Source organism: Medicago truncatula, chromosome 6 (genome assembly GCF_003473485.1).
Source record: "Medicago truncatula cultivar Jemalong A17 chromosome 6, MtrunA17r5.0-ANR, whole genome shotgun sequence".
In the NCBI taxonomy this organism is placed as follows: Eukaryota; Viridiplantae; Streptophyta; class Magnoliopsida; order Fabales; family Fabaceae; genus Medicago; species Medicago truncatula.
Window position 1 is genome coordinate 19,791,060 of NC_053047.1, and position 72,089 is coordinate 19,863,148.

At 35.5% G+C, this 72,089-nt stretch overlaps 2 non-coding genes and 2 pseudogenes across 3 annotated transcripts in view; 1 reads left to right on the forward strand and 3 right to left on the reverse strand.

Annotated features, from left to right (window-relative positions):
* Positions 1 to 630: 630 nt before the first annotated feature.
* Positions 631 to 31,470, reverse strand: LOC25496492 (UDP-glycosyltransferase 13-like; annotated as a pseudogene).
* LOC112417588 (small nucleolar RNA R71) lies at positions 4,702 to 4,808 on the reverse strand. Its single transcript, XR_003008190.2, has one exon. It is a non-coding gene; the product is annotated as a small nucleolar RNA R71 (small nucleolar RNA).
* On the reverse strand, positions 25,220 to 25,326 carry LOC120576224 (small nucleolar RNA R71). Its single transcript, XR_005642301.1, has one exon. It is a non-coding gene; the product is annotated as a small nucleolar RNA R71 (small nucleolar RNA).
* A 37,051-nt stretch (positions 31,471 to 68,521) lies between the features above and the next one.
* The window catches only part of LOC25481163 (disease resistance protein RGA2-like), a 4,372-nt pseudogene continuing 804 nt past the window's right edge, over positions 68,522 to 72,089 (forward strand). The window contains exon 1 of the transcript XR_005642110.1: positions 68,522 to 72,089. This exon is cut by the window's right edge and continues 92 nt beyond it. The product of XR_005642110.1 is annotated as a disease resistance protein RGA2-like (transcript).

The following is a 72,089-nucleotide window of genomic DNA, read 5'->3' on the forward strand; positions in this document are numbered from 1 at the left end:
TGAACTCAAGGTTGCGTGTTCTTCTTCCTCCTTCCTTTTTGATGAACCGTGTTTTTCTCCTTCCTTTTGTTGAACTTTGGTTCATCTTCTCTCCCTATCATGATCTCTACCATTTCACCACACGATTCAAATTAAATTTGAACAAAACCATGAATCTCAAGCATCATAAGAGAACATTGGTTTATGGGTCTGTACCAGAATCTCAATTACCATGAATCCCAATTTTAGAATTATTATGGGTCTGTAATGAAGTTGTTTATCCTTTTCTGTTTTTTGATATCAGCAATAACTGCTACTTCTATTTTTGCAACAGGGCAGTTTGTGTTGCTTTTGTTTCCTATATGAGGTTACTGCTAGTTAGGTTCTTCGTTTTTGCTTTTTCCTTCATGCCCCATCTTGTACATCTTGTTTAATTTTGGTGGACATAACATAAGCTGATTAAAAAAAAATTAGCCCTTTTTAGAATTAACCGAGTGAACCCACCCGATTAACCGCTTAATCTGACTTAACCGAAATCGAGTAAACCGACTGTGAATTTGGGCGGAAATGGCTCTATAGTTACCAACTGTGGGTTTGTGCGGATTTAGATTTTCAGACCGATTTCCGACCGAAATTGACCGATGTCCAGCCCTACCTCCATAGGTCAACCAACTTCTTCAAATCAAGCCTAGAAGACCCACCATCACTAAGTGTAGCAATAACTTCATTTCTAGCACCCATAACTCTCTCTCTAACCTCTTTCCCTCTCCCTCTCTCCTTGTCCATATTCTCTCCAACTCGTTCCACAAACTCACTTGCATGAACAAACCCATCTTCATTCTCTTTCAAAGCCAAAGCAACCTTCATCTCTTCCACCACTACAACCCTATTCAACCTTTGCTCCGCATAAAGAGGCCATGTCACCATTGACACTCCACAAGTAATTGCTTCCAACCACAATGAGTCACAAACGCGCCTTTGGAGTCATGACTCAGTACCTTCACTTGTGGGGCCCAATCCTTCACCACTTTTCCTTTCTCCTTTGTTCTCTCCAAAAACCCTAGTGGAAATAACTCCTCAAAACTAAGCTCTTCCCTTTCATACCCAATAGGGTTTCTCACAACTCACAAAAACCTTTTATCACTCTTTTTCAACCCTAAAGCTATCTCTTTTATTTGACGCTTTAAAAATCTTCCATAGCTTCCAAAGCTCAAAAACACAACACTTTGACTAGGTTGCAAGTTGAGCCAACTCAAACACCCACTGTCATCATCAACAACAACATCGTTATTTTCCTTAATCATTTGAACTAGGGGTCCAACACAAAAAACATGTGGTTTTGGTTCTTCCATTACATAAGCTCCATTCTTCAATGCCAAGAAAGCTTTTGGTTCAAGATTCTCAAACGAGTTACCAATTAAATCATCAATTTTTCTCATTTGAATTGACATGTTGACGAAGAAATTGTAGCTTTGGCTTCCACGGTCAACCAATGGTTCCGGCATGTCATCCGGTAAGATTGATGGCAAGCCGGGGATGTTGCGAAGCACGTCATTGTTGGTGGTGTTGTGGTGGATTGTTGGGGTGTAGAGGAAAAGTGCAACGGTGCTGGCTGCCATTGGAAAAAAATAGAAGGTATGGATGTTGAGGGTGGTGGTTATCGAACCGGTGGAGTGGTTGAAAGAATCTAAGATGAAGGCTTTAGGTTTGGAGGATTGAGAAATGAAAGATTGAAGGGTGGTTGTTAGGTTTTGAGACTGAGAGAGGTGGTCGAATGTAATGGAAGGTGCGGTGATGAGTCATTTATTGCTTACTTTTATATGTTTTTTAGTTTAGTTTTAATTAGATTTTATTTTATTTTATATTAGCATTATTTCCTTTTTAGGATAGTTTACTTTAAATTGCATTTTATTTTATTTCAGGAATGAATATTGGATGGATTGAGTCTTGGAGCAAAAGAAAGGGACTTGGAGCCGATTGGATGCAAAAATATTAAGATTGAGAGACAAAAATATGTCTCCCCACAGTCAGAAGCTTGGCACGTCCCGTGCTAGCCTTGGCACGGCCGTGCCATCATCCAGAGTGCCTTTTGCTGCTTTTTCTTAGATTTTAAGCTACTCTATTTTTAGCCCGAATGTAATAGCTTAGATTTTAAGTCAAATGAATGCTATAAATAGAGTAGCCATACATCACAAATATTCATCTTTACTTGGAATTCAATAAGTGACAATTGCTTTTCTAATTAAAGTTCTTTTCTTTTCCTTTACTTTCTTGTCATTTACCTTTATGCTTTCTCTCTTCTCCCCCATGTCTACGATGAACATGAGTGAGTAGACTTCTCCTCGTCTTGGGATTGTTGGATAAGTCTAAATGACGTAATCCTAATCAAACCAAGCTCTAAGCCTTAATCTTATGTAACCCTAATTTCTTATCTAAATTCACCGTTTTAACATGGATCAACCATTATCAAACTGTGGAAACGAAAGTGGAGGGTTTGATAATTGTTTATCCATTATCCCAAATATCAATTCATAAAACGAAAGTGGAGCTTTGATATTCGAACAAGTGAATTTAGACAAGGATTGCAAAATCAGCGAAATAGGCTTTGCAATCTTTGAGACATATAGTTTCGATCTTCAAGGGAACTAATAACAATCAAGTCAGCGAAATAGGCTTGGTTGTTAGAGGAACCAAAATCTAATAGTAATCAAGTCAGCGAAATAGGCTTGGTTGCTAGAGGAATATAAGAGAAACTGTCTTGAGAAATTAGGTCTAACATAACATTATAAGCTTACAGTTTTGGTTTGAGAAGGACTTGTTATTTAGATGAAACCAACGATCCCAAGGCTCTTTTTATTATATTAATTTTCGACCGTTTGAAAACCCCAACTTGCAATTCTTTTCTCCTCTAATCATTTTCAAAGGTTAATTAAATTAAACTACTCCCTGTCGGAACGATACTCTTTTCATACTACTTCGGTAAGACCGTGCACTTGCGGTTTTATCTCATCACGTTTTTGGCGCCTGATGAGTCATTTATTGACTATTTTAATATGCTTTTTAGTTTAGTTTTATTTAGATTTTATTTGATTTTATATTAGTATTATTTCCTTTTTAGGATAGTTTACTTTAAATTGCATTTTATTATATTTCAGGAAAGAATATTCGATGGATTAAATCTTGGAGCAAAAGAAAGGGACTTGGAGCTGATTGGATGCAAAAATATGAAGATTGAGAGACAAAAATATGTCTCCCACAAGTCAGAAGCTTGGCACGGCCGTGCCACCCTCCAGAGTCACTTTTGCTTAGATTTTAAGCTACTCTATTTTTAGCCCAAATGTAATAGCTTAGATTTTAAGTCGATCGAATGCTATAAATAGAGTAGCCATCCATCACAAATATTCATCCTTACTTGGAATTCAATAAGTGACAATTGCTTTTCTAATTAAAGTTCTTTTCTTTTCCTTTATTTTCTTGTCATTGCTTTAATGCTTTCTCTCTTCTCCCCCATGTCTACGATGAACATGAGTGAGTAGACTTCTCCTTGTCTTGGGATTGTTGGATAACTCTAAATGACATAATCCTAATCAAACCAAGCTCTAAGCCTTAATCTTATGTAACCCTAATTTCTTATCTGAATTCACCGTCTTAACATGGATCAACCATTATCAAACTGTGGAAACGAAAGTGGAGGGTTTGATAATTGTTTATCCATTATTCCAAATATCAATTCATAAAACGAAAGTGGAGCTTTGATATTCGAACAAGTGAATTCAGACAAGGATTGCAAAGTCAGCGAAATAGGCTTTGCAATCTTTGAGACATATAGTTTCGATCTTCAAGGGAACTAATAACAATCAAGTCAGCAAAATAGGCTTGGTTGTTAGAGGAACCAAAATCCAATAGTAATCAAGTCAGTGAAATAGGCTTGGTTGCTAGAGGAACTTAAGAGAAACTGTCTTGAGAAATTAGGTCTAACATAACATTATAAGCTTATAGTTTTGGTTTGAGAAGGACTTGTCATTTAGAGGAAACCAACGATCCCAAGACTCTTTTTATTATTATTATCTTTCAAACGCTTGAAAACCCCCAACTTACAATTCTCTTCTCTCTTCTAATCATCTCTAAAAAGTTAATTGAATTGAACTATTCCCTGTCGGAACGATACTCTTTTATACTACTTCAGGTAAGACCGTGCACTTGCGGTTTTATGTCATCAAGTTTTTGGCGCCGCTGCCGGGGATTAAACTAATTTGATTAACTCTTTCTTTGTGATTAGAACTCTTCTCTCTCCCCCTCTTCTTTCTTTCTTTTCCTACACTTGACTTCTTGGGTAGCATAAAAATAATAGATAAAATGGCTGAGGAACGCACTCTTAAGGAGTATTCGATCCCTTCTTCGGATGAGCCATGCACTATTATAGTTTACCCAACTGTTGAAGGTAGCAACTTCAAAATAAAACCTGCGCTACTAATTCTGGTACAACAAAACCAGTTTTCTGGATCACCCTCTGAAGATCCAAATCTACATATCTCAAACTTTTGGAGACTTAGTGTAACTTGCAAAAACGACCAAGAAGCCGTTAGGCTACATCTCTTTCCTTTTTCTCTAAAAGATAGGGCCAGCAATTGGTTCAATTCTTTAAAGCCCAGTTCCATCACCTCATGGGACCAACTGAGACGAGAATTCCTTTGCCGCTTCTTTCCCCCATCAAAGACCGCCCAACTTAGGGGAAAGCTTTACCAATTTACTCAAAAAAACGGGGAATCTCTTTTCGATGTGTGGGAGCGTTTTAAAGAAATACTTAGACGTTGTCCCCACCACGGTTTGGAGAAATGGTTAATCATCCACACCTTTTATAACGGTCTAACATCTAACACTAAATTAACTGTTGATGCAGCTGCAGGTGGTGCCCTAATGAACAAGGATTTCACAACAGCTTACGCCTTAATTGAGGACATGGCTCTAAACCTTTTTTAATGGACGGAAGAAAAAGCAATCATCAATCCTTCACCCTCTAAAAAAGAGGCAGGTATGGACGAAACCTCTTCCTTTGACTATCTATCTACCAGGGTGAATGCATTATCTCAAAGACTTGATCGCATGAGTACTTGTGTTATCACACCTACCGTCTCACCTCCATGTGAAGCATGTGGCCTATCTAGTCACTCTAGCATCGATTGCAAACCAAGTAGTATTGAGCAGTTAAACTTTGTTCAGAATGGCCAAAGAGTTGTTCAAAAATTTCACATTGAACTTTTAATGGAAAACTATTTTCTTAAACAATCCGAATAGCTCCAAGAGCTTAAGGACCAAACTAGACTTTTGAACAACTCTCTTGCTACTCTCACAACAAAGATAGACTCCATCTCCTCTCACAATAAAACCTCTGAAACTCAGCTCTCCCAAGTAGTTCATAAGGTTGACCACCCCAACAAAATGAATGTTGTTACACTTAGGAGTGGCAAGCCACTCGAAGACCCCGTAAGGAGAGCCAAATCCAATGACAGTGAGAAAGAGATCTGCGAACCACCATCTAGGGAAACTAGGGCAGAAAGAGAAGAACCACGAGTTGAGGAAAACACACCACCTCCCTTTAAGCCGAAAATTCCTTTCCCACAAAGGTTTGCCAAATCTAAGCTAGATGAGCAATTTAAAAAGTTCATAGAGATGATGAACAAAATATACATTGATGTGCCTTTCACCGAAGTCTTAACCCAAATGCCTACCTATGCTAAATTTTTGAAAGAAATCCTTTCTAAAAAGAGAAAAATTGAGGAAGGTGAGACGGTTAACCTTACGGAAGAATGCAGTGCCATCATCCAAAATAAATTGCCACCAAAGCTTAAAGACCCAGGCAGTTTTTCCATACCTTGTGTCATAGGGTCAGAAGTAGCGAAGAAAGCTATGTGTGATCCAGGAGCCAGTGTCAGCCTAATGCCTTTATCCCTTTTCGAGAGGTTGGGAATAGGGGAACTTAAATCGACAAGGATGACCCTACAACTAGCGGACCGTTCTGTTAAGTATCCAGCTGGAATCATAGAAGATGTCCCCGTTAAGGTAGGAGAGGTATACATCCCCGCTGATTTTGTTGTAATGGAGATGGAGGAAGACAACCAAGTACCAATTCTTTTAGGAAGACCTTTTCTTGCTACCGCAGGAGCCATCATTGATGTAAAAAAGGGTAAGCTTGCTTTTAATGTCGGTAAAGAGACTGTTGAATTTGAACTTGCCAAACTAATGAAAAGTCCTTCCATTAAGGACTCTTGTTGCATGATAGATATAATCGACCATTGCGTGAAAGAGTGCTCTTTAGCATCATCTACACATGATGGTTTGGAAGTATGCTTGGTAAACAATGCAGGTACAAAACTGGAAGGGGAGGCAAAAGCTTATGAAGAGCTGTTGAATAGAACTCCTCCAATGGAAGGTCTAAGTGTGGAGGAGTTAGTAAAAGAAGAACCAGCACTTCTACCCAAGGAGGCACCGAAATTAGAGCTTAAACCGCTCCCATCAAATCTAAGGTATGAATTCTTGGGCTCTAACTCTACCTATCCTGTTATTGTAAATGCAAGCCTCGATGAAGTAGAAACTGAAAAGTTACTTTATGTCCTCAAGAAGTATCCTAAAGCTATAGGGTACACCATTGACGACATTAAAGGAATAAATCCTTCATTATGCATGCATAGGATACTTCTTGAAGAAGACTATAAACCCTCCATTGAGCATCAAAGAAGGCTAAATCCTAATATGAAAGAAGTTGTGAAAAAAGAAGTTTTAAAACTCCTAGATGCAGGTGTTATTTATCCAATTTCTGATTCCAAATGGGTTAGCCCCGTGCAAGTTGTACCTAAAAAGGGTGGTCTCACAGTTATTAAAAATGATAAAAATGAATCCATTGCCACTAGGACCGTCACCGGTTGGAGAATGTGTATTGATTATAGGAAGCTTAATAAAGCAACCCGTAAAGACCACTTCCCTCTCCCTTTTATAGATCAAATGTTAGAAATGTAACACCCCGTTTTCCCAACTTAAAAATTTCATAATTATTTATCAGAGTAAACAACATTTAACGGAATGCTACACTTCTAAAATATAATAAATGAGATAATTAACTAATCATCCTTCCAAAAATCATCAACATATTATTTCAAACTTTGCAGCGGATTAAATTCATTAACATAGATAAGTCTTTGGCACGCAGGCCTTATTAAAACATAAACAATACGTAAAAGAATAGAAAATAGCCACAAAAGATCCCATCCCGTTACGTATCAGAGCATCCTAAGACTCAGTGAGGAATAAGTCACTCACGACAGCATCATCAACAACCTACTAACGATCACCTGCAAGTTACTCATAGGAAGAGCAACATTTCCAAGCAGAAAGGGTGAGATTTCACAAAACAATAATATTAAGCATATAATTCAACAATTATATTTAATCAACATCAAATCATCTTAATATTCATTATAAATAGTAATATATCATTTAACACTTCAATCATAGTTCGTATAAACAATTACAACTTCACAACTTATCAACATAAACATCCTTGACTCGACAAATGCGACTCCAACTCGATTATGCAACTTAGACCTCTTATATGCATGTGGTACCAATACAGAGAGCATCAAGCCCCTATCGCTATTTGAGTATTAATATACTCCAGAGCATCAAGCCCCTATCGCTATTTAAGTATTAATATACTCCAGAGCATCAAGCCCCTATCGCTATTTAAGTATTATTATACTCCAGAGCATCAAGCTCCCAACAAAGAATGCTAATGCATGAACTCGACTTCTTAAACATCTTAAATCGACAACTCTTGTATAATCCAATAATTTGGAACTTCATCATCTTAATCAACTTAGACCGACTCATGCAGCTTAGTTAAATAACAACAGCAACACAGTAGTATACAAAAACAGCATAACATAATAATATCAAATGGAAGTCAATCAACGACTCAATTATTCACAAATAATTCAATTAATGCATATAAAATTATATCACAATATAACAACATCAAATCACCATAAATCAGTTTCACAAATCATCGTTAATATTATAAATAATGTTCATAACTATCCTAAGGATCAACTCACAACAAAAAGCATGTAATGATAGTTTCTATATTTTAAGAAAAACCAATTAAAATTCAAAGCAATTGCGGCAGACTTGGCAACAGAGGAGGAATAATGCGCATTGCCAAGTGAATTAGTGCCTACATGTACATTATGTAGACTAGATGCATTACTACCTTTGTAATCTAACCCAAGTAGGCTAACTAGTTGAAAACCACATATTCTCTCTTAATTATTGAAAACAAATCAAACTGGAAGGTGTACTTATCTATAGGGACAATTTCTATATCATATTATGCATTCACGTAAAGAAAAAAAAAGGAAAAGAAGAAAGATTGCATCACATGGTCATAACGAGTTGACTAAGATTTCCAGCCTCAATTTTGTATAACTGAACTCTAATACACAATGGAATTATACTAGTTAATCCTTCAAATAAAATCAGGTAGCAATATGATACGTGGGTCAAGGCTGGCAGAAGCATCAAACAATTCCTTAGTGAAAATCGAAACAGAGAGGTAGCAACGACACAGGAACACTAATGTTAAATAAATTGGGATGAGTTAATATTGGATTTCTCTAATCACAACAACACTAATAACAACTTAGTTTCTTCACTTTCATATACCTCTTAACATAGCAAAATACAAATTATGAATTCATCATCATTCGACAACCAAAATCATGATTTTTCATCACTTTAAGCAAAAATCCCAAAAACTACTTATTATGAATCAAAAGCATGAATATGAACATGTTAATTCACCAATTTAAGAAAATTAGTATACACATAATTACCCACTAATTAGGAGTACGAATTTCACAAAACAAAATCATCAATTCATCAATTCAACAAGTTTCCATCATCTAATCATCAATTCCTCACTTTTAACCTAATTCTTCAATTCTCAAAACAAAATCATCAATTCATCAATTCAACAAGTTTCCATCATCTAATCATCAATTCCTCACTTTTAAATCTAATTATCAGAATCATAGGCTTAAGAAGATTGAATGTTAGTCTCACCCTTACCTTAGAATAAGAAAATCGCAGCCTCTATGTGTTTCTCCCTTCTCTTGGCTTTTTCTCCATTTTCTCCAAAATTGGTCGTACGTTTTATTTTTCTAAACTAGGTCTCTCCTATTTATAATTTTTTTTTCTATTTTATCTTATTTCTCTTTCTTCCCCAAAACTCTCTAAAATCTCATAACAACCCCACATCTCAATATTTATTTTATTTTCAAATCTTATTCTATTAAATACTAAAATAAGCCACTTAATAAATCACATAATCATTTAAATATATTCTAAACTCATTAAAAATAATCAAATAAAACAAATAATTCAAAGAGGGCGTTACAAGAAAGGCTAGCTAAGCATTCACATTTTTGCTACTTAGATGGTTATTCCGGATTTTTCCAAATACCCATTCACCCTAATGACCAAGAAAAGACGACTTTTACATGCCCCTTTGGGACCTTTGCCTATAGAAGGATGCCTTTTGGTCTTTGTAATGCCCCTGCTACTTTTCAAAGATGCATGATGTCTATTTTTTCTGACATTGTTGAAAAAATAATGGAAGTTTTTATGGATGATTTCTCTGTGCATGGATCTAGTTTTAATGATTGTCTGACTAACCTTGAAAAAGTTTTGGAAAGATGTGAACAGGTGAACCTAGTCTTAAATTGGGAGAAATGTCACTTCATGGTAAGAGAAGGAATTGTCCTAGGACACTTGGTCTCTGACAGAGGTATAGAGGTAGATAAAGCAAAAATCGAAATTATTGAAAAAATGCTACCTCCTACCTCAGTCAAAGAAATTAGAAGTTTCCTAGGACATGCAGGGTTCTACCGCCGTTTCATTAAAGATTTTTCATCAATCACTAAACCACTAACAAGCCTCCTTCTTAAGGACGCAGACTTTGTGTTCGATAATGCTTGTTTGCAGGCATTTTGCAGGTTGAAAGAAGCACTAATCACTGCCCCAATCATACAACCACCAGATTGGAGTTTGCCCTTTGAAATAATGTGTGACGCAAGTGACTATGCGGTTGGGGCGGTGTTAGGTCAGAGAAAGGAAAAAAAGATGCATGCCATATACTACACCAGTAAGACCCTAGATGGGGCACAGGTAAATTATGCCACAACAGAAAAAGAACTGCTAGCAGTTGTCTACGCCATTGACAAATTTCGGCAATACTTGGTGGGATCAAAAATCATTGTTTACACAGATCACTCGGCCATAAAATACTTGCTAAACAAAAAAGATGCCAAACCGAGATTGATCCGATGGATTTTGCTCCTCCAAGAATTTGACCTTGAAATAAAAGATAAAAAGGGTGTAGAAAATGTTGTCGCTGACCACTTGTCCCGACTTCGGGAAACCAATGAGGATGAGTTACCCTTGGATGATTCCTTCCCGGATGACCAACTCTTCCCAGATGACCAACTCTTTTTGATGTTTGGGGTATTGACTTTATGGGACCATTCTGTTGGAACAAAATGTGTTTCACAATGAACCTTATTAAGTTTTGATGATAACAAGGTATTAAAAATTGTCAATTGGTTATTACTAATAATTGTTCAAGTGTACAGGACCAAAGGCTACTCAAGTGGTTTCAATAGGTCTTGGAAGAACAATGGAAAGAAAAAGAAATTCTGAGCATCTGAAGAAAACTACTCCTGAAGCTGAAGTGCTTCTGAAGTGATGACGTCATCAGAAGCAGAAGGTCATCAGAAGCAAAAGTTTTCATCAGAAGCAATATCCTCACCAGAAGCTACGTTTGATCCTTTAATCAAACTGAAGATTCAAAGTAGCTTATTCTCAATTCAGTCTTATCCAAGAAGAACGAAGAATTGAAAGGGAGGTATCAACGGATATATGGATAGCACTGAGCACTTGTCTCTCGTTAATAGAGTTGACAAAGTACAAGTGTACAACCACTACCTCCACTACTCTGTTTTCTGTCTACGCTACAAGACAAAACAACAGCCATGCCTGCAGAATTTGTAAACTCAAGATGGGAATGAATTTGAAGCTTATTCTTCAAAGGACTACACCCAAATCAGGCAAAGGATCACTGGTGGATAATCAAAGGATTTCAAACGACTCTTTAGACGTGCTGATTATCTCAACGTCTCTTTCACGCCTCTATATAAAGGATGAAGACTTGAAGATTGTAGATAGAAATACATAAGTTCAAAAGCGCCAAAACTCTGTCAATTTGATTCTACAAAGCACACTGAATTTCTGCACTGATTTGATACATCTTAGAAATTCAAAGTCTAGAGTCTTTTCTGTATTGTATTGTGAACACCACTGATTGTATATCAAGTGTTCAATTCAAACTCAATTCTCTGTATTTTTGTTTGATTAGAAGTCTCTTGCCTGCGTGCTTGAGCATTAGAAGTCTCTTGCTTAGTGCTTGAGCATTGGAAGACTCTTACGTGTGTGCTTGAGCATTTTTTGTGAAGTCTCATACTTAGAAAGTATTGAGCAGTTGTAATCTTTGTGATTATAGTGAAATCTCCTTGGAAGTGCAAGGGGGACTGGACTACTTCCGTGTTGTGGAAGGAACCAGGATAACTGCTTGTGTCTTTGTCTTTCTTTTCTCTGCTCTGTTCTTTTCCGCTGCAATCTGACTCTGATCATTTCATCAGAAGCAATCAAACTGCTTCTGAAGTTTTATCAGAAGAAGTATTTTTTAAGAGAAAAAGAAAACACAATTCAACCCCCCCCCCCTTCTTGTGTTTTTCACCTTCAATTGGTATCAGAGCTTGCTCTGTTATCAAAGCACTTAACCGTGTTACAGTTCAAGATCTTTTAGAAAAACATGTCTGGAGATGAGGAATCAGTTACTACAAAATACACAAGTGTCAAGCATGACTATGATACTGCTGACAAGAAAACAGACTCTGGAAAAGCTCCAAAGTTTAATGGAGATCCAGAAGAGTTTTCATGGTGGAAAACTAATATGTACAGCTTTATCATGGGATTGGATGAAGAGTTATGGGACATACTGGAAGATGGAGTTGATGATCTGGATTTGGATGAAGAAGGAGCTGCTATAGACAGAAGAATACATACTCCTGCTCAGAAGAAGCTTTATAAGAAACACCACAAGATAAGAGGAATCATTGTGGCTTCTATACCTCGCACCGAATACATGAAGATGAGTGACAAATATACTGTGAAGGCTATGTTTGCTTCTCTATGTGCAAACTTTGAAGGCAGCAAGAAAGTAAAAGAGGCTAAAGCTTTGATGCTAGTTCATCAGTATGAACTTTTCAGAATGAAGGATGATGAGAGTATAGAAGAAATGTACTCAAGATTTCAAACTTTAGTTTCTGGATTGCAAATACTGAAGAAAAGCTATGTTGCTTCTGATCATGTTAGTAAGATTTTGAGAAGCTTACCTTCAAGATGGAGACCCAAAGTAACTGCTATTGAGGAAGCTAAGGATCTAAATACCTTAAGTGTTGAAGATCTTGTTAGCTCACTCAAAGTGCATGAAATGAGTTTAAATGAGCATGAAACCTCTAAGAAGAGTAAATCCATTGCTTTACCATCTAAAGGAAAGACCTCAAAATCTTCCAAAGCCTACAAAGCTAGTGAATCTGAAGAAGAATCACCTGATGGAGATTCTGATGAAGATCAATCTGTAAAGATGGCTATGCTGTCCAACAAGCTTGAGTATCTGGCAAGGAAGCAGAAGAAATTTTTGAGCAAGAGAGGTAGTTACAAGAACTCCAAGAAAGAAGATCAGAAGGGATGCTTCAATTGTAAGAAGCCTGGTCATTTCATTGCTGATTGCCCTGATCTTCAGAAGGAGAAGTTTAAAGGCAAATCCAAGAAATCAAGCTTCAACTCCAGTAAATTCAGAAAGCAAATCAAAAAGAGCTTGATGGCGACCTGGGAAGATTTGGATAGTGAATCTGGTTCTGATAAAGAAGAAGCTGATGATGATGCTAAGGCAGCCATGGGGTTAGTGGCAACAGTATCATCAGAAGCAGTATCAGAAGCTGAATCAGATTCAGAAGATGAAAATGAGGTATATTCCAAAATCCCTAGACAAGAACTTGTTGATTCTCTAAAAGAACTTTTATCACTGTTTGAACACAGAACCAATGAGTTGACAAATTTAAAAGAAAAATATGTTGATTTGATGAAACAACAAAAGTCAACTCTATTGGAACTGAAAGCTTCTGAAGAAGAACTCAAAGGGTTTAACCTCATATCAACAACATATGAAGATAGACTCAAGAGTCTTTGTCAGAAGCTACAAGAAAAATGTGATAAAGGTTCAGGCAATAAACATGAGATCGCCTTGGATGATTTTATTATGGCTGGAATAGACAGAAGCAAAGTTGCTTCTATGATCTACAGCACATACAAGAACAAAGGCAAAGGGATTGGATATTCTGAGGAGAAATCCAAAGAATACAGTCTCAAGAGCTACTGTGATTGTATCAAGGATGGATTGAAATCCACCTTTGTGCCTGAAGGTACAAATGCTGTAACTGCTGTTCAGTCAAAACCTGAAGCTTCTGGTTCACAGGCTAAGATCACATCAAAGCCAGAAAACCTTAAGATCAAGGTGATGACAAAATCTGATCCTAAGAGTCAAAAGATTAAAATTCTGAAAAGATCAGAACCTGTTCATCAGAATCTAATTAAACCAGAGTCTAAAATCCCAAAACAAAAGGATCAGAAGAACAAAGCAGCTACTGCTTCTGAGAAAACAATACCAAAAGGTGTCAAACCTAAAGTATTGAATGATCAGAAGCCACTCAGCATTCACCCTAAGGTACAAGGGAGGAAAAGTAAAACCTCCAAAACTAACCCAAAAGGACCCATGAAGATATGGGTACCTAAATCTGAATTGGCCAAAAATGCAGGTGTGCTTAAAGGCAAGAGAGAAACAAAGGTCATGGTACCTAGACAGCGGATGTTCAAGGCACATGACTGGAGAGAAAGCTTTGTTCCTTACCCTTACAATGAAAGATGGAGGAGAAGTGAAGTTTGGTGGCAACCAAATTGGAAAGATCATTGGTACAGGTACTATTGGTAATTCCTCCATCTCAATTAATAATGTGTGGCTAGTAGATGGTCTGAAGCATAACCTATTGAGCATTAGTCAATTTTGTGACAATGAGTATGATGTAACGTTTAGTAAGACCAACTGCACACTAGTCAACAAGGATGACAAATCCATTACATTCAAGGGAAAGAGAGTTCAGAATGTCTATAAAATAAATTTCTCTGATCTGGCTGATCAGAAGGTAGTTTGCCTTCTGTCAATGAATGATAAAAAATGGGTATGGCATAAAAGGTTGGGACATGCTAATTGGAGATTAATTTCTAAAATTAGCAAGTTACAACTGGTCAAAGGATTGCCTAACATTGATTATCATTCAGATGCACTTTGTGGTGCATGTCAGAAAGGGAAAATTGTAAAAAGTTCTTTCAAATCTAAAGACATTGTATCAACCTCCAGACCCTTAGAATTACTCCATATTGATCTTTTTGGTCCAGTTAACACTGCATCTTTATATGGAAGTAAATATGGATTAGTCATTGTTGATGATTACAGCAGATGGGCTTGGGTAAAATTCATTAAAAGTAAAGACTATGCATGTGAAGTGTTTAGCAGCTTCTGCACTCAAATACAATCTGAAAAAGAATTGAAAATTTTGAAAGTCAGAAGTGATCATGGTGGAGAATTTGAAAATGAGCCATTTGAACTTTTTTGTGAAAAACATGGGATTCTCCATGAGTTTTCTTCTCCTAGAACTCCACAACAAAATGGGGTTGTAGAGAGAAAAAACAGAACCTTACAAGAAATGGCCAGAACCATGATCCATGAAAACAACTTAGCTAAACTTTTTTGGGCAGAAGCAGTCAATACTTCATGTTATATTCAAAATAGGATCTATATCAGATCTATGTTGGAGAAAACAGCATATGAACTCTTTAAAGGAAGAAGACCCAATATCTCTTACTTTCATCAGTTTGGATGTACTTGTTACATCTTAAACACTAAAGACTATCTGAAGAAATTTGATGCCAAGGCTCAAAGAGGAATCTTTTTAGGTTACTCTGAAAGGTCAAAGGCATACAGAGTGTATAATTCAGAAACACAATGTGTTGAAGAATCTATGCATGTAAAATTTGATGATAGAGAGCCTGGAAGTAAAACTTCAGAGCAAAGTGAAAGTAATGCAGGTACAACTGATTCTGAAGATGCATCAGAATCTGATCAACCTTCTGATTCTGAAAAGTATACAGAAGTTGAATCTTGTCCAGAAGCTGAGTCTAATTCAGAAGCAGAACCTAGCCCAATAGTACAGAATGAAAGTGCTTCTGAGGACTTTCAAGATAACACTCAGCAGGTTATTCAACCTAAATTCAAGCACAAATCTTCACATCCTGAGGAACTAATCATTGGAAGCAAAGATAGTCCTAGAAGAACAAGATCACATTTTAGACAAGAAGAGTCATTAATAGGACTGCTTTCAATAATTGAGCCTAAAACTGTTGAAGAAGCTCTCTCAGATGATGGATGGATATTAGCTATGCAAGAAGAGCTAAATCAATTCCAAAGGAATGATGTGTGGGATCTGGTACCCAAACCCTTTCAGAAGAACATTATTGGAACAAAATGGGTATTCAGAAACAAGCTGAATGAACAAGGAGAAGTAACCAGAAACAAAGCCAGACTTGTTGCTCAAGGCTACAGTCAACAAGAAGGCATTGATTACACTGAAACATTTGCTCCAGTTGCAAGATTGGAAGCAATCAGGTTACTTCTATCCTACGCAATTAATCATGGCATAATATTATATCAAATGGATGTCAAAAGTGCCTTTCTTAATGGTGTCATTGAAGAAGAAGTGTATGTTAAACAACCTCCTGGGTTTGAGGATCTTAAGCATCCTGACCATGTTTATAAACTTAAGAAATCACTATATGGCTTGAAACAAGCTCCCAGAGCTTGGTATGATAGACTAAGTAATTTCTTAATTAAAAATGATTTTGAAAGAGGACAAGTTGACACAACACTCTTCAGAAGGACTCTTAAGAAAGATATTTTGATTGTGCAAATATATGTTGATGATATAATATTTGGTTCTACTAATGCATCTCTTTGCAAAGAATTTTCTAAGTTAATGCAGGATGAATTTGAAATGAGTATGATGGGAGAATTGAAATTCTTTCTTGGAATTCAAATCAACCAAAGTAAAGAAGGAGTATATGTTCATCAAACAAAATATACAAAGGAGCTTCTGAAGAAGTTCAAGCTAGAAGATTGTAAAGTGATGAACACTCCAATGCATCCAACCTGCACCTTAAGCAAAGAAGATACTGGAACAGTAGTAGACCAGAAGCTATACAGAGGTATGATTGGTTCTCTGTTATACCTCACTGCATCTAGACCTGATATTTTATTCAGTGTATGCTTGTGTGCAAGATTTCAATCAGATCCTAGAGAATCTCATTTAACTGCAGTTAAGAGAATCTTCAGGTATCTGAAAGGAACAACTAATCTTGGACTCCTGTATAGGAAATCCCTAGATTATAAGTTGATTGGATTCTGTGATGCTGATTATGCTGGTGATAGGATTGAAAGAAAATCAACCAGTGGAAATTGTCAATTCCTGGGAGAGAATCTGATATCCTGGGCAAGCAAAAGACAAGCAACTATTGCTATGTCTACAGCAGAAGCAGAATACATTTCAGCTGCAAGTTGTTGCACACAACTACTTTGGATGAAACATCAGTTGGAAGACTATCAGATTAATGCTAACAGTATTCCCATTTATTGTGATAATACTGCTGCTATTTGTTTGTCAAAGAATCCAATTCTACATTCAAGAGCCAACCATATTGAAATCAAACACCATTTTATCAGAGACTATGTTCAAAAAGGGATTTTAGATATACAATTCATTGATACTGACCATCAATGGGCTGATATATTTACAAAACCTTTATCTGTTGAAAGATTTGATTTTATTAAGAAAAATTTGAACATGCATTTTGTGTCTGATTGAAAAATTGCTTGCCTCTGAATAAGAAGTTTGGTTCTGAAGTTTATTCAGAAGCATTTGGTTCATCAGAAGCTCTTAACTGAGGTTCTGAGGAAAATGTGCTTCTGAAGATGACGTCAGCACTAAAACTTCAGAAGTGGTATTCTTTGCTTCTGAATAGCATGGTTAGTGGGAACGTTGGTAGTTACTTTATGTAACAGCTATCCCATTACCCAAAAGGTAGTTTTCTGAAGAGTCTCTGACGTGGTCTATTTGTATTGGAGTATAACAAGAAGGGCAATGATGTTTTATTTGCTTTTTAACATACTTACACGCGCCCCCAATTTGTCATTAATGCTGTGTTTGTTTGTCCCTTCTGAATTGCAAACGTTTTAATAAAAACACTAAGTCAATTCACACACTTCTCACTTCACAACAAACACTTTCTATTTTCTTCTCAACCCTCTGCGAAAGTAAGCGCATTCACTCATCCTCTCAAAACACCTTAGAACCCTAAAACTACTTCAAATCAATGGCATCTTCAAGTTCTGCTGGTGGTTCGTCATCAAATATGGATATAGATACTCCAGCATATGAGATCAAAGGAAGAACTATGTCGATTGAAGAATGGGAGTTAATCATTCAAGCGGAAAATCCAGTGGATTTCGCTTCTCTAACTCACCATGGGTGCGACTTGGTAAAGTTCTACAAGAAGCAGAAGCTGATGAGTTACTTCAGTCTTCTCAATGGTCCTACTTACGAAGTGCTGGTCAGACAATTTTGGGTAAGAGCTTCAGTTTTTGACAAAGTTGCTGCTAAACAGGAAGAAGCTCAGATGATTCTGATTGATCCTTCTTTGGAGGGAAAAACCAGAGAAGAAATGGGTCTACTCACCTTCACTGGGACTGAGATTAGATCAAACGTCATGGGCATTCCTGTAACAATCAATGAGCAAGTGATTGCTCAAGCCATGAGAAGGGATGCTGCTGGGACATACGATGGAGAAGAGATTCCTAACCCCAGAACAAGCCCTTGGAAGGAAATTGTAAACAACACTATTTACGGATCAAAGGATGCTAAGCCTTACAGCACCTTAAGCATGGAAAAGAAAATGCTGCTGAAGATCCAGAATGAGAACATCTTTCCCAAAGGTGGAGGAAATGATCAACCTTCACTTGGTCACAAAGTCTTTCTGCATCACACCATCTCTCAGGAAACAACAATGAACGTTCCCAAGTATATGTTTAAATACATGATCAAGGAACTCAAGAAGAGTCAGATGGAGAACAGGAAGTACGTTCCCTATGGAAGGCTGCTCTCCATAATCTTTCAAGAAGGAGGACTCCTAAGTGCCCTGAAAGACGTGGGCATTTATGATAATCAGAAGCTGGGAGCAGTCACAGGAAAAATAATCAATGGGGCAACTCTGGTCAAGATGAGGCTAACTTCAACTTGCAAGAAACTAGATACAGATATGCATGAATCTGATGTCATATCTGATCTAGTCACTCATCACATCCCCATCTGCAAGAAAGATCCCCTGGATGTACAAAGGGCCTACATCTTGGACTTCTACAAAACCTACAACAAGAAGATCAGCTTGAAAGATGTCCCTGAAGAAATGTATGGTGGTGATCTGCCTGTGGCCAAAGGCAGAAAATCTAAGAAGAAGCAGATCACCAAGGAAGAATACCTTGCTGAATATGCTACTGAGAAGGGTGCTCAGAAGCATCAGAAAGCCAAGAAGGAAAAATCTGCTATGTCCACCATTCTTGAGGAAGTGGAGGATTTGGATGATGTCCCTCTTATCACAAAAAGGACAAGGAATGCTCAAGAAACAGCAGAACAGCCTGCTTCTGAACAAACAGGTTCTGAGCAAGCTGCTTCTGAAGAGCCTCTAAGTCCCAAGAAGAAAAGAGAAGCTGCTCTTAAGACCATCAAAAGGAAGAGATCTTCAAGGAATCTGAAGACAGCTGAAGGACGAAGGGCAGAAATGTTGGAAGAATTGGAAGAAAACTGGGATGAAGACTCAAGCCCCAAGAAGGCAAAAAGGACTATAACTTCTGAGCCTATAGTCATGCCCAGTTTTGAAATGACTGAAGAATTAAAGCAGTATGCTAGGGAGTATTCTGCATCCAAGATAGCAGAAAAGAAAAGGATGAAGGAAGTGTTTGAGAAAGAAAGGGATGAGCGTCTCAAAGCTGCAGGGTATGTGCCTACTCCTGTCGTTGCTGCTTTAGCTTCTGAGTTAGAGCAAGAAACTATTCAGCATGGAGTAACTCTGCTTTCTCAAGCCCTGAAGAATAAGCAAGCTTCAGGAGCCACATCATCAGATCCTTCTACAAATGCTCCAGAAGCACCTTAGTCAGAACCTCTTTCTTCAGGTAATCCATCCAAAGCTCCAACTTATACTCAGTTTCCTTCTCTACCCTCTTCACCCTCTTCATCATCCACAGAATCAGATGACCAACCCCTTAGCCAACACATAGACAAACTTCTAAAAACCAAACCTACCAAACTAACAGAATTTGGAACACTTGACTATGAGAGAACTCAAATAGAATTTTCCAAAAATAGGATTAAACTGTGTGAGAAATTCAATTTGCCTACTACTCATCCACTATATCCAGATATTCCAGAACCTGTTAGTATACAACAACCTGAACCTAACCAAAAACCTACCCAAACAAACTCACCAAATAACCAAACTCCACAAAAAGCCTCTGAAGTAGTTTCAGAAGCAACTACTTCAGAAACCCCCCAACACCAAGAAAACTCAACCCTTCACAACTTAGAAAAACATCTAGGTGGTGAAATGCAACCAACACCCACAAAGGCCTCTAAGACAGTCCCTGGAAAGACTGTGTTAGAAAACCAACAAACAGAAACCATCCCTGAGCAAACTATTCCTGAGCAAACTGTTCCTGAACAAGATGCTTCTGAACATGTTGCTCCTGACCTACAAACAACTTCTGACCAACATATAGCCTCTGACCAAACAACAGAACCAGAACAACAACCAGAGCCACCAATAATAGACTTAACCTCTGACCAACCTTCCACATCAAATACAACTCAATCTGAACCTTCAACCATCCCTGACAGTATCCTTGAGACTGAGTATATAGAGGAACAGCTGATCAGACTTAGTGATGAGATTCAGGCACTGATTCTTCGCAGAACAGTTCCTGTACCTCCTATTCACTATTATGATCAGTGGATGGATCTGGAGAAGAGCTTTGTTGATCTGATGAGTCAGCTCAGAACTAAATGTGTGTCATCTCACTCTGCTATGCTGAAGAAGCTATTGGATGATATGCATGAAGCAGCTAAGGAGAAAGAGCTGAATTTTGTGCCTCTGTTGGACATCACTCCTTTCTATCCAGAAGAAGAGTACATCACAAGGGCTGCAAGAATTCATGCTGGGCATAAAAGGAAATTAAGGGAAAAGGATGAGCTACTTCAGAAGAAAGATGATCAGATCAAGTATCTCTTAGAACAGTTGTATAAGCAAGCCCAACCTTAGTTGCACACCCAACACTAGCTTGTTTTTTACTTTTGTTCTTAGTAGCTTTGTCTTTGTATCTTAACCTTTCTTTATATATATCATCATTGTTTCTGGATCTTGTGCTTTTTCACCTTCAATATGTTTTGCTCTGAATATTTTTTTAAGGTTTATATGTTTATATGCTCTGCTACTCTTTCTTTTGTTTTTATTCTTTTTGTTGATGACAAAAGGGGGAGTAAATGTATAGTATTTTTTAAGGCACTGAGCCCCACTATAACCACTTCTAAATTTTTTTATATATACTTCTGATTTGATTTTTTATGAGTATTTTATTGAAATTTAATTAATAAGAATAGAACTCAGGGGGAGCTTACAAACCTCACCTTAAAGATCTATTAGACTCAGGGGGAGCTTACAAACCTCTATCCTAGTGGTCAACTTATTAATTAGATCAACAACAATTGAACATTTTAAATACTATTGTTTGTCATCATCAAAAAGGGGGAGATTGTTGGAACAAAATGTGTTTCACAATGAACCTTATTAAGTTTTGATGATAACAAGGTATTAAAAATTGTCAATTGGTTATTACTAATAATTGTTCAAGTGTACAGGACCAAAGGCTACTCAAGTGATTTCAATAGGTCTTGGAAGAACAATGGAAAGAAAAAGAAATTCTGAGCATCTGAAGAAAACTGCTCCTGAAGCTGAAGTGCTTCTGAAGTGATGACGTCATCAGAAGCAGAAGGTCATCAGAAGCAAAAGTTTTCATCAGAAGCAATATCCTCACCAGAAGCTACGTTTGATCCTTTAATCAAACTGAAGATTCAAAGTAGCTTATTCTCAATTCAGTCTTATCCAAGAAGAAGGAAGAATTGAAAGGGAGGTATCAACGGATATATGGATAGCACTGAGCACTTGTCTCTCGTTAATAGAGTTGACAAAGTACAAGTGTACAACCACTACCTCCACTACTCTGTTTTCTGTCTACGCTACAAGACAAAACAACAGCCATGCCTGCAGAATTTGTACACTCAAGATGGGAATGAATTTGAAGCTTATTCTTCAAAGGACTACACCCAAATCAGGCAAAGGATCACTGGTGGATAATCAAAGGATTTCAAACGACTCTTTAGACGTGCTGATTATCTCAACGTCTCTTTCACGCCTCTATATAAAGGATGAAGACTTGAAGATTGTAGATAGAAATACATAAGTTCAAAAGCGCCAAAACTCTGTCAATTTGATTCTACAAAGCACACTGAATTTCTGCACTGATTTGATACATCTTAGAAATTCAAAGTCTAGAGTCTTTTCTGTATTGTATTGTGAACACCACTGATTGTATATCAAGTGTTCAATTCAAACTCAATTCTCTGTATTTTTGTTTGATTAGAAGTCTCTTGCCTGCGTGCTTGAGCATTAGAAGTCTCTTGCTTAGTGCTTGAGCATTGGAAGACTCTTGCGTGTGTGCTTGAGCATTTTTTGTGAAGTCTCATACTTAGAAAGTATTGAGCAGTTGTAATCTTTGTGATTATAGTGAAATCTCCTTGGAAGTGCAAGGGGGACTGGACTACTTCCGTGTTGTGGAAGGAACCAGGATAACTGCTTGTGTCTTTGTCTTTCTTTTCTCTGCTCTGTTCTTTTCCGCTGCAATCTGACTCTGATCATTTCATCAGAAGCAATCAAACTGCTTCTGAAGTTTTATCAGAAGAAGTATTTTTTAAGAGAAAAAGAAAACACAATTCAACCCCCCCCCCTTCTTGTGTTTTTCACCTTCACATTCCCATCCTCTTTTGGGAATCAATACATATTGGTAGCAGTTGACTATGTGTCCAAATGGGTTGAAGCCATTGCTTCCCCCACTAATGATACACAAATTGTTATAAAACTGTTTAAAAAAGTCATCTTTCCTAGGTTCGAAGTGCCAAGGGTTGCGATAAGCGATGGAGGGTCTCACTTCATCTCAAGATATTTTGAAAAACTTTTGCAAAAACTTGGAGTGAGGCACAAAATTGCGACACCCTATCACCCCCAAACTAGCGGACAAGTGGAGGTCTCAAATAGACAAATCAAAGCTATCCTTGAAAAAACCGTTTCAACCTCTAGGAAAGATTGGTCAAGTAAGCTTGACGATGCCCTTTGGGCCTATCGAACGGCTTATAAAACTCCCATTGGAATGACTCCTTTTAAACTTGTCTATGGGAAATCTTGTCACCTTCCCGTTGAGCTCGAGCATAAGGCCTATTGGGCAATTAGAAACCTCAACTTAGACCCCAATTTAGCCGGTGAAAAAAGAAAGCTTCAATTAAGCGAGCTAGAAGAACTTAGGATAGATGCCTATGAGAATGCCCGCATTTATAAAGAAAGAACTAAGAATTGGCATGACAAGAAAATCGTCAAGAAGCACTTCAAAAGCGGTGACCTTGTGCTACTCTTTAATTCTAGGCTAAAGCTCTTCCCCGGTAAACTAAGGTCACGATGGTCCGGTCCTTTTCAAGTTCGCACAGTCTACCCTTATGGGGCGATTGAAATATTTTCTGAAGAAACAGGATCCTTCACGGTTAATGGGCAAAGGCTTAAAATCTATAATACCGGAGAAGTAAATGAAGTAGTGGCTGATTTCACTCTGAGTGACCCACCTTAAGGATTTTTATCCTTATTTTTGTCAAGCTAGTGACAATAAAAGAGCGCTTCGTGGCAGGCAACCCACTAATTTAATTGCTTTCTTTGTTTTCTGTTATATTTTTTGTTTTGTAGGTAACTGTCCGAGATTGACTAGGAAACGCAAGAAAAATCAAAGTTACAAGAACCAGAAAGGTGGCACGGCCCGTGCTTAAGTTGGCACGGCCGTGGCAGGAATCACAACACCACCTTAACCAAAATTAGCAGAATGATGGCACGGCCCGTGCTAAGGTTGGCACGGCCGTGCCAACCTGACAGGTCTCCGGGGTTCAAAATTTTCGGCAAATTGTGAGCTTTCCGCATCCTTTCTCACTTTTTCCTTGTTTCTTTCATTTTTTTTAAAAATCATTGAGGATAATGCTTCTCCTAAGTGTGGGGGGAGCCTAATAAAGTGTCTTTAGTCGTAGTGTTTCCAAACTCCCTTGAACTTTATTCTTTTGTTGTGTTTTATTGTAAAAGGCATGAATAAGCAGCTTGTTTTTATTGTTTTATTATGACATAATTTTTTGTTGTATCTTCAATGGTCGTTTCTTGTACATGAAAGTGATTTCTTGTGTTATAAGTATTCTTGCTATACCCACATCAAGTTTTATTGTGAAACTAATTCTCCAATGAGAAAAATACCTAGTTGCAATCCTTGAGTAAGTGTATGAATAGGTATTTTAAGGAACACGTTCTAACTTTAATGGTAACCTGGACCCTTAAAAATCTTCAGAGTAAAAGTAGTATAAGTTTATGTGGGAATAATTCTAATGTGATGAAATGTGTAAACCGAAATGGGGCGGAAGGATATCACCACACGTGGAGGAAAGGATACCCTCTCACTAACTTCCTAAATGTGGTGATGACTTCTCAAATAAATTGTGCTTGAATTAAACCCTCTAAAAAGAGGAACTTCCTAAGTGAAGTAAACAAGTTGTAGCACTATTTAGGGTGATCATAGAAACTTGGAGGAAAGGATACCCCCTCACGGACTTCCAATGTGAAATGATAGCCCATAGGCATCTACAAGCCCCCAAATGTATAAATTCATCAAGTCTATCTTAACTCTCCCACTTCTCTTATATGAAATGAAGAAAAGATTTTTCTCGGTCATTTTAGTGTTAAGGTTAGAACCTGTTCCTCATAATATCTATCTTATACAGGAGCAAGAAAAGGGTTGGACTACACACACACACTCACTTGAAATTTGTTGTCGGGTTGAATAAGTTTACAAGGAATGCTTGAAGTTGTGATTAGTGTACATTGAAATGAAACCTCGAGGGAGACATAAGCTTTTATTTAAAGTGTCATATATTAATCCTTTTGTTGCTGCCATGTCTATGCCTTTTTTCTTGAGGACAAGCAAAGATTCAAGTGTGGGGGAGTTTGATGAGTCATTTATTGACTATTTTAATATGCTTTTTAGTTTAGTTTTATTTAGATTTTATTTGATTTTATATTAGTATTATTTCCGTTTTAGGATAGTTTACTTTAAATTGCATTTTATTATATTTCAGGAAAGAATATTCGATGGATCGAAAGGTTTTTGCATAAGAAAAAGAGAGAGGCACAAAATAATACTGCTATGGCTGAACGTATTCTCAAAGAGTATGCTACTCCTTCAACGGAAGAGCCACAAGCTATTATCGTGTACCCAACGGTTGAGGGTAATAACTTCGAAATCAAGCCTGCACTACTCAATTTGGTGCAGCAAAATCAGTTTTCTGGATCACCCACTGAGGATCCAAATCTCCATATTTCTTCCTTCCTTAGACTCAGTGGTACCATAAAAGAGAACCAAGAAGCCGTGAGACTTCATCTCTTTCCCTTTTCCTTAAGGGATAGAGCTAGCGCTTGGTTCCATTCCCTAGAAGTCGGTTCCATCACTTCATGGGACGATATGAGGCGAGCATTCCTTGCCCGATTTATTCCCCCATCTAAAACCGCTAAACTTAGAGATCAAATCACGCGGTTCAATCAAAAGGATGGGGAGTCTCTCTATGAAGCGTGGGAACGTTTCAAGGAAATGCTCAGACTTTGTCCCCACCATGGCTTAGAAAAGTGGCTTATAGTCCACACGTTTTATAATGGCTTGTCATATACCACTAAGATGTCTGTTGATGCAGCTGCAGGTGGAGCTCTAATGAACAAAAACTATACGGAGGCTTATGCCTTGATTGAAGACATGGCTCAGAATCATTACCAATGGACCAACGAGAGAGCCGTCACCGCTCCTACTCCCTCTAAGAAAGAGGCAGGTATACACGAAGTCTCTGAATATAATCACCTTGCTGCTAAGGTTGAGGCATTAACCCAAAAATTTGAAAAACTTAATGTTAATGCTGTCACACCTTCTTCTGCATCCTCTCCTTGTGAAATCTGTGGTATATCCGGTCATATCGGTGTTGATTGTCAGTTAGGTAGTGCTGTCAATATTGAGCAACTAAATTACGCTCAATATAACCAAGGAATGAGGCCAAATCAAAATTTTTACAAAAATCCTCAAGGTTCCTATGGACAAGCAGCACCACCTGGCTATACAAACAACCAGAGAGTGGCTCAGAAATCAAGTTTGGAGATTTTGTTGGAAAATTGCATAGCTAATCAAAATAAAAATCTTCAAGAACTGAAAAACCAAACGGGATTTCTAAACGACTCTCTCTCCAAGCTCACTACCAAGGTTGATTCTATCGCCACACACACCAAAATGCTTGAGACCCAAATCTCCCAAGTAGCCCAACAAGTGGCCACCTCTTCTCAAACACCAGGAGTCTTTCCTGGTCAACCTGAAACAAACCCCAAAGCCCATGTCAATGCTATTTCTCTTGGGGGCAGTAAGTTAGAAGAGACCGTTACTAAAGCCAAAAGTGTCAAGGGAGAGAATGTTAAGCTTCTAGGTGAGAGGGATACGATAAAGAAACCGCTTGATAAGAACAAAAGCCTTAACCCATTAAGGCTTACTAAGCTCAACTTGGAGGCTCAATTTGCTAAATTCTTAAACATACTTAAAAAGATTTGCATTAAGATTCCCTTTGCTGAAGCTTTGTCTCGTATGCCTCTATACACCAAGTTTTTAAAAGAAATTTTTTCAAAGAAAAGGGCTATAGATCACAAAGAGACAATAGCTTTAACTAGGGAAAGTAGTGCAATCGTCAAGAAGCAACCCCAAAAGCTTAGAGATCCAGGTAGTTTTGCCATCCCTTGTGTGATAGGGAAAGAGACCGTTGACAAAGCCTTGTGTGACTTAAGAGCCAGTGTTAGCTTGTTGCCTTTATCCCTCTTTAAAAAGATTGGAATAGGAGAATTGAAACCTACCCAGATGATATTAAAATTGGCTGACCGTTCGGTCATCCCAATAGTCGGATACGTTGAAGACATCCCCGTTAAGATAGAAGGGATATACATCCCAACTGACTTTGTGGTTGTTGACATCGAGGAAGACCACGATTGCCCTATGATACTAGAAAGACCCTTCCTCGCCACTGCGGGTGCTATAGTTGATGTTAAGAGTGGTAGGATAGATTTTCAAGTGAGTGAAGACATGGTAGGATTTGAGTTTGAAAACATTAAGGAAGGTCCCGCCCTTTATTATTGCAATATGGTCAAAGAACATGATGTGAAAGAACACTTTTTAGTGTCATCTACACAATACAACATCTTTGACCCTTTCTAATGGACACTTTCTTTAAACATCAAGCTAATGACTATAAAGAAGCGCTTTGTGGGAGGCAACCCACACATTTAACTGCTTTTGTTTTGTTTTTGTTATTTTAAGTATTTTGTAGGTGATTGTCAGAGTAGGATTCAAGAAAACAGAAAATTTTGAAGCCTCGTCCTCCAGAACCTTGGCACGGCCCGTGCTCACACTGGCACGGCCGTGCCAGACCTTGACTACCCAAAACAGGCCATTGTTCCAGAAAGTTGGCACGGCCCGTGCCACGGTTGGCACGGCCGTGCCCGACCATCAGGTAGGTATAACCACACCTTTTGGCCTTCTTCTTCCCTCATTCTCCACCACAAACATCTCTCTACATCCAAACTTCTCTCTAAAACCTCCATAGCCACAAAACCCTAAACCTCCATTTCTATCCCAAAAACTCACCAATTTACAAAATTTCTCCACCCAACCAACCCAAAAACACCATTCCAATCATAAACCCCCAATTAAAAACAACTTTCATACATCCAAACCAACATCAACCAAATTCGTAACCCCTCCTACCCTAACCCAAAAACCAGAAATTCTTCACCAACTTCCATAGCCCAACCCCTAAAAATCACTTAAACCTTCACCACAACACTACACCAACCTTTTCCACCAAAACAACCCAACCACAAACCATCACCGCCATCACACCACTACAGCAAGGTCATGGTAATGGCTTCAAAGAGAAGTGGAAAAGAAGTTGGAAGCTCATCAGGGGGACCTCCCCCAAAGAAGAAAGCGCAAGGCAAGAATCATGGCATCACCTTCAGGGACAACAAGCAAAGGGATAGGTACAAAATTCTAATCTCTAAACCTTTACATCCTTGCAGGTACCCTGATAACCATGACTTGAATAAGCTAGGAATTAAAGATAATGTGTTTAATCTGCTAGAAAGGTTAGGATGGGTTGATATGTTGAGACCTATGAGAGGGTATGAGAATTTCACCTATGAATTTTGAAGTTCTATTGTTTTTACGAAAGATAGGTTGAATTTTGATAACCCTAACCATAGAGTTTCTTTCCGGCTTATGAATATTGATTATGAGATGTCTCTTCAACACTTCTGTGATGAGATGGGCTTCGCAAATGCGGGGTTCATCCACGACTCTTGGGATCAAAATTTAAAACCGGTTGACTATCAACCCGCCGCCTTTTGGGAGCGCATTACAGGCCTTGACCAATTTAACACTCGTGCCAACAAAGCTAGCAACATTCACAACCCCGTACTTAGGTACCTTCAAAGGGTTATGGCTTGCACTATTTGGGGAAGGAGTGAATTAGGGAACACTAGGAGTGAACTCTTCATACTTTGGGCTATGCTGCACAACCACCCTATTAACACTTGTTTTTACTTGCTTGACTACCTTTCCCTTATAGGAAATAGGTCCGATAGTAGGGGAGAAATCGTAGTTGGTGGTATCATAACATACATAGCTAGGCGGTTAGGCGTGAGTGAAGATCAAGGGATAAACAAGATTGAGGGTAACAATAGACTAAACCTAGAAACCCTTATCTCTATGAATTTCATAAAAACCCGAATCCCCTTTGTTTATACACTCAAGCTCAATGTGCCCACTTTGATTTTATTGCTTAACCCATCCCGGACTAACACCGAGGTGGAAGAAAATTTGTTGTATGTTAATGATGACCCACAGGTGAACATAGAACAGCATAATGAAGAAGAGGAAGGTGCACAAATGCACCATGATGAGGAGCACCATGACCATGATGAAGGTGAAACAAATGAAAATGCAAGATGGGCATGGATGAATACCGAGGTCGAAAGGATAAGCACCGAGCAACAAAGGCAAGGTGTTGAATTAATGGGAATAAGGAACGATGTCCAAAGGGGCAACCGCATATCCGAAGAAAACAACCAAATGCTTCGGAACATGATGCACCACTTTCACCTCCAAGGTCCTCCATATGGACCCCAATGATAAAAATGTGAGCTTTCCTCTTCCTCTCTTCCTTTCTTTCTACTTCTCCTCCTTCTTCTTCTTCTTCTTCTTCTTCTTCTTCTTCTTCTTCTTCTTCTTCCTCTCCTTCTCTTTTATTTTTTCTATCTTGAATCATTGAGGACAATGCTTCTCCTAAGTGTGGGGGGAGCCTAATAAAGTGTCTTTAGTCGTAGTGTTTCCAAACTCCCTTGAACTTTATTCTTTTGTTGTGTTTTATTGTAAAAGACATGAATAAGCAGCTTGTTTTTATTGTTTTATTATGACATAATTTTTTGTTGTCTCTTCAATGGTCGTTTCTTGTACATGAAAGTGATTTATTGTGTTATAAGTATTCTTGCTATACCCACATCAAGTTTTATTGTGAAATAAATTCTCCAATGAGAAAAACACGTACCTAGTTGCAATCCATGAGTACGTGTATGAGTAGGTATTTTAAGGAACACGTTCTAGCTTTAATGGTAACCTGGACCCTTAAAAATCTCAGAGTAAAAGTAGTATAAGTTTATGTGGGAATAATTCTAATATGATGAAATGTGTAAACCGAAATGGGGCGGAAGGATATCACCACACGTGGAGGAAAGGATACCCTCTCACTAACTTCCTAAATGTGGTGATGACTTCTCAAACAAATTGTGCTTGAATTAAACCCTCTAAAAAGAGGAACTTCCTAAGTGAAGTAAACAAGTTGTAGCACTACTTAGGGTGATCATAGAAACTTGGAGGAAAGGATACCCCCTCACGGACTTCCAATGTGAAATGATAGCCCCTAGGCATCTACAAGCCCCCAAATGTATAAATTCATCAAGTCTATCTTAACTCTCCCACTTCTCTTATATGAAATGAAGAAAAGATTTTTCTCGGTCATTTTAGTGTTAAGGTTAGAACCTGTTCCTCATAATATCTATCCTATACAAGAGCAAGAAAAGGGTTGGACTACACACACACACTCACTTGAGATTTGTTTTCGGGTTGAATAAGTTTACAAGGAATGCTTGAAGTTGTGATTAGTGTACATTGAAATGAAACCTCGAGGGAGACATAAGCTTTTATTTAAAGTGTCATATATTAATCCTTTTGTTGCTGCCGTGTCTATGCCTTTTGCTTGAGGACATGCAAAGATTCAAGTGTGGGGGAGTTTGATGAGTAATTTATTGCTTACTTTTATATGCTTTTTAGTTTAGTTTTAATTAGATTTTATTTTATTTTATATTAGCATTATTTCCTTTTTAGGATAGTTTACTTTAAATTGCATTTTATTTTATTTCAGAAATGAATATTGGATGGATTGAGTCTTGGAGCAAAAGAAAGGGACTTGGAGCCGATTGGATGCAAAAATATGAAGATTGAGAGACAAAAATATGTCTCCCCACAGTCAGAAGCTTGGCACGACCCGTGCTAGCCTTGGCACGGCCGTGCCATCATCCAGAGTGTCTTTTGCTGCTTTTGCTTAGATTTTAAGCTACTCTATTTTTAGCCCGAATGTAATAGCTTAGATTTTAAGTCAAATGAATGCTATAAATAGAGTAGCCATTCGTCACAAATATTCATCTTTACTTGCAATTCAATAAGTGACAATTGCTTTTCTAATTAAAGTTCTTTTCTTTTCCTTTACTTTCTTGTCATTTACCTTTATGCTTTCTCTCTTCTCCCCCATGTCTACGATGAACATGAGTGAGTAGACTTCTCCTTGTCTTGGGATTGTTGGATAAGTCTAAATGACGTAATCCTAATCAAACCAAGCTCTAAGCCTTAATCTTATGTAACCCTAATTTCTTATCTAAATTCACCGTTTTAACATGGATCAACCATTATCAAACTGTGGAAACGAAAGTGGAGGGTTTGATAATTGTTTATCCATTATTCCAAATATCAATTCATAAAACGAAAGTGGAGCTTTGATATTCGAACAAGTGAATTTAGACAAGGATTGCAAAGTCAGCGAAATAGGCTTTGCAATCTTTGAGACATATAGTTTTGATCTTCAAGGGAACTAATAACAATCAAGTCAGCGAAATAGGCTTGGTTGTTAGAGGAACCAAAATCTAATAGTAATCAAGTCAGCGAAATAGGTTTGGTTGCTAGAGGAATATAAGAGAAACTGTCTTGAGAAATTAGGTCTAACATAACATTATAAGCTTACAGTTTTGGTTTGAGAAGGACTTGTTATTTAGATGAAACCAACGATCCCAAGGCTCTTTTTATTATATTAATTTTCGACCGTTTGAAAACCCCAACTTGCAATTCTTTTCTCCTCTAATCATTTCCAAAGGTTAATTAAATTAAACTACTCCCTGTCGGAACGATACTCTTTTCATACTACTTCGGTAAGACCGTGCACTTGCGGTTTTATCTCATCATGCGGCGGCGGTCACGACGGAGATGTATTGAATGTTGGTAGTATTTGGTGAGGAGGGGAGGAATATTTTGATGGAGAGAGTTTCATGATGGTGATTTGATATGAATTTTCCAAGCTCTACCATTGGGACAAGGTGTCCTCTTCCCATGGCTGGATATAGAATTATAGTGTCCATTTTTTTTTCCTTTGTTTTCTTTGAGATAAATCAAAGGTTAATGGTATTTGAATGGTTTATGTTTGATTAAGAATTTGTCTTTGAAGATGATGGAGATATGATAGGTTTTATGAGAATTTTAAAGTTGTGGAAGAAATGTGAATTTCTTTCAACAAATTCCTTTTTTACCGCATGTTTTCCACAAATTTTGGAATTATACCGCTTTTTCTTTTTATTAATTATTTAAAGGGGGCCTCTATGGTGTAGTTAAGGAAATGACTTTTTTGGAAATGTCATTTTGTTTAGCCAATAGAATAAATGTTGATGCCATGTCAGCTAGTGTCTTGCTGATGGACCACTGTTAGATCAAATTTTACCTTATTACAAATCAATCCTCGTACAAAATATTAATTTTTTTAAGCAAGGAGAGAGGACAGGCATCAGGAGTCATCATCGACATCCCAACTAGGTTGGCACCCGAGATACCTCCATCCTATGCCGTCAAACTCGAAAAATTTATTAAAAAAAGGGGGAAAAGTTACATACAAAAAGGTGGGGGGACTATACCAAAACCCACCAAAAAAACAGCAGAAAACAGAAAAAGAAACAGAAAAATACAAATAAACAACCCAAAAGTAGATTAAGGGAATCTATAATTGGGTAACCCACAACTGTCTCTATAAAAGTCAATTTTCACCTCATTTGGAAGAGTGTCAATCCAAATCTCACCAATAAATATAAGCATAGGTTTGTGAGACATATAAAAGTTTTGTAAAGCAATTCGAGCATCCGAGTTACCGATACCTCTAATATTCCAATAGAGAAAAATGATTGGGCATGCGGGTTAGTGTCACCCCGTGCACGGGATTTGGAAGGCTGCTTGGATAAAACGTGTTGTACCTTAAGTTTTTGTTTCTGATTTCGTGTAAGAACAAGCATGAAGCCATCATGTGCTTCAGCTGCTGATCTTACATCATATTCACGTACTCTTTCCCACAAATCTAAACCATGCTGGATATTCTTGCTAGGATGAACCTCTTGTCTTTGCAAAATGACCACATTATGTTCCTTTGTTGAGGGCATACCCCCATCAACCACACTTGATGCTGCAGTAACCATAGGTGTTTTCATTGCTTGTGAACCAGCAAGAACCTCATCTGTACCATCCAGCAACCCGTCAGAATTCTCAGATGTAACAACTGGAGGATCAATGAGAGTAATATCATGGTGTTCTTGGTAATCGACCGACACCTCATGCATATCTACATGCTCAACAGGGGATGATCGTGCAACACTCCCACGAGAACCCTTGGGACTCTCCACCAGCTCCCTTGGGCTCACATGATCATGTTCCACACCATCCTGAAGCGGTTCAGACACCGTGGGGTTCTCCAACACCTCCCGTAATGTCTGATGAGACCTTCCCACTTCAACGAGTTGCACGTCATCGTGCGCTACAGGGGAAACAGCCTTCTCCAACACAGGCATAGTTATAGCTAAATCATCAGTCGAAAGACATTCAATACGGTCAAAAACATTATGCAGCGGCAAACTGAACAAGTTTGATGATAGGTCTGAAACCGGCATTGCAGGTAATGAAACCGGAATTGGTTGAGTGAGTGTGCATACCGGAATTGATACATCCTGTGTTGTCTGAGGATCTGAAACCGTCGTTCTGGAAGTTGTGGTAACTGTAGAATTAACAACAATCGGAATGCACGAGCCATTCCCTCCAACGGCCAAAGTAGATGCACCCCCATGTGGTGCTTTAGGGGGCGCAACAGCAGGTTCTTTTACTGGTTGTTTCCCACGATTCACCTTCTCTTTGACGGCTTGCGGATTTATCTATCTACAAGTAGTGATGTTATGACCAATGGAGTAGCAATGATGGCAAAACAAAGGTCTCCGCTCGTATTGTATTTCCACCATGAACGCAAAACCGTCACGTTCCACAAGAACCTCATCATATGCTTTCTTCGATAAGTCAATGTCCACCAAAATGCAAGCATAATGACCAAAGGTACGATTTCTAGTTGGTCCATCAATATCAATGGGTGTACCAACGGCACTTGCAATTTCCTTCAAGGTTCTCTCCCACCAATACTCTTGCGGTAACTCCACCAAACGTATCCAAATCGAGACATGAGTCATAATACCCCTTACCAAGAGGCACCATTTTCGAACCAGCCGCTGTTCTCCAAATTTTCCCAATTTTAACACTGAGATCACGTGCAGAGTAAGGTTTGTCCCCTTTGTTAAGAGTCAAGCGAGCCCTTAACGCCTTTCTACAATCTTCCAGTCCCTTACTGTATTCATCTTGGCAAATCTTGATGCTTAAAGCATCACCTTTGATGCAAGGAGAAGGAAAAGGTTTGTCATCCGTAACCGTAGTCCCCGCAAGAGTTATTGCAAAGGTCTTTGAAACAGGTTGCACGGTTGCTATAGATTGCACCATGGCTGAAGAAGGCGCAACTTCAGACACACACGACCATTGGCACGCGGATGGCATGTGTGGGCTAATAAAGCCAATTGTGCGGTTACCGTCGGTAGGTTCCAATAAGTGAAAACGTGAATGAATAAAAGCCACCGATTGAAGAAAAATAATTGGGATCAATTGCATCCAAAAGAAACCAATAAGCGATCAATTGCATACAAATGAATTGGAGAAACCAATTGCATGCAAATTGAATTGATGATGGAAACAATTGAAACGGCGCTGCTTGAGAATAGTTAGAAACTTACTCCAACGGAATCAATTCCCACTGTTTTCCAAAAGCATAGAAACCAAAATGCATGCGATGGAAAATTCAATTGAAGGAACGTGATCCAATGAACAACTAAATTCAATTGATGCATGCTCTCGTACAAAATATTAATTACTTTTGATTTATTAACTTATTTATTTAAAATAAAATCATTGTTGTTCTTCATCTATTCATTTTGTTTGTCCTTAGTCCTTACTTCTTCATCTGCAAATTATTCATTTTGTTCTTCATCTTCGTCCCAAAATCGAAAACATGTTCATCACTAACAAAACTCGTTCCAAAACCATTCAAAATCGAAACTCAAACATTGAGATGAGGTTCAGTTGAACCAGTTCCTTGGTCACTCGTTCCTCGTTCCCGATTTGAAATTGAAATCCAATTCCACTTTGAACCAGTTCATATCATTCACTCCTCCCTTTTTCCAAATCGTTCTCAAATCACAAAGATTGAGGTGAGGTTCAGTTTGTTTGTCCCTTCGGTTGGTTAGTTATTTGGGGTTTTTCTGGTTTTGTTTGGTGTTTTGGGGGTTTCATTGTGCAATTCAGATTCAATATCTTTTATCGAGCTCTATGTCAAAATTTACTCTTACAATTAGGATTTTTATGATAATTTATTTCACTTTAAACCCTAATTTCAAAACTACTAGTCAGATCACTTTTCTTTGGTAAATTTAATTTCAAGAATTGCATGTTATATATCTATTTTGCTGAGTTTGTTAATGATTCAGTTCATTGAAGGGTAGAACCATGGTTTTTACTCATTCATTCATGTCCATGAATCGCCTCCAGCTCTATCATCACGTGTTGGAGCTGGCTGCTCACAACTGCTCTCATATATGTGCATGCTTTCAAGGTCAGACTCTTCCGTGAATTGAACTTTTCTTGCCATTATTAATCCTTTCAAGTTCTAACTAATTTTTAACATGCCTAATCTATCTATCTACTTATCTACTTACTATATTATAAAATTAAATGCCTATAATTTTACTATTTTGCTCATAAGAGAGGCATTTTTGTAATTTCCTATTGATGGGGTGTGGTTAGTGCCACCTCATCATTTTAGGGTGCATTTCCCATTTTGCCCCTCACCATTTTTTTAATTATTTTATAATTTTTATATTTTTAATAACTTTTAACTATTTTTCAATTTTTATTTTTTTTAACTATTTTTCAATTTTTTCACCCAAATTTAGTTGCTTCTACATTGTCGTTGTGGGAGATTAATGTATCGTTTGACCCAGTTTTTTTTCAACTTCTCTACATTTTTAAGGAGAAGTTAAGTCAAACACACTATCAATTATTTTAATTTCAATATTGTTTAATCATCACAACCTCACAAATATTTTTATTCACGCTGTCATTTAATGATACCAAATACTTCTATTTCCTTTCTTAAACCTCGTGAATATACACACACACACATTGACGTTTAGAGTAATATTTTATGTCCGTCTGTTTGTGTTTTTGTTACGCTGATGCATATAATTTTTTTTAGTGTTGCTTGGTCGAGTGCTACCTCACCGATTTTTTTAACTATTTTTCAATTTATATATTTTTAAAAACTTTTAACTATTTTCCAATTTTTTTATTTTTAACTAATTTTCAATTTTTCTCCCAATTCAGTTGCTTCTACACTGCCGTTGTGGGAGATTAAGATACAGTTTGACCCGACTTTTTTTTTACTTCTCTCAATTTTTAAGGAGAAGTTAGGTCAAACACAATATCAATTAAGTACTTACTAGAAAGGGAACTTTTTTTAATGCATAAAATTTAATGGAATGAGCTTTGGCCAAAAGTTGTTGAATGCCACTTTAAAAAACTACTTCTCGACAATATATTTCACAAGCACCTCTTTTCAACTCACGTTGGGAACCTTTTCTTTTATTTTTTAATATTATATTTCAATATGTTTTCTTTTCATTTAACTTTATTTTATTTTTTTGAACCGTTCCATTTAATTTTATTATCTTTTTTTTTTAAAAAAAAATTTATTATCTTTTTATCACTTATATATTTAATTTCAATATTGCTTAATCATCACAACCTCACAAATATTTTTATTCACGCTGTCATTTAATGATACCAAATATTTTTATTTCCTTTCTTCAATCTCGTGAATATACACACACACATTAACGTTTAAAGTAATATTTTATGCCCGTATGTCTGTTTTTTGTTATGATAATGCATATTTTTTTTTTTAGTATTGCTTGGTTGAGTGCTACCTCTCCGAATTTTTTTAACTATTTTCCAATTTTCATATTTTTTAAAACTTTTGACTATTTTCCAATTATTTTATTTTTAACTATTTTCTAATTTTTTTCTCCTAAATTCAGTTGCTTCTACACTGCCGTTGTAGGAGATTAAGATACCGTTTGACCCGGTTTTTTTTCAATTTCTCTACATTTTTAAGGAGAAGTTAGGCCAAGTACAATATCAATTAAGTACTTACTAAAAAAAGTATTTTTTTTAATGCATAAAATTGAATGGAATGAGCTTTAGCCAAAAGTTGTTGAATGCTACTTCAAAAAACTACTTCTCGACAATTTATTTCACAAGCCTCTCTCTTCAAATAACGAGTGATGGAAGAAGGTGGTAGCTCATATTTGATCTCGAAAAGTCACAGAAGAACTTGCAAATTCGAGTTGTTCCAAAGTAGATCTTTGTTGTTGAACTATTTGAACTTCTACTATTTTGACGTACCGCTTTGGACTGTAGTCGCAAACTATCTTGACTTTGGGATGTCATTTGTTCTTTTCATTTTGTCTAATGTAAATATTGGCAAAAATCCCTTTTTGTTTAGTCAATGAAACTTGCAATCTCTTTTATAAACCTAACTATTATGTAACGTTAATCTGCACATTCGTTCCAATTAGTATCATGTTAATTGTAATGTTGTTTTCCTAATCTTTTGAACAAAATAAAACATGCTCTTTTCCTACAGTAAATCATTATAATGCTTTGGTAATTGTTTTAGAAATGTACATATATATAACTTCTAATTAACACTGCAATTTATTTTGTACCTAGCACTTCTCAAATGAGATAACAATGATATTTCTAAAAGGAACACGGGAAACAATCACACTCATCGACAAACAAGCTCAAAAAAGGTATAAGTTTCACTTGATAACGGCAAAGAGATCAAGTTACAAAAAATACTTAGGCAGTCAATGGTTCAAATTTTGTCGATAACATATGTTAGAGGTAGGTGATAAATTAATTTTTGATCTAGAGAAGCCACCTAAAAATATGCATGTTCAAGTCGTTTCCAAATAAAGATTTGGTGTTCATGATTCGCACTTTCAACAGATCACCTTAATCTAATCGTAGACTAGATTATCTTCACTCACCAATGTTAGTTCTTTGTTTGATTTCATTTGATGTGAATATGGGTATCAATCATTTTTTGGTAACTCTATAACAACAACACTCTTTTTTATAATTTTGGATAATATGTAAATTCACACATCATTGGTTCCTTTATTGGTTCCAATTATTTTCATCCTAAATATTATGTCAATTTCTAATCTCATAAACTGATTATATGCTCTCTTAATCAGCCCATACATATTTTATGATGAATCACAATGTTCTGTCGTTTCAACATCTCTTCTTTCAAAGATTTTTTTTATCAAATACGTTATTGAACCCGTGCGAAAGCACGGGTTTGTAACTAGTTACTATCTATTAAAATAAATGTATCATGTTTTCACATTTTTGCCCCTAGGAGGGGCATTTTGGTAATTCATAATTCATGGATTTTGATTGTTGCCACCTCATCATGCCATGAATTTCCATTTTTGCCCCTCATCAATTTTTTTTAATTTTTTAATTTTTATATTTTAATAAGTTTTAACTATTTTTCAATTTTTTCTCCCAAATTCAGTTGCTTCTACATTGCCGTTGTGGAAGATTAAGATATCGTTTGACCCAGCTTTTTTCCAACTTCTCTACATTTTTAAGGAGAAGTTAGGTCAAACACGGTATCAATTAAGTACTTACTAAAAAAAATACTTTTTTGTGAATGCATAAAATTGAATGGAATGAGCTTTGGTCAAAAGTTCTTGAATGTTACTTTAAAAAGCTACTTCTCGACATTTTATTTCACAAGCACTTCTTTTCAACTCACGTTGGGAACCTTTTCTTTTATTTTTTTAATATTATATTTCAATATGTTTTGTCTTCCATTTAACTTTATTTTATTGAACCGTTCCATTTAATTTTTTTTAAGGAAGTTCTATTTAATTTTATTATCTTTTTTCAAAGGAATTTTATTATCTTTTTTCAAATGAATACCAAATTATTTTATTTTATTTTTTCAACCTCGCAAATATCTACACACACATTAGCGTTTGGAGTAATATTTTATGTGTGTCTGTTTTTTTTACGCTAATGCGTATAATTTTTTTTGGCATTGCATAATGCGTATGATTGTTTTAATATCTTTTTTTTATTAAAAAAAAAACTAAACATATCTGTTTCCATGTCACCAACAATGTAACAAATATAATATCATATAATATAAATTCTTATATTTTTCAAAGACACCAAAAATATGATATTCTTATAACGAAATTTGTTATAGAGTATAATTGAAATAAAAAAAAAAACCAACTATTTTGATATTATTTATGTTATTATTTCAGACTCCTTAAATTGTTTCTCATATTCAAATATTTAACATGTCATTTATATGATGATACAAATTTGTATTCATGTTACAGAAAATAATGTTATTGAGTAAATATAGTATTTGTAAAAAAAAGTATCTTTTATTTTTTAACATTTTTAGCCTTCAAAAAATGTTTTTAACTTTTTTTTATTTATTATGTTATTTTGTAATAAATTCAAAGTTTTGTCCTCGTGAGCTTAACTCAGTTGATAGGAACAATGCATAAATACATGCCAAGTCCGGGGTTCGAACCCCGGACACCATAAAAAAATTAAAAAATTCACAGTTTGTACAATATTTTGCCACACAACATTTAAATTAAAAATAACTTTAAAACAAAAAAATCAAATAAACCAAATAACTGTTTCACTTTCTTCTTCATAAGAGGTTATTTACTTCCTTTTTTCATGGTTCTAAGACCATGTATGACTTGAGTTGACTGATTTTTATGGCTTGAGGGATTCATTTTTCGACACCGTTTCAGTTTGCCTATTCAAAGTTCTGAATTCAACCTAAAATCTTTGAGCTTACTTATAAATAAATAAATTATAGGGAATATTTTGTCTTGGTTTGGCTGTTTTGGATAGAGAGTATTAAGTTCATGTGATTCGAAATGTTAATATGTTTGTTGATGATTATACGATGCAATATCATAACTTATTCCACCTCAATGTTTGTTTTGCTTTGATAAGTAATTTCATATTTTGTGTTTGCAGGAAGAGCAAACAAATGAGCAGGTGATGATGGAAAGGGAAATAGCACAAAAGAGGAGAATTTTATATATCTTATAGATTTGGTAAGTTGAACTTCTTCTTTAAATTCTCTATTTTGGATTTCTTTCAATCTTCTTTAAATTAATATATTGTTTTTGGCATGTGCATCAACTTTGTTCTTTGTGTGCATTGAATTTCATCATGGTCTTAGCTTAGCTTTCTAATATTTTTGTATTTGGTAAGTTTCAAGTTTCTATTAACAAGCATCATTTGTTGCATTTTTATCTGTCAAATATCTTCATTTGTTAATCCAGTAATGCCCTAGTCGTTATTTATTTATTTATGATTTATTTAGAGTCTTTTTATGATTTTAAATAATTATTGTTGATTGTGTGGTGTGTATTATTTTATTATATGGTTTATTTTAATATTAATTAGAATAAGTGGGAATTATTATTATTTTGGAGGTTGGGGATTTAATTAGAAATTAATAGAATTAAGGGGGAGTTAAATGAAATAAAGGGGAGTTATGTATTGAGAGTTACGAAAAAGAAATAGTCAGAACTGCTTTTACGTGCAAACAGAGCTTTTGGGAGAAAAAGGGAGAAGAGCCAAGTAGAGCCAAGTGAACCAGATTTTGTTAGAGATTGTTCATCTGAATTAAGGTAAGGGTGAGGTTTGCTTCAGTAGTATAGATTTTTAATTCTGATTTTGGTTTAACAGGTTTATGGTAGAAATTGGGGATTTTGGGTTTAAGTTGAATTCTTTGGTTTTTGGGGTGAATTGGGTGTAGGAATCACTGGTTTGATGATAGAAATAGGTTCTGATTGCATACAACATTTAGTTATACATCTGTAAACTGATTTGGGAAGTGAAATTGAGAAAATTGGGATTTTTGAGAAAAACCTGCATTCTGCCCGTACTGATGTTCATCGCTCGCCCCGACGAGTAGCTTGTCTCGCCTCGCGAGTGAGCAACTTCATAGCTTGCCTCGCGAGCAGAACCACTCGCCATGGCGAGTTAGTGAGTGAGAATCATGATTTTCCAATTGTTGTTATAAGGTATAAGTTGGATAGTTTTGAGTGCTTAGATGATTTTAGAGAGGACTGAGACAATTTTCAGATTAAAAAGATGGATAGGGAGCTTAAAATTGAAGTTTTAGTGAGAAAAATGTCAAAACTCCCGAGAGCACCTTTTTCTCGTTCGCCTTGAACTCGCCATAGCGAGTGACCCTTTTTCCTGAGCTCGCCATAGCGAGCAGATGCACTCGCGAGGCGAGTTGCCTAGTATCTGAAGCTGATTGTTATATAATTGCATAATGTTGAATGAACTTGATGTATGAGCATGATTAAGATCAATTGTGTATTTTGCTGGAATTTTTGGATTAATTATGTTGATTTGTTGATGACTATGATGTATGTTTATATCTAATTAAATCATACATGTTGTTAAATTAGTGGGATGTAAGTCATATTTTATATATGCATTGTGGAGTTGTATGTGGATATACACAAGTGGAGTCCATTGCATAAACATAAAAACGGGAGGGCTTATGCCCTGGAACGCCTTGTCGTTCAAAGCGGGAGGGCTCATGCCCTGGAACACCTTGTTGTTCAAATTGGTGAGGACTTATGTCCTGTGAATGCTTTAACCATTCAAAATTCGGTTAGGGCTTCTGCCCTGTAAAATGGTACCAAATGCATGTGCATAGTCGCATTGTTGAGGAGTCTTAGAGGTGTTGTCAAGTAGTTGCATGAATCGTTGTTGCTGGTTGGAATTACCATTATTGTTGATGTTATTAATTATGATATATATATATATATATATATATATATATATGTATGTATATTGATGAATTATTGTTATTTTAGGGTGTTAGATTCAATTGATGAATTTTATATCTATTATTATTGTTGTGAATCTCACTCCTTCTGCTTGGAAATGTTGCCCTTCCTATGGGTAACTTGCAGGTAATCCAGAGTAGTAGATGGTTGCTCAAGTGTCTAGGGCTCTGATACGTATGGTATGAGAATTCATGTTTTTGTTTTCATTCCTTATGTATCATTTCTTTTGGAAAACATGTTGAGGAGCCTTTATTTGTTGCTTGTTTTGAAACAAATGTTGATGATTAATTATGTTGAGGCCCTTGTGCTAGAATTTGATGTTGGATGTTGATGTTGTTTATTTGAAAGATATTCCGCTGCAAATTTAATGATGTTATGAAGTTTGATGTTTATTAAATAGTTTTTATATTCTATTTAAGAAATTTTGAAAAGTAGTGTGACATGCCCGTTTTGGTGATAAACTCTGATTTATTATTATATTTATATTGTTTGGGTTAACGGGGTGTTACAAATCCTAGCATGATGTATGTTAAGATTTTTTAAGCTACCATGTTGCCGTTTTAGAGACTTAAAGCAATAAATATGATGTGTACCACTAAATTCATTAGATTGAAACAATATATGGATTGTGGTGAAGAATGTGAGTTTGAAAAAATTGGATTGAAACTATATATGGATTGTGGTGGAGAATGTGAGTTTGATAAATATGTGCATCCTATTGAATTGACATGTATAATCTTGCTATGGAACTTTCAAAGCTTAAATCTCAGGAAGACATGGTGTGAAAAATTTATAGGTGTAAGCTTACTTATATGATGGCTACTAGGAAGACATTGGTATCGTTGAGGCTTTCAATAATGCAAATCTCGGAATCACCAAAAAGCCTGTACATGACTTCAGGTAAATAAATAGGCTATATACCATATAATCATCATATTGTCATGTCAATGCACTTTATGAGAGCATCTTGGTCATGGTGTCAATGGATATTAATTTCAATTTGTACGATCGTTCATCTCCAGTTTACACTCAACCGTGATATTTGCCTCCGTCGAAGATGCTTGATGCTGATATCACTAATAGTGTTATTCAGCGAAGGATTTGCGATTAAGGTAAATTGTTTCTGAATCTGTTCGAAGAATGTGAGATATATACTTTTCTTGACAAAGATGTCAAATATGATTAAATGGATTTAATTGTGAGAAACTTTAATTTTTTCTGTTCCTAGAATTGCAAAATCTTCAATTTAGTGGTCGGGTTGCGGTCTTGCGTTACGTTCAGAAAAACGCAAAAATTCAACAAATTACATTCAGGAGCTGAATGAAAGGAAATACATGAAAAACTTGATAAATGATTTATGATACTTGATTCATGTGGATTTGGTAAAGTCCCTTTATGCGCATTTATAAAGAATGCAAATTTTTGTTGGATATATCTTCAGTTGGCACCTTGTTGTAGTATGACTCAAAATTTGAAGGAAGAAGAATATTGTTGCTAAAAATATAAAAGATTTGTTTCAAATATATTTTGTGCTGAAAATATATTTATGGACAATAAATATATTTTTGTATCGTATGAAGGAAGATTTGATGCAAATATATTTTGAAAGGGAATATTATATTTTTTATGCAAATATTCTTTCACTGAAGGAGAAAAAAAAAACGTATCTTCAGTGTGGTATTCGTTCCAAATTTATGAGTTATACTTTCACTATAAATATAGACCTTGTTTCATAGCAAACTTTGAGAGAGAGATATAGGGGGCTGAAACAAGGGTTTAGAAAGGCAACAACAAAACTAGGGTTTGTACAGAGTTTGTCTCTTCGGAATAAAACTAGGGTTTGTGGGTTGATTCACCTTGGGAAACACTATTAGGATTGAGTCTCTTGGTTACGGGAAAAGGCTGGGACTTTGGGTAGAATTAGGCGGGAGACTTATTCTTGTAACCCATTGATTTCTCTTTTGTAACGTTACTCATCATATAGTGGATCGGAGGGCTGCTCTCTCCCCCAGACTAGGTCAATTTGGACCGAACTGGGTCAACAAATTCTTTTGTGTTCTTCTCTTCTTTGTGTTCTTCTCGCCGTTGTTTTCTACTTTTGACTTGTATTTAATTGTTCCATACACTTTGTTTTGGTTGCTTGATTATCCCTTGCTCCACACATCAAGTTGTTATTGGTGTGATTTTTCATAGAATTCGCAACACACCTCATCTATCTTTTTCTTACAACTTTAGGTTTAGGATCCATATGAGCATTAATCTGACATGCTGCATTCGTTTCTTGGACCATGACAGCACTTGTCGAGGCAATCCTTAGTCCTTTTTGGTCTATAAAAGTTAGAACTTATTAAACCACCTTTCACATACATGTAAAAGATTGAGGTGAGGTTCAGTTTGTTTGTCCCTTCGGTTAGTTAGTTATTTGGGGTTTTTCTGGTTTTGTTTGGTGTTTTTGGGGTTTCATTGTGCAATTCAGATTCAATATCTTTTATCGAGCTCTATGTCAAAATTTACTCTTACAATTAGGTTTTTTATGATATTTAAACCCTAATTTCAAAACTACTAGTTATATCACTTTTCTTTGGTAAATTTAATTTCAAGAATTGCATGTTATATATTTATTTGGCTGAGTTTGTTAATGATTCAGTTCATTGTAGGGTAGAACCATGGTTTGTTACTCATTCATTCATGTCCATGAATCGCCTTCCAGCTCTATCATCGCGTGTTGGAGCTGGCTGCTCACAACTGCTCTCATATATGTGCATGCTTTCAAGGTCAGACTCTTCCGTGAATTGAACTTTTCTTGCCATTATGAATCCTTTCAAGTTCTAACTAATTTTTAACATAAAATTAGCAGATCGATCCAAAGACTTTGGAGGAGCAACAAAGTTGCATCAGAGAACAACGTACTGAACAAGGTCTTGTCACACCAAGGCCACGTTACAAAATGTGTAGATGAGAATGATTTGAAATATTGAGAGTCTGATGAATTAAGGAAGGAAATGTTACCAAATCAAAGGAAATTAAGGTGGAAAATTAATGCGGATGAAAGTAGTATTAAGAAATCATATCCTGGTCAAATATATACATAAATTAGCATGAATTTGGACTACATGGATCTATGGAATTTTCCTAAAGAGGTTGATAACAGATTATATGGGACACTCATCAATCTATATACTTATATTAAAAGAAATGTCCTTTGAATTTACCATTTTGCCCCTATTAAAAGCAATTTGGTAAATTAATTATTGGCTGAGTTTTTTTTTTTTGAAGATTGCCTATGAATTTCCATTTTTGCCCCTAACCAATTTTTTTAATTATTTTCTAATTTTTATATTTTTAATAATTTTTAATTATTTTCCAATTTTTATATTTTTAACTATTTTTCAATTTTTTCTCCCAAATTCAGTTGCTTCTACATTGCCGTTGTGGAAGATTAAGGTATCGTTTGACCCGACTTTTTTCAAACTTCTCTACATTTTTAAGGAGAAGTTAGGGCAAACACAATATTAATTAAGTACTTACTAAAAAAAGAACATTTTTTGAACGCATAAAATTGAATGGAATGAGCTTTGACCAGAAGTTGTTGAATGTTACTTTAAAAAACTACTTCTCCACAATTTATTTCACAAACACCTCTTTTCAACTCACGCTTGGAACTTTTTCTTTATTTTTTAATATTATATTTCAATATCTTTTTTTTATTCAAAAAAGCTAAACATATATGTTTCCATGACACCAACAAATATAATATCATATAGTATAAATTCCAGCATTTATAATAGTAATTTTTTTAAGAAATCATCGGGCTTCTTCATGAGATTGTCAAGATAATTCCAATTGGGACTAAAAAGAAATTGTGTACGAATATTGTGTTGAAAGATAAAAGGTATTATTTTCTTATTTGTCAGCATAAGATGATAGGATTTTGTATAAGTTTGATAATGACCTGAAAGATGTATTTCCTTATGCAGTGAGAATATAGTTGATGTAACACTATGGGAAAAATATTTCGTAGCTTTATCATTTACCATCTATTTACCTCGAGTTCTTTGCTTCCATTTTGTAGTCAATGGCAACCCAAATATATGTAACAATTGGTCAGGTTCGAGGCTGCTCATCAACCTACATTATCCGGTTGTTGAGAAGTTTAAGACTTAGTAAGTTTGCATTATGATTTCACAATACAGTGTTAGAGTAAATTATTATTTCACAATCTAATTTGATTTTTTTTTACCATGTTTCTTGAATTGTTGTCGTGACCTTAACACTTCTCAAGCTTAGAGTCAAAGCATCAGTCAGAACTTAAGTCAGAGTTCGACTTCTTCTCAATGTACTTCATACAACGATTTTTTCAATCTGTCTCAAGTAAGGCCAATTGTTGAATTTATAAACTTAGTCAAGGTCTGCTTTTTTTTTATGTACAAACATTCTTTGAATTTTTTACGCACAAATTAAAAATACATATTGCATTATTCTTTATTTCATGTGCATATTTGTGTTAGGATACATATTGCATCACCATTTGGAAAGCAACTAAATTCAATCTTAACCAATTTGGATAATATTACGAGATTTTCACCAAATGTTCGAAGACATCATTGTCAAATGGTGCTAGCTATAGATGCACATGCGGGAGCGATGCTTAATTTCCATTTGTTTCAACAATGTTAATTGGTCAACGGGGTTCATATAATGCACATGAATGCATTTATCTAGCCTTTTTAGGAAGATAAATTAGAAGTCATGATACATTTTCTTTAGCTTAAAATCAGTTATGCTACCTTTATTTTATAAATTATATGTAACTATATTCGCATTATCCATGTTAATATGCATTAGACTAATATTGTTGTTATTTCCCTGTTTAGCATTTCCCAAACGAGGTGTCAAGAACAATTCTAAAAGGAAAGCGCAAAACAATCACTCTCATTAGTTTCAATTGTTTTCATCCTAAAAATTATGTCAATTCTTAATCTCATAAACTGATTATATGATCTCTAAATCAGCTCATACATATTTTATGATGAATCACAATGTTCCGTTGTTTTAACATCTTTTCTTTCGAAGAATTTTTTTTATGCCGTGATTATCTAAGGTTATTATTTTACCTTAGATAAACATTAAATGTAAAAGTCTGGAGGGAAAAATTAGGTTAAAATTATAGCTGACATTTTGCATAAATTAAATCTAGGGTTAATATAGTAAAGTCACGCGAAAAAATACGTTAAATCTAGGGTTAATATTGCGTCACGGGTTAACAATTAGAAATAAGAGATGACATTTTGCATAAATTAAATCTAGGGTTAATGTAGTAAAGTCACACGAAAAAATTAGGTTAAATCTAGGGTTAATATTGCGTCTCGGGTTAACATTTAGAAATAAGAGATGTCAATTTGCATAAATTAAATCTAAGGTTAATATAATTTGTTTAGTAAATTTAAAGAGAAAAATTAGGAGCGATTTGTTTATTTTAATTTCCCTAACAATTAACGTTAACATTTTATTTAAATTAAACAGGATTAATTAAATAGGGTTAATACAGTAAAATTAAGCAAAGAAGTTAGGTTAAATCTAGGACAAAATTTTGAGTTCGGGTTAACTTTAAGAAATAAAATAGGTTAAGTATAGCAAGAGGGATTAACATTTATAAGTAAGAGATTAGGTTAAGTATAGCGAGACGGGTTAACGGTTATTCCTTTCCAAAAAAACAACATATAATTGGGAACATCATTTTATTTTACTTTAGATAAACATTAAATGCAAAAGTGTGGAGGGAAAAATTAGGTTAAAATTAGAGATGACATTTTGCATAAATTAAATCTAAGGTTAATATAGTAAAGTCACGCGAAAAAATATGTTAAATCTAGGGTTAATATTGCATCAAGGATTAACATTTAGAAATAAGAGATGACATTTTGCATAAATTAAATCTAGGGTAGGGATGGCAATTGGACCCAGACTCGATGGATACCCGCAAAAAATACCCACAATGGGTAGGGTAAAACCCCGCTTTCATGGATATGGGCACGGGTAGGGTAATTACCCGCAAATTTTAATGGGTATGGATACGGGTAAGGGTACTATACTACCCAGCCCCGCAACCCGCATGTACATATTTATATAATATAATAAATACTTTATTTATTTTTGGTGTACAATTATTTAATTTATTTAGCTATTTAAGTCTAAACCTAAACCTAAAATCTAAGCTATTTAAGTTTAAACCTAAATACTACGATTATTTGAATGTTTTTATTTTAATTTTTGAGGGATATTTTGGATGTTTTTTTATTTGGCTAAATACTACAATTCATATTATTTTATTAGTTGATTTAAATAATTTTGGATCATAGTTTTATTTCAATTGTGATATTTTTTATTGTCTTGTCATAGAGAAAGTGCGGGTAATGGGTGGGGGTATGAGCACTTAAGTGCCCATAGGGTATGGGGAAGGGCATTAAAGTTGTTGCCCACGAGGGTACGGGCTCGGGTACAGACATTTTTTACAAATGAGGATATGGGGATGGATACTATAGTACCCTATCCATTGGGTACCCATTGTCATCCCTAATCTAGGGTTAATATAGTAAAGTCACATGAAAAAATTAGGTTAAATCTAGGGTTAAATATTGCGTCACGGGTTAACATTTAAAAATAAGAGATAATATTTTGCATAAATTAAATCTAGGGTTAATATAATTTTTTTTAATAAAATTAAGGAGATAAATTAGGAGCGATTTGTTTATTTTGATTTCCCTAACAATTAACGTTAACATTTTGATTAAATTAAATAGGGTTAATACTGTAAAATTAAGCAAAGAAGTTAGGTTAAATCTAGGGCAAAATTTTGCGTTCGGGTTAACTTTAAGGAATAAGAGATTACAATAGTTGTTATATTATTTTTTATGTAGTGTTTTAGGCTCTGTGTTGTAAAATTTTAGTTTACGCAGTTTTGATTTTCACATTGATAAAAGACAACAATTTTCCATAATTTATAAGATTTCTCATTCGGAACTAAATTTTTAAAAAATACGTTATTTAATCCGTGCGAAGTACGGGTTTGTAACTAGTTAATCAAATAAATTTGGTCAACTCTCCTATAATCAAATAACCAACATTAGGCGTGAGAAAATGTTGGAAGGCATTTATATATTTAACTCTAACTTTTTTTTTTGGTTAAGATTTAACTCTAACTTTTTTTCAATAGTTTCATAACATATCATGACATTCAAAGCTTAAAAGAAACTGAATTTAATTTATAAAAATGGCATTGCTTAGATTTGAAGTCGCAACATAAGGATAGCAGCAACACAATTCTTTTACCATTTAGACCAATGTAGTAATTCTAATAATAATTCCAGGAAAATGTAGATATGTTTTAGTTATTGGTTTCGTTAAAAAAATACCAGCTGCATCTCATCTAGTAAATTAGTCAGTCACTACTATTTGTATATTTAATTTGATTCGAATAAATAAAATTCACAACACACAACAAATAGAATCAATTAAAAACAACTTAATTCAAATATTTAATTTAAAACTTTAGGGCATTTACAAATCAAACCGGAATAAGTTCTTCTTTTTTATAAAACCCACAAAATAAAAGTTTCGTCCTTGAAACTAGTCAACGTCAAATAAGTTCGGATAGAGCTCCCTTATCTGCTCTTTTCATTCTCAAGTGGCGTCACCTGTAGTTGCATTCCAAATCACTTTGACTATAAGGGAATTTTTTTGCCCCACAAGTATTTCACGCTTCAATCCTCAATACTCATCGGAGGGACCTCAAAAGAAAGATTTTCTTTAAGCTCCACTTTATCATGCATGATAATATGTGAAGGGTCATCCATATACTTCCTCAGTTAGGACACATGAAATAAACTATTAAGATTGGAAAAATTTCGAGGTAATGTAAATTTATAAGCTACAGGACAACCTCGGCGAAGAATTTGATAAGGTCAAATATTTTCAACTTAGATTAACCCCCCGCCCCCCCCCCCCCCCCCCCCCACAATATTATATGTGAAGGGTCATCCATATACTCCCTCACCATTTTTTGTGTTTGTAACAACCCATTTTCCCCACATAAAAATTTCAAAACATTTATCAGAGTAATTCACATAAACGGAATGCTACACTTCTAAAAATCGTAAATGAGATAATTAACTAATTATCTTTCCAAAAGTCATCAGCATATTAATTCAAAAACTTCGCAGCGGAATTTATCCAAACTTCTAAAATAATTTTGGCACGAGGGCCTCATCAAAGTATCTCCTAAAAATCTAATTAACAACTTAATCATGTAAATTCATAAGCAATACGTAAGGAATAAAAAATCATGCAATAAGGTTCTCATCCCGTTACGTATCAGAGCACCTAAGACACACATGGAAGATAGTCCACTCGCGACAGCAATCTAACAACAACTTATTCTCGATCACCTGCAAGTTACTCATACGAAGAGCAACATTTTCAAGCAGAAGGGGTGAAATTTCACATTCAATAATAATAGGCATATAATTCATCAAAAGCATTCAACAACTTACACTCCATCATTTGGTAACATTAACTCTTCTTATAAAATTTCATTAATAACTCAATCAATTCTAATTATCATTAACTTCATATTCATCACATTATAAACATCATCACATAGCACATAACATAATCATCATCTCATAATAACATAGACCACACAACATAATCATCACTTAACAATAATAATCATATACAACATAACATATTCATCATCACATCAAAATATAACAACACATATACATCATCTTATAATAATATAACAACATCATATTCCTCATCTCATCATAATATAACAACACATACTTATCATCTTATAACAATATAACAACATCATATTCCTCATCTCATCATAATATAACAACACATATTCATCATCTTATAGTAATATAACAACACATCATAACAACATCATATACAACATCATAATCAATCATCATAAAACACCACAACAACATCATAATTAATCATCATAACAACATCATAACAACATCATCTTATAACAACATAAACAGCTCATCATCATTGACTAATAATAGTCATTCATACAATGTTTCATCAACAACTCAAGGTTAAATAACAACTTAACAATAACGATACAACTTCAACTCAACAATACATCTTAGACTTCTTATTCATCATAGACCATCTCGACAAAATGCAACTACGACCTCTTAATCATGCATGTGGTACCAACCAGGGCATCAAGCCCTCAACATATTGAGCGTAAATAGGCTCCAAGAGCATCAAGCCCTCTCCCTTCGCGTATTATGTATAAATATACATTACAGAGCGTCAAGCCTCACCCAACGTAAATGAGTATGCAATGGACTCAACATCTTAACAACTTAACAACTTAGACATCTCTTATGACTCCAATAATTTGGATCAACATCTTACAACTTAAACATCTCATATGACTCCAATAAATTGGACCAACATCTTATAACTCAAACGACTTAAACCAACATTAGCATCTTAATGATATTAATACATCACATCAGCAGGCAACACCATCGAATAATTTACAACAAGTCAACATCAACAATAATCATCAAATATAATCATTATAACTTCATATAACATATAACACTTCATCAATCATGGACAATATCGTATTCACAAACATATACATACATATACTAATTCATCAATCATATTCAATTATTCATTGTGACCTACGTGCAGTAATTTGACCATAACTCAAGTTCTATAAATCATTTTGAAGTCAAACCAACGGCATTAGAAAGCTAACATCTATACCTACAACTTTTGTGTTTACACCTTAGACTAATTCTATATCAATAAATACCAGTTTTCATTTCAAATTTGGACAAAGTTGTGCTGAAATTCATACAAATTCACTGTGACCTACATGCAGTAATTTGACCATAACTCAAGTTCTATAAATCGTTTTGACGTCAGACCAACGACATTAGAAAGCTATGGACCAATTTTGTACCAATCAATACCAGATTTCATTTCAAATTCGGAAAAAGTTGTGCTGAAATTCATAAAAATTCACTGTGACCTACGTGCAGTAATATGACCATAACTCATGTTCTATAAATCGTTTTGACGTCAGACCAACGGCATTAGAAAGCTAACATCCATATCTACAACTTTTGTGTTTACACCTAAGACCAATTTTGTACCAATCAATACCAGATTTCATTTCAAATTCGGGGCAGAGATGAAAAGAAAAATAAACCTATATTATGCAACTTCACTTTCATTCAAAATCATCACAATCATCACTCTTAACCCTAATTCTCAAATTCTCAAAAACTCAACCTACAACATGTTAAATACAATTTTCAGAATCATAGACTCAAGATTATTGAATGTTAGTCCCACCCTTACCTTAAGAAATCGATTGCAAGGTTCTCTTCTCGTTCCTCCTCTTCTCTAGGTTTTCTCCCTTTTTCTCCAAAAACTGGTTGTACGTGAAAAAACTATTCTGACTTCTCACTTTTCTCTTTTTATAACCTTAACCTACCTATTTTCTCTTAACTTCATTTATTCACTTAAACTCTTCTAAATTCCCAAATCAGCCCCCAAAGTCTCAATATTCTATTTTATTTTCAAATCTTATTCTATTAAATACTAAAATAAGCCTATCAATAAAATATCAACACATCACCTAATCGTATAAAATCACATAAACCATATAAATATATTCTAAACTCATTAAAATAATCAAATAAAACAAATAATTCAAAGAGGGTGTTACAACTCTACCCCCTTAAAAGAATTTCGTCCTCGAAATTCAAAGCACGCAAGAAAATGAATTCGATTATTGCCAAACCATCTTAAATCATATATAGCCAAATAGAAACTTCAACAAAACATGTAAACCACATCAAAGTTAGTCAATCAAACATGATCACATAATAAACATAACTATTAATCAGAAACACAACAACAATCGATAAAACAGCATAAAGATAGTAATACAACTGTTACTCGACACAACTCGACTCAACTACTTGGTCAGACGGACCGACCTGCTCTGATACCAATTGTAACACCCCGTTTTCCCGACATAAAAATTTCAAAACATTTATTAGAGTAATTCACATAAACGGAATGCTACACTTCTAAAAATCGTAAATGAGATAATTAACTAATTATCTTTCCAAAAGTTATCAACATATTAATTCAAAAACTTCGCAGCGGAATTTATTCAAACTTCTAAAATAATTTTGGCACGAGGGCCTCATCAAAGTATCTCCTAAAAATTCAATTAACAACTTCATCATGTAAATTCATAAGCAATACGTAAGGAATAGAAAAGCATGCAATAAGGTTCCCATCCCGTTACGTATCAGAGCACCTAAGACACACATGGAAGATAGTCCACTCGCGAAAGCAATCTAACAACAACTTATTCTCGATCACCTGCAAGTTACTTATACGAAGAGCAACATTTCCAACCAGAAGGGGTGAGATTTCACATTCAATAATAATAGGCATATAATTCATCAAAAGCATTCAACAACTTACACTCCATCATTCGGTAACATTAACTATTCTTATAAAATTTCATTAATAACTCAATCAATTCTAATTATCATTAACATCATATTCATCACATTATAAACATCATCACATAGCACATAACATAATCATCATCTCATAATAACATAGACCACACAACATAATCATTACTTAACAATAATAATCATATACAACATAACATATTCATCATCACATCATAATACAACAACACATATTCATCATCTTATAATAATATAACTACATCATATTCCTCATCTCATCATAATATAACAACACATATTCATCATCTTATAGTAATATAACAACACATCATAACAACCTCATATACAACATCATAATCAATCATCATAAAACACCACAACAACATCATAATTAATCATCATAACAACATCATAACATAATCATCTTATAACAACATAAACAGCTCATCATCATTGACTAATAATATTCCTTCATACAATGTTTCATCAACAACCCAAGGTTAAATAATAACTTAACAACAACGATACAACTTCAACTTAACAATACATCTTAGACTTCTTATTCATCTTAGACCATCTCGACAAAATGCAACTACGACCTCTTAATCATGAATGTGGTACCAACCAGGGCATCAAGCCCTCAACATATTGAGCGTAAATAGGCTCCAAGAGCATCAAGCCCTCTCCCTTTGCGTATTATGTATAAATATACATTATAGAGCATCAAGCCCTCACCCAACGTAAATGAGTATGCAATGGACTCAACATCTTAACAACTTAACAACTTTGACATCTTAACAACCTAAGACCAATTCTGTACCAATCAATATCAGATTTCATTTCCAATTCGGGGCAGAGATGAAAAGAAAAATCAGAAAAAACAACCTATATTATTCAACTTCACTTTGATTCAAAATCATCACAATCATCACTCTTAACCTTAATTCTAAAATTCTCAAAAACTGAACCTACAACATGTTAAATACAATTTTCAGAATCATAGACTCAAGATTATTGAATGTTAGTCCCACCCTTACCCTAAGAAATCGATTGCAAGGTTCTCTTCTCGTTCCTCCTCTTCTCTAGGTTTTCTCCCTTTTTCTCCAAAAACTGATTGTACGTGAAAAAACTATTCCGACTTCTCACTTTTCTCTTTTTATAACCTTAACCTACCTATTTTCTCTTAACTTCATTTATTCTCTTAAACTCTTCTAAATTCCCAAATCAGCCCCCAAAGTCTCAATATTCTATTTTATTTTCAAATCTTATTCTATTAAATACTAAAATAAGCCTATCAATAAAATATCAACACATCACCTAATCGTATAAAATCACATAAACCATATAAATATATTCTAAACTCATTAAAAATAATAAAATAAAACAAATAATTCAAGGAGGGCGTTACAGTGCTCCCCCATCATCTCTTTGATTAACCCCCCTCACAATATTTTCTCTCTCACACAGTCCTTTCTCTACCAGCCCACGCCTCTCAGAATCATTCACATGGCGATCAAACCGAACCACCTTAGCGAACACTCGAAAGGTCCCAAATGTAACATCATTCAAAGCCTTAGTTAGTTTTTCTACATTTTTCACCTTGCCATAAGGAACAAAGTCGTAAGCCTTCCCTTGCGCATTAAACTTCGTAGCAACAAACAAGTTCTCCAAAATCCCACAAACCTCAAAGCTTTGTCTCAAAATATGATACGGAATGAGTGGAGGTATATTTGTAAAATAAAAAGAAACGTAATTTTTCAAGGCAGAACCTGCAGTATTATGAAGTTGCTGATCACCATTCTGAAATTGAGAACGTTGAAGCCTGGGAAACTCACGTTCATAAAACTCATCAATTCTCTCCAAAATCGTCTGATTCCCTCGATAAAATTCAACTTGCTTCTGTTGCACATGATGAGTCCAAAATTCAGTCTTACTGTTACTTGAATACCTGTTGCATTTGCCTTCAAAATGGTGAAAAGGATGCATGCGATCCCTAGAAGAGCTGCACGACCTGCCATAATAACCAGAAGCTGACCGCGCATAAGGTTCAGGCGAAACCCCTATGTGTTGATACCTTGACCTGTCCTGATAATCTTCCCAATCTTCCAGAAACCTAACATGTCCGTCTAGCTGTTTTCCATGACCTCCGTGCCATCCCGAAACCCGCTGCCTATCCTGACTGTAGCTTCCCTATCCATACGCTTTCCGACGTCGCCGCTGCACCTCACACCAAGGCCCCAATTTCTAGCACCCTGCTTGGAACTCTATCCCACCCGATGTACCTCCCCTCCAGCGAAGAAAAATACTGGCGCGGTGACCCCTACGAAGCTTAGGGTTACCACCTCTCTCTAACGCTCATTCTTTTTCTTCTAATTCTCAATAAAGCTTAGCAATCTTATTATAAATATCATTTTTTCAAGTGATAAGAGAAAGATAAATGTTAAATTACTAGTGTTACATTGATATATTATAGTCCTAACTTCTAATTATCATATTTTTAAGTAATTGCAGTATTGTTATCATCTTTGAAAGTGATAAGAGATAGATTTTACATTGATAAGAGTGTATACTCATAGGTCTCAATTATAAGTAAAAATTAGTCAAACAAAGTTGATGTATTTTATTCAAATCTTAGACCAAATACATCAACTTTTTACATCAATTTTTTTCTTATATTTAAGATTAAAGCTATGAAGCACAAATTTGGACACAAACACTGACATGCCGACATCGCAAATAATTAAAAAAAAGGGTTAATATGTCTTTACCCCCTGTAATTTGGGCGAGTTTCGGTTTACCCCATGTAAAAAAAAAAGTTTAGATTCGAACCCTATAATATGAAGATTCTCCACAAAACATACCTATAATATGAAGATTCTCCACAAAACACCTCTTACCCCTTCCAGACGCTGACTGTAACACTCCGTTTTTCCAACTTGAAATTTTTTACATAATAATCAGAGTAATCAACTTAAATATGATGTCACACTACTTTAAAAGACAAATAGAGTAGAATTACTATTTATTCAAAACATCTCATGTCAACAATTCAAAATACATTGCAGCGGAAAACATTCATTTAACAACGTAATGGCACAACGACCTCAACATAAACAATGAGAACCAATGTGACCTTCTTCATTACAGTTGAAACACACCACATCATCATGCTTGCAATCTGCAATTGCATGTCCTTTTCTACCACAACGGGAACACCGCTTCACATTACCAGTACAAGCATTATTCTTGTGACCTTTCTCTCCACATCGGTAACAAACAACTTCAGTTGGAATCTCTTTCCTCTTGGGTCCCGTCTCATCATTCACCCCCTTCTCACCCTTATTAGCTGGAGCACTGTAAGACTTAGGACGACTCTGTTGATTCTTACCCTTTCGCTCATTCATAATCTTATAATGAGCTTTGATTTCCTCATAAATTCTCCAGCTACTTACCAACTCAGAAAACTGTTTGATCTTCTGATATCCAATTGCTCGCTTAATCTCAGCACGCAAGCCATTCTCAAACTTGATGCACTTCGAAAATGCAGCAGTCTCATTATTGTAGTGCGGATAAAACTTTACCAACTCCACAAACTTAGCAGTATACTCTGTCACTGACATATCACCTTGCTTCAGCCCTATAAATTCAATCTTCTTCTTCCTGCGAACATCTTCCGGAAAGTACCTGTTCAGAAACTCTCTCCTAAACATAGTCCATGTAACAACTTCACCTCCGTTCCCTAGGATTGGTAGAACACTCACCCACCAATCATCAGCTTCCTCCGCTAACATGTGCGTACCAAAGCGCACCTTCTGAACCTCATTGCATTGCATGACCCGGAAAATCCTTTCAACTTCTTTGAGCCACGTCTGAGCTCCATCAGGATCATGCCTTCCCTTGAAAGCAGGTGGACGATTCCTCAGAAAAGTTTCCAACATCCTAACTCCGTCATTAGCGCCAGCACCAGCATTAGGCTGTTGCCCCACAGCTTGAGCTACAACTTCCAATGCAGCAGCAATAACAACATCATTCCTTCCAGCCATCTTGGTTCTCTACACAACAAACAACAATCAGGACAACACAATGATAGTATTTCAACTGTCACACGACACTACGCGACTCAACTACTTGGCCGGACGGACTGACCTGCTCTGATACTAATTGTAACACCCCGTTTGCCCAACTTGAAATTTTTTACATAATAATCAGAGTAATCAACTTAAACAGGATGTCACACTACTTTAAAAGATAAATAGAGTAGAATTACTATTTATTCAACACATCTCATGTCAACAATTCAAAATACATTGCAGCGGAAAACATTCATTTAACAACGTAACACATGGAAATACTAGGTGGTTCATCAACATAATCATAAAAATACGTAACACATGGAAAACAAAGCAAGATCCTCATCCCGTTACGTATCAGAGCAACCTTAAGATGACGCGTGAGAGAGTCAACTCACATCCGCAGCTATTTGATGGGATAAAACCGCAAGTGCACAGTTCTATCGAAGTAGTAAAAATAGAGAATCGTTCTGACAGGGAGTTAGGAATTTAATTGACTTTAGATAATGATTAGACTAAAGGTTTATAAGGTAGAAAAGTTTGGGTTTTTAATTAAAAGCAAATAATGAAATAAAAGATAAAAGCCTTGGGATTATTGGTTCATCCTAACGACAAGTCCTTCTCAAACCAAACTATAAAACTTATAACTTTATGTTAGACCTAATTTCTCAAGACAGTTTCTCTTTTGTTCCTCTAGCAACCAAGCCTATTTCGCTGACTTGATTACTATTAGATTTTGGTTCCTCTAACAACCAAGCCTATTTCGCTGACTTGATTGTTATTAGTTCCCTTGAAGATCGAAACTATATGTCTCAAAGATTGCAAAGCCTATTTCGCTGACTTTGCAATCCTTGTCTAAATTCACTTGTTTGAATATCAAAGCTCCACTTTCGTTTTATGAATTGATATTTGAGATGATGGATAAACAATTATCAAACCCTCCACTTTCGTTTCCATAGTTTGATAATGGTTGATCCATGTTAAAGCGGTGAATTTAGATAAGGAATTAGGGTTACATAAGATTAAGGTTTAAAGCTTGGTTTGATTAGGATTATGTCATTAGACTTATCCAACAATCCCAAGACAAGAGAAGTCTACTCACTGACGTTCATTGTAGACAAGGAGAAGAAGAGAGAAAACATAAAAGTAAATAGCAAGAAAGTAAAATGAACTTTTATTAGAAAGACAATTGTCACATATTGCATTCAAAGAAAAGATGAATATTTGTGATGGATGGCTACTCTATTTATAGCATTTGTTTGACTTAAAATCTAAGCTATTACATTCGGGCTAAAAATAGAGTAGCTTAAAATCTAAGCAAAAGCAGCAAAAGTGACTCTGGAGGGTGGCACGGCCGTGCCAAGCTTCTGACTAGGGGGAGACATATTTTTGTCTCTCAATCTTTATATTTTTGCATCCAATCGGCTCCAAGTCCCTTTCTTTTGCTCCAAGACTCAATCCATCGAATATTCTTTCATGAAATATAATAAAATGCAATTTAAAGTAAACTATCCTAAAAAGGAAATAATAATAATATAAAATCAAATAAAATCTAAATAAAACTAAACTAAAAAGCATATTAAAATAGACAATAAATGACTCATCAAACTCCCCCACACTTGAATCTTTGCTTGTCCTCAAGCAAAAGGCATAAACATAGTAGCACAAACAGTTTTATCAAATGACAATTCAATTAAAGCACATGTCTCCTCAAGGGCTTAAATCTCAAATGTACACTAATCACAAACTCAAGCATTTCTTGTAATTTTTATTCAACCCAACGATCAAGTTTCAAGTGAGTGTGTGTGTGAAGTCCAACCCTTTTCTTGCTCCTGTATAAGATAGGCATTATGAGGAAACATGGTCTAATCCTAGCACTAAACCAACCAAGAAAGGTTCCTTCTATAATTCATATAAGAGAGATGGGAGTATTTGAGAATCTTTGTTCTTTGCCATTTGCACATTTAAGTTCTTTATTTAAGGAATAACATCTTCACATAGGAAGTCGGAGGGCCTACCCCCTTCCCCAATCTAGATTCAATGGTATCCCTTAAAACATCATCTTCACGTAGGAAGTCGGAGGGCCTACCCCCTTCCCCAATCTAGATTCAATGATGCTTTTTTAAAGTTTTTCCTCAAGATAATAATCATCTTCACGTAGGAAGTCGGAGGGCCTACCTCCTTCCCCAATCTAGATTCAATGATGAGATCTTGGAATTTATTTGGCTTTTTGGCTTTTTATGAGCTCCCTCATGTAACGCCCTCTTTGAATTATTTGATTTATTTAATTATTTAATTGAGTCTAAAATTTATTAAGAGTTTAAAATGTATTTATTTGATTATGTGATTTATTAAGTGGCTTATGTTGTTATTTAATATATTAAGATTTGAAAATAGAAATAAGATTGAGTTGAGAGTTTGTTATGAGATTTTAGAGAGTTTTGGGGGAGAAAGAGAAATAAGATAAAATAGAAAAAAGGGTTATAAATAGGAGAAACCTAATTTAGAAAAAACATAACGTAGGATCAATTTTGGAGAAAATGGAGAAAAAGCCGAGAGGAGGGAGAAGATCTAGGAGTGCTGCGATTTTCATCTATAAGGTAAGGGTGGGACTAACATTCAATAATCTTAAGTCATTGATTCTGAAAATTGGATTTAACATGTTGTAGGTTTTAGTTTTTGAGAATTTGGGAATTAAGGTTAAAAGTGGTTAATTGATGATTTTCTAAAATAATGTTTTTGGTCAAGTTTTATATGGTTTTGAGTCTCTTTTGATGTATATAAATGTTTAGATAAATTTTGGAATCAAATTTGGGCATTGGGAAGTCAAAATTGGGATTTTTAGGTGAAAAATTGGTTTTTCCCGAGAGCTGCACAGTGACAGCATCTTCTGTTTCATGTTCTTGCGTCTTTTTCACACGTTTCCGTTTTGAACTGGGTTTTGGTGTAAAAATGAAAGTTGTAGATAATTTTGTTAGCTTTCCAATGGCTTTAGTGTGGAGTAAAAATGATTTTTGGTTTAGGAGTTATGATGAAAATACTCCAAGGAGGTCTTAGTGAATTTTTATGAATTTCAGCACAACTTTGTCCGAATTTGAAATGAAAACTGGTATTGATTGGTACATAATTGGTCTTAGGTGTAAACACGAACGTTGTAGGTATAAATGTTAGCTTTCTAATGCCGTTGGTTTGACTTCAAAAGGATTTATAGAATTTGAGTTATGGTCAAATTACTGAACGTAGGTCACAGTGAATAATTGAATATGATTGATGAATTAGTATATGTATGTATATGTTTGTGAATACGATATTGTCCATGATTGATGAAGTGTTATATGTATATATGATGTTTTAAGATGTTGATTATTATTTGATGTTGTTATATTGTGATATAATTGTATATGCATTACTTGAATTATATGTGAATAATTGAGACGTTGTTGACTTGCATTTGATATTATTATGTCATGCTGTTTTTGTATACTGTTGTGTTGCTGTTGTTATTTATCTAAGCTGCATGAGTCGGTCTAAGTTGATTAAGATGATGAAGTTCCAAATTATTGGATTATATAAGAGGTTGTCGATTTAAGATATTACGAGATCGAGTCCATGCATTAGCATTTCATTGTTGGGGGCTTGATGCCCTGGAGCCTTTGCTCAATTAAGTTGAGGGCTTGATGCCCTGGGAGCCTTTTTACGCTCAAATAAAGTTGAGGGCTTGATGCCCTAGGAGCCTATTTGCGCTCAAAGATTGGTACCACATGCATGATTAGAAGATTAAGTCGCATAGTCAAGAGGTTAAGTTGTCAAGTTATCAAGTTGTCGAGTTGTTAAGTTGTTAAATCATGAAATTGTTTAAAGCTGTGATTCTTTATATGAACTATTAAAGAAGTGAATTATGATATATTATTATCTATGATGAATATTATGATGATTACATGATGTTGTCTATGAGTTGTTAAATATGATTGATGATGCTTATGTTGTTAAATGTAATTGATGAATTATATGCTTAATATTATTATTTGTGAAATCTCACCCCTTCTGTTTGCCCACCATGGGTAACTAACAGGTAGCCAAGAATAGTTGATGTCGTGTGAGCTTTCCTTCTCGTGTGTCTTAGGTGCTCTGATACGTAACGGGATGAGAACTTTGTTATTGCTTTTCTATTCCCTACGTATTGTTTTTGAAGATTTATGACTATGTTTTTAGATTGGATTTTTATGAGACATTTATGAAGAGGCCTTCGTGCCAAAGACTGTTTTAGTTATTGAAATAAATTCCGCTGCGAAGTATTAAAGATCTTGTATTTGAATTTTAAAGGATAAATAATTATTTATTCAGTTTATGATTTTAAGAAAAGAATGTGACATTCCGTTTATGTTGAAAAACTCTGATTATTTATGCGAAATTTTTATGTTGGGAAAACGGGGTGTTACACCTCATACTAACTTATACTACTGACACTTTGAGAATCTTTAAAGGTTAATGTACCACTAAGATTAAAACGTGTTTCCTTAAAATACCTATTCATACATTTACTCAAGGGAAGCAACTTTGTGTTTTTCTCATTGGAGAATTTTATTCACTTTAAAACAAGATGTGGTTATATCAAGAAGACTTAAAACACAAGAGTTTGCTTTCATGTACAAGAATCAACCAAATAAGAGGAGACAATGAAAATTTTGTGTCATGATATTTTCCATAAAAATTAGCTACTTAACCATGCCTTTTACAATAAAACAAAACAAAAGAATAAAGTTCAAGGGAGTTTGGTAACACTACGACTAAAGACACTTTATTAGGCTCCCCCCACACTTAGGAGAAGCATTATCCTCAATGATTCAAAATAAGATAAATAAAGAAGAAGAAGAAGAAGAAGAAGAAGAAGAAGAAGAAGGAGGAGGAGTAGTAGTAAGAGAAGAGAGGAAGAGGAAAGCTCACATTTTCATTGAGTTCTATAGGGAGGACCTTGGAGGTGAAAATGGTGCATCATGTTCCGAAGCATTTGGTTATTTTCTTCGGATATGCGGTTGCCCCTTAGGACATAATTCCTTAGTCCCGACAATTCAACACATTGCCTTAGTTGCTTGGTGCTTATCCTCTCGGCCTCGGTATGCATCCATGCCCATCTTGCATTTTCATTTGTTTATCCGGAATCATGGTCATGGTGCTCCTCATCATGGTACAATTGTGCACCTTCCTCTTCTTGGTGCAAATGTGCATCTTCCTCGCCTTCATTATCGTGTTCTTCATGTACCTGGGGATCATCAACAACATACAACAAATTTTCTTCCACCTCGGTGTTAGTCCGAGATGGGTTAGAAAGTATAATCAAAATAGGCACATTGAGTTTGAGTGCGTAGGACATGGGTGGATGGGGCTTAATGAAGTTCATAAAGATAAGGGTCTCTATGTTAAGCCTATTGTTTCCCTCAATTTTGGTAATCCCTTGGTCCTCACCCACTCCCAATTGCCTAGCTATGTATGTGATGATACCACCCACAACTATCTCTCCCCTACTATCAAACCTATTACCGTCATGGGAAAGGTAATCAAGCAAGTAAAAGCATGTGTTAACGGGGTGGTTGTTAAGCATGGCCCACGACATGAAGAGTTCATCCGTCCTAGTGTTCCCCAATTCGGTCCTACCCCAAATAGTGCAAGTCATTACCCTTTGAAGGTACCTAAGCACCGGGTTGTGAATATGGCTAGCTTTGTTTGAACGTGTGTTAAATTGCCTAAGGTCGGTGATATGTTCCCAAAAGGTGGCGGGTTGATAGTCAACCGGCTTAAGACTTTGATCCCAAGAGTCGTGGATGAACCCCGCGTTAGCGAAGCTCATCTCATCACAAAAGTGTTGGAGAGACATCTCGTAATCAATGTTCATAAGCCGGAAAGAGATTCTATGATTAGGGTTATCAAAATTCATCCTATCCTTTGTAAAAACGATAGAACTTAAAACTCATAGGTGAAATTTTCATAACCCCGCATAGGTCTTAACATAGCAACCCACCCTAATCGTCCTAGAAATTTAAACACATTGTCACTAAGGCCTAATGTAACCAAGTCATAATTATCAGGGTACCTGCAAGGATCTAAAGGTTTAGAGATGAGATTTTTATACCTATCCTTTTGCTTGTTGTCCTTGAATATTATGCCATGATTATTTGCCGGTACTTGCTTCTTTGGAGGAGGTCCTCTTGAAGATGTTGCAACTTCTTTTCCACTTCTTTTGGAAGCCATAGCCTTGACCTTGGTTGGACTTGGTGTGGTTTTGGTGAAGGTTGGGGTTAGTGAATGTTTTTGGTGGAAAGGGTTGGTTTAGTGATGGAGTGAAGGTTTAAGTGAGTTTTAAGAGTTGGTTGATGGAGGTTGGGATTGAATTTGTGAATTTTTGGGTTAGGATAATGGAGGTTGTGAATTTTTTTTTGGATTGGGTGGATGAAAGTTGATTATGTATGGATGGTTGTGGTGGGAATGGTTTTTGTGGTTGAATTGGGTAAGAAATTTTGTGAATTGGTGAAGGTTTGATGGAGATGTGGAGGTTTGAGGTTTTGTGGTTATGGAGGTTTTAGAGAGAAGTTGGAGGGATGAGAGGGGTTTGGTTTGAAGAATGAGGGAAGAAGATGAAGGAAAATGAGGTTTAACCTTACCTGAGGTCGGGCACGGCCGTGCTGAGGTTGGCACGGGCCGTGCCAAGTTCCTGGAGTTTGGCTTGTTTTTGGAAGGGCAAGGTCTGGCACGGCCGTGCCAGTGTGAGCACGGGCCATGCCAAGGTTCTGGAGACCGGGACTTCAAAAATTTTCTTTTTCTTGAATCATTCTTGGACAATTACCTACAAAATAACTTAAAATAAATAGAAACAAATAAAACAAAAGCAATTAAATGCGTGGGTTACCTCCCACGAAGCGCTCGTTTAAAGTCATTAGCTTGACGGTCAAAGGGTTTCTCTATCCTATACCCAATCTTTCAAAAAGGGATAATGGCATCAAACTGACATTCTCCCCCAAATCACACATGGCTCTTTCTATAATCTCGGATCCTATGACAGATGGTTTGGAAAAACTCATAGGATCCTTAAGTCTAGATGGCAATTTGTCTTGAATGATTTCAATAAGTTTCCTAAACTGCTCATCTAGTTTGGACTCATCAAACCCTTGTGGGAAAGGAATTTTTGGCTCATAAGGTGGTGATATGTTAGGCTTTTCACTTTCTATCACAACTTTCTCACTTTGTGGCTTTTCACTCTCTACCTCTAATTGTTTACCATCCCTAAGTGTAACATCATTCGGTTGACCCTTTTGGGTTAGCCTTAGGTTGGCTCGAAAGGATTATGGAGGTTTGGGAGGGAGAGGCTACGTGAGGGATTTGAATCTCTATCATTTTGTTGTGAGTACAAAGAGAATCTACTTTTGAGGAAATCCTATTGAGAGAGTCCTTCAAATTTCTAGCTTGGAGTTCAAATTCTTTGTTGTGCCTAAACCCTTGATTATAATGAGCATATGTTACTTGCTCAGGACTTCTAACAACACTACCTAATTGACCAGTATGACCAAATATTCCATAACAAGGAGGAAAAACAGGGGAATGAGTCCAAGGATAATAATAATTTTGAGCCATGCCTGAAATCAGAATGGTTATGGATAAAAATTAATAAAATAAAATAAAATAAAAATAATAAAGAAAGGGAGAGAGAGAGAGAGATATAAAAATAAATAAAAAAGATAATTAGAAAAGGAAATAAAATATTTTATAAATATATGTATATATAAAAAAAAATTAAAAAAATAAAATAAAATAAAAAGATAAGAAAAGGAAATAAAATATTTTATAAATATATATATATATATATATATATATATATATTTTAGACTAACCACTATTAAAAAGTTAATCAAATTACAATAACTCCCTGGCAGCGGCGCCAAAAATTTGATGGGATAAAACCGCAAGTGCACGGTTCTATCGTAGTAGTAAAAATAGAGTATCGTTCCGACAGGGAGTTAGGAATTTAATTGACTTTAGATAATGATTAGACTAAAGGTTTATAAGGTAGAAAAGTTTGGGTTTTTAATTAAAAGCAAATAATGAAATAAAAGATAAAAGCCTTGGGGTTATTGGTTCATCCTAACGACAAGTCCTTCTCAAACCAAACTATAAAACTTATAACTTTATATTAGACCTAATTTCTCAAGACAGTTTCTCTTTTGTTCCTCTAGCAACCAAGCCTATTTCGCTGACTTGATTACTATTAGATTTTGGTTCCTCTAACAACCAAGCCTATTTCGCTGACTTGATTGTTATTAGTTCCCTTGAAGATCGAAACTATATGTCTCAAAGATTGCAAAGCCTATTTCGCTGACTTTGTAATCCTTGTCTAAATTCACTTGTTTGAATATCAAAGCTCCACTTTCGTTTTATGAATTGATATTTGAGATGATGGATAAACAATTATCAAACCCTCCACTTTCGTTTCCACAGTTTGATAATGGTTGATCCATGTTAAAGCGGTGAATTTAGATAAGGAATTAGGGTTACATAAGATTAAGGTTTAAAGCTTGGTTTGATTAGGATTATGTCATTAGACTTATCCAACAATCCCAAGACAAGAGAAGTCTACTCACTGACGTTCATTGTAGACAAGGAGAAGAAGAGAGAAAACATAAAAGTAAATAGCAAGAAAGTAAAATGAACTTATATTAGAAAGACAATTGTCACATATTGCATTCCAAGAAAAGATGAATATTTGTGATGGATGGCTACTCTATTTATAGCATTTGTTTGACTTAAAATCTAAGCTATTACATTCGGGCTAAAAATAGAGTAGCTTAAAATCTAAGCAAAAGCAGCAAAAGTGACTCTGGAGGGTGGCACGGCCGTGCCAAGGCTAGCACGGGCCGTGCCAAGCTTCTGACTAGGGGGAGACATATTTTTGTCTCTCAATCTTTATATTTTTGCATCCAATCGGCTCCAAGTCCCTTTCTTTTGCTCCAAGACTCAATCCATTCAATATTCTTTCCTGAAATATAATAAATGCAATTTAAAGTAAACTATCCTAAAAAGGAAATAATACTAATATAAAATCAAATAAAATCTAAATAAAACTAAACTAAAAAGCATATTAAAATAGTCAATAAATGACTCATCACTATTCCTAGTTATCTGCACGTTACCCACGTAGAGGCAACATTCAAACAGAAGGGGTGAGATTTCAAATTCAATAATAATAAGCAATATAATTCTATAAAAGAATTTAACAACACATAACAACATCTATTCATCATTAGGAATGCTAATAAACAATAATTTAGATAAGAGAATTTATCAACATAAAACAACAACAAATCATCATCAACAATAGTTCACATAATTCCAACTACAATTCATCAATCATTTCGACAACTTGACAACACGATGACAACAACGACAATGCAACGACAACAACATCAACTTGACAATGCAACGTCAACAAAATCAACTTAACAATGCAATATGCACGTGGTACCAATCAGAGCATCAATCCCTCAACTTGAAATGAATGATTATACATTCCAGAGCATCAAGCCCTCTACTTTAATATGAATGATTATTCATTCCAAAACATCAAGCCCTCTACTTTAATATGAATGATTATATATTCCAGAGCATCAAGCCCTCTACTTTAATATGAATGATTATACATTCTAGATCATCAAGCCCTCAACTTTAATATTTATGCATGAACTCGGCAACAAATGCAACAACAACCAACGACTTCGACGACTTCGACAACATCTTACAACTTTAACGACATTAACGACAACTTGCAACTTTAACAACATTGACGACATCAGCGGCAACAACAACAATGACTTTGCATCATAATATCATAATTCATCAATATATACATCCATATAATAATTCATCAATCATGAACAACATCATATAACATCATATTCATCAACATATACATTCATATATTAGTTCATCAATCAAAGATATTCACGTCAAACCAAGTTAGATTCATCACAACTTAGGTTAAATACTTTTAAACACCTTAATTGAACTCACAGTACACAAGCTTTGAAGTTTGAGACAATCCATAAGTTTGGGGTTGACTTAGAAATAGTTATGCGGAATTTTCATAAACTTTCACTAAGACCTCCTTGGAGTATTTTCATCATAACTCAAAAACCAAAAATAATTTTCAAGTCAAACCAAATCCACTGGAAAGCTAACACAATTATCTAAAACATTCATGTTTACACCGAAAGCAAATTCAAAACAAAAAAGGGTGAAAATTATGAATATTTTCCAGATTTGCCTGACAGAAAATCGGTGGCCGATTTTCGTCGAACCAAAGCTGGAAAATCAGCTCAGAAATCGGTGGCCGATTTTGGCAACTCGGTGGCCGATTTTGAGCTTCACAACAACTCAAAAATCAGATTAACAATGCGTTTTCACTTAAGAATCACTCTTAAATCACTAGACTCAAACACAAGACTCCCAAATTTGATAAGAAACATCACATATTGTTATTCTACAACCTGAACATCAATTCTTATGTTAATTCATTGAATTACATACACTTTCAACAATCAAATTGCAATTCAAAATCCTAACTTCTTTTCAAAACTCTAACTTCTTTTCACAACCCTAACTTCATTAACATCTTAATTTCAAAAATCAATTCTACAATTAAAACAACCAATTACAACTTCTAAACCTAATTCCTAAATTTCCAAAACTACAACCTACCACCTGTTAAATCCAGTTTCAGAATCATACAACTTAGAATTAGAGAAAGTTAGTCCCACCCTTACCATATATTGATTGATTGCAAGGTTCTACCACTTTCTCTTCTCTTCTCTTGGTTTCTCCATTTTCTCCCAAAAACTTGTTTCACGTGAAAACTATCTGACTCTTAGTTTTCCCTATTTTTATTTCCTTAATCAATTTTCTTTATTCTACTTAATTTCACTAAACTCCTCTAAATTCTAATTCAGCCCCTCAAGTCTAATTATTCTATTCTTAATCAATTTCTACTAAATAATAAATAAAGCCACTTATCAACATAACAACATAACAACTTAACACATAAACAATTAAATCATATAATTAGCCTCTAAACCCAATAATATAATTAAATAATTAAATAGGGCGTTACACTTACGTGGCATGCCACTGTGTAATTATTTTATTTTTATTTTTTTTAAAACCTGACACGTGTGTAATGGACACTGACGTGGTTAAAATCAAAGAATCTTATTTTACATGGTTGAAATCTAAACTTTTTTTTTTTTACAAGGGATAAGCTGGAAATCGTCCAAATTACATGGGATAAAGACATATTAACCTTTAAAAAGTTCATAGTTCAGTGTAATTATGTGTTGGTGTTGGACACGTGACACACGCCTAATCTGAATAATGTATGTACTTCATAGCATCTGAGAGACTATTACTACACTGATTATTAAATACCAATAATGAAATCATACACTTGAAAGTTAATTATTTTACTACTCACAGAGCAAATGAACGGACATGATGAAAAGATTCCCAACTTTGTTTTTTCCTCACAACTTGTAACACTATAGTACTAATATTAATTGTTAATATTGTTGTTTTCCTCAGCCACTACACAACTTGTTCTAATCCTCACTGTCATGTACAATAATTATTGTTTTTTTTAGAGTTGCCAAGTTTGAAGTTTGAAAAGTAACACGAGAACCTTTCATAGATAATAATTGAAAACAAATAATTTAGCATATTCATCTTCCTAAAGCAAACTTTGATTCATATCCTCACTGTCCAAACTTTGATTCATTTCTGTTCACTTACCTGCAAAATGACTGATGTTTTACTTGGAACTGTGATTCAAATCCTCGGATCTTTTGTTCGAGAGGAGCTTTCGACCTTTTTGGGTGTTGGAGAATTGACACAAAAGTTATGTGGAAATCTCACCGCAATTCGTGCTGTCCTCCAAGATGCTGAAGAGAAGCAAATAACAAGCCGTGTTGTGAAAGATTGGCTGCAGAAGCTGACTGATGTTGCTTATGTTCTTGACGATATATTGGATGATTGTACAATAAAATCAAAAGCACATGGAGACAACAAGTGGATCACCCGTTTCCATCCTAAGATGATTTTGGCTCGTAGGGATATTGGAAAGAGGATGAAGGAGGTTGCTAAAAAGATTGATGTTATTGCTGAAGAAAGGATCAAGTTTGGATTACAAGCGGTAGTCATGGAAGATCGCCAACGAGGAGATGATAAATGGCGCCAAACTTTTTCTGTCGTCACTGAACCGAAAGTATATGGAAGAGATCGTGACAGAGAGCAAGTTGTTGAGTTTCTTCTAAGTCATGCTGTCGATAGTGAAGAACTCTCTGTCTATTCCATTGTTGGTGTTGGTGGGCAAGGAAAAACAACACTTGCTCAAGTGGTGTTCAATGAGGAAAGGGTAGATACACACTTTAACTTGAAAATATGGGTGTGTGTTTCTGAGGATTTTAATATGATGAAAGTTTTGCAGTCCATCATAGAATCCACCGATGGAAAAAATCCAGATCTCTCGTCTTTAGAATCAATGCAAAAGAAGGTTAAAAATATTTTGCAAAACAAAAGATATCTACTTGTTCTTGATGATGTGTGGAATGAAGACCAAGAGAAATGGAATCAGTTCAAGTATTTTCTGCAACGTGGAAATGGCACGAAAGGTGCATCAGTTTTGGTCACAACCAGACTTGACATTGTTGCATCAATCATGGGAACTTATCCTGCTCATCATTTGTTAGGCTTATCTGATGATGCCATCTGGTATTTGTTTAAACAAAAAGCTTTTGAAACAAATAGAGAAGAGCGTGCAGAGCTTGTGGCAATAGGCAAGGAGTTAGTGAGAAAATGTGTGGGTTCGCCTCTTGCTGCCAAAGTACTAGGAAGCCTTTTTGCGCTTTAAAAGTGAGGAACATCAATGGCTTTCTGTAAAGGAAAGTAAGTTTTGGAGCTTATCCGAGGACAATCCTATCATGTTTGTTTTGAGACTCAGCTACTTTAATTTAAAATTATCACTGAGGCCGTGTTTTACTTTTTGTGCGGTTTTTCCTAAGGATTTTGAAATGGTGAAGGAAGAACTGATCCATCTTTGGTTGGCTAATGGATTCATCTCTTCCGTTGGAAATTTAGAGGTGGAGCATGTTGGTCATGAAGTGTGGAATGAATTATATGCGAGATCATTTTTTCAAGAAGTAAAAACTGATAAAAAGGGTGAGGTTACATTCAAAATGCATGATTTAATTCATGATTTAGCTCAGTCCATTACAGGAGAAGAATGTATGGCTTTTGATGATAAAAGCTTGACTAATTTGACTGGTAGAGTTCACCATATAAGTTGTTCCTTTATTAATTTGTATAAACCATTCAACTACAACACCATCCCTTTTAAGAAAGTTGAATCTTTGCGAACTTTTCTTGAGTTTTATGTGAAGCTTGGAGAGTCAGCTCCATTCCCATCAATACCTCCTCTTAGAGCATTGCGTACAAGCTCTTCGGAACTTTCGACACTAAAGAGTTTGACACATCTAAGGTATTTGCAAATTTGTAGAAGTTTCATCAAGACCTTGCCAGAGTCTATTTGTAGGTTGCAGAATTTGCAAATACTGAAACTTGTTAACTGTCCTTTACTTTCTAGTCTTCCCAAAAAATTGACACAACTTCAAGATCTCAGGCATCTTGTGATTAAAGATTGCTATTCATTAGATTCAATGCCTTCCAAAATCAGTAAGTTAACTTGTCTCAAAACTTTAAGCACTTTCATTGTGGGTTTGAAGGCGGGGTTTGGTTTAGCAGAGTTACATGACTTACAACTAGGAGGCAAGCTACACATCAGAGGCCTTGAGAATGTATCTAGTGAATGGGATGCTAAAGAAGCTAATTTGATTGGTAAAAAGGAGTTAAATCGCTTGTACTTGTCATGGGGTAGTCACGCTAATTCGCAGGGTATTGATACTGATGTTGAGCAAGTACTTGAAGCCCTTGAGCCTCACACTGGTCTCAAGGGTTTTGGGATTGAGGGTTATGTGGGAATACATTTTCCACATTGGATGAGAAATGCATCTATTTTGGAAGGCTTGGTCGATATTACATTCTACAACTGTAACAACTGTCAGCGGCTTCCTCCACTTGGTAAATTACCTTGTTTAACCACTCTTTATGTATTTGGAATGAGAGATTTAAAGTACATTGATGATGACATATATGAATCTACATCCAAGAGGGCTTTCATTTCATTGAAGAATTTAACTCTGCTTGGTTTACCAAACTTAGAGAGGATGTTGAAAGCGGAAGGCGTAGAGATGCTACCACAACTTTCCTACTTTAACATTTCAAATGTTCCCAAGTTGGCATTGCCATCCCTTCCATCTATTGAACTCCTTGATGTTGGTGAAAATAAATACCGGTTCTTGCCTCAATATAAAGTTGTGAGTTTATTCCCAGAGAGAATTGTGTGTAGTATGCATAATCTTAAATTACTTATCATTGGCAACTTCCATAAACTCAAGGTATTACCTGATGATCTTCACTGTCTTAGTGTCCTTGAGGAGCTTCACATTTCAAGGTGTGATGAACTTGAGTCTTTTTCGATGCATGCGTTGCAAGGTATGATTTCTCTTCGAGTTTTAACCATTGATTTATGTGGTAAATTAATATCCTTGTCAGAAGGTATGGGAGACTTGGCTAGTCTTGAGAGACTTGTAATCCATGGTTGTTCACAACTTGTTTTACCAAGTAAAATGAACAAGCTGACTTCCCTTCGTCAAGTGAATATTTCCCACTCCGGTAGAAACAACCGGATATTACAGGGCTTAGAAGTTATCCCCTCCCTACAAAATTTGACTCTATCATACTGTGATCACTTGCCGGAATCATTGGGAGCCATGACTTCTCTTCAAAGAGTAGAAATCATTTCGTGTACAAATGCAAAGTCGCTACCAAATAGCTTTCAAAATCTCATAAACTTGCATACATTGCTTATTGTTGGATGTTCTAAGTT